We start from the raw sequence: 63322 nt of genomic DNA on the forward strand, positions 1-63322 counted from the left end.
GAGCGGGGGCTCGTGCCTCATACAGTTAGATCTGGATGGAAGGAGTAGCAGCAATGGCACTTCATTTCAATCTACAAGGTTGCTAGTTGGTAAAAGCCTCCTCTTGAATGATTTGTGGTCTTTGGGAGGGGATGCTATGACCCAATGAACTCAGGGAGAAATCCAGGGTGGCATGTTCACTGTGCTGCCTAGGGACCACCTCCATATCAATTAGTTGCTGCCACAATCTGATGTCCATCAATATATAATCTATGCAACTGGTGCTTCTAAGGCTATTAAAGGTGTCCTTTCCTTCTCTGTCTGATGGAGTTCTTCCATTATTAGTTCTCAACCCATTCTTAAGGATAACGCATTTAATTGCCGGGCTACAGCAGACCATTCTTTTACCGGTTTGAGCAATAACTCCAGGATAGCACACACCTCATCTTCTTCCCCACAAATTGTGTCAAAAGCAATACCAAGGAGTTCAATATTACAATTGAAATCGCTCAACACAAGCCTGTATACATCAGCCGGTATAGATGGCAGGTGGGCAGTATTTACATCAATAGCTGCTAAGTTGGGCGAGCTACCCTCAAGAGTACACTAGACATTGAACAAGCATAGCGAAACCCTCTTTGTAAAATTCAAGAACACACACAAAACATTGGGAGACCCCAGATTGATAACTCTGAATGAGCATACCAGGGTTGCTTTTACCCAAATTGCGAGACCTTCCACAAGTATGCCCTTTCCTATAAAATGGGCAAGCTGGCAAAACCTAACAAACCCAGATCAAAAGTAGGGTGTAACGGCCCAGGTCTCCTGGAACATACATATGTCAAAACTGTCCACAAAATCACACCAATCATGACATGCCAGCTTGCTTTTGATAATGGCCAAGTTCCTGGAAACAATCCAATTTAGTTTTATGTTACTTTGTAAGTTTTAAGTACAGTGTTTTATTTTTATTTAAGGGGGTATGTGTTGTGTTTACCTTTGAAGGTTAACTTCGCTTCATTGTAGGATTGTAGTGATGTAATGTAGAATGTGGAATGTAGTTGATCCTGAGGTTGTGTACAGAGGAATTGTGTGAATTCTACACTCCAATACTTTTGGGACTAAAACTAGAAGAAACTTTCCAGCGACTACTGTAGATGTTTCTCATCACCTTGCCTCTAGCAAGCACAATCAAAAATCTGAATGCTCCACCTCTCACTACCTTCTCTTTGATATTGGGAAAGGATATAATGGAGTCACTGGTATGCGACGTTTACAACGCAACCATTACAACGCCGTTCCATTACGACGCGGTCATAACAACAAAAGTTGTTACAACGAATTGCGCTGGGGGGCGCTCAAGGATAGTAAATCATTTAATTTACTATCCCAACACCTTCCCTACTATCCACGGGGACTTGTGTTGGAATAGTAAATTAAACATTTTTAATTTGCGCCCCCCCCAAAGCAAGTCGTTGTAACGACTTGCGTTGTTACGACCGCGTTGTAATGGGATGCGTTGTAGAAGTGTGCGTCGTAATGACGTACATCCGGAGTCACTTTTCTCTGTTAAATCTTGTTCACATTTAGATCCATGTCTTTTACCTATATTTGAAATTCTAGGCTACAAACGGTGCAGAACTGCGCCGCCCGCACACTACTTCAGATCCCCCGGCGTCAATCAGCCAAAACTGGGCTGATTAAATTACATTGGCTACCTATCCGCCAAAGAATACAATTCAAAGCCCTATGCATCGCCCACCAGGCCTCCTGGAAAACGGGCCCCCTCATCACCCTCAACCTAGTCTCGCACTACCAACCTAATAGGAATCTCAGATCGACCCAGACGTATATGGCCACAACACCAAGAATAAAGAAATCAAGAACCGGTGGTAGGACCTTCGCTCACAACGCTTCCAAGCTATGGAACACCCTACCCCTTCATCTGAGAGCCAACCCCAATCTATCCTCATTTAGGAAACAGCTTAAAACATTCCTCTTCAACTGCGCTCTACAAATCTACATACAATACAATACAATACAATGTCATAAGTTCTCCTTTATGGTCCCTACTTAATGCTTCCTTGAAGAATGGATTTCTTCCATCCTCCTTTAAAGATGCTAACATTATCTCTTTATGATAGAAACCTGGAGTGGTTCCTTCAGTTTTAAAATACATTTGCTTTATGTCATTATTGCTTTTTGTAAAAATATTCCTTAAGTTGCCAATGATTAGACTATTTGCAAGTATTCCTTCCATCACTTTTTGTGTGTTTAAAGTAATGCCCTAGGTGACCTGGGCCCAACCATATGATGGTCCCTACCTCACTGTGACACTGGACCCAAGAAGAGGCCCAACAAGGCCAAAGCAATTCTTAGGTTGCATTGTTCCAGCTCAGAGAGGGCCAGGCCTGACTTGGCAGTTCTGGCTGGACTGTTCTTATTGAAACAGGACCAAGTCTGATTTGCGTATGGCTGGGACTAAGCAGAGGTGACACAATGGGCAAAAACAATGGGTTGGAATGGTACCCCCAGCTATTGCTATTGGGGAAAGATCCGGAGCTCTTCATGAGGCACAGTCCGGGTTCCGTGCTGCCTACAGCACAGAATCGGCTCTTGTGGAAATCTCGGAGGCGGTCAGAGAGTGTTTGGATGGTGGCGGCAGAGCGGCTCTAATTTTACTGGACCTCTCTGCCGCGTTTGACACGGTTCCCCACCAACGCCTCCTGACCAGGCTTGCCGACATTGGCATTGGAGGTCTTGCATTAGATTGGCTGAGCTCATTTCTGTCGGCTAGATCCCAACAGGTTTGGCTCCCCCCTTACTCTTCATCGGCTAGACCACTCGTGACAGGAGTCCCACAGGGCTCGACTTTGAGCCCTTTGCTCTTTAATATATATTTGACACCTTTGATTGAACTAGCAGAACATCTGGGAGCCAAAGTTATAGCCTACGCGGACGACACGCAGTTGTTGTTTACCTGGCCTGGAGAGGCGCTGGACACTGAGCAGATTCAGAACTGTCTGTCCTCAGTCTTCAATTGGTTAGCGTCTGCTCAATTGAAGTGCAATGAGGACAAGACCGAAATCCTGCTCTATGGCCAGTTCCCCCCTGATTTTCGATCCCTACTGTGGCCGGTGGGCTTTCCTGCACCTTGTGCCTCTAACACCTTGGCTAAAAACCTTGGGGTCTGGTTTGGGGAAGACCTTCGCTTTGAGGGGCACATCAAGAGGCTCACTGGTGGCTGCTTTGGGACTCTGAAGTCTCTTAGAAAATTTTTCCCTTATCTGCCTGCCTCGGCCTGCGAGTCAGTCGCGAGAGCTTTAATTCTCTCGCGCCTGGACTACGCCAATGCCCTGTTCAGTGGCTCACCGGCCTATTTGATCGGGCGGCTCCAGATTATTCAAAACGCCACCGCCAGACTTTTGGGGAATATCTCCAGGCGGATCAGTGTTAGAAGTTATCTGGAGAGCCTGCATTGGCTGCCGGTACAGCATCGAATCACCTTCAAAATTCTGACTCTGGCCCATAAAGCCATCAATGGGCGTGGCCCTGCCTATCTGATGAAACGTTTCACGCGGTACTTCCGTAACAGAGATTTACGTTCAGCAGCACAACATCTGCTGCTGGTCCCGCGCTTCCGGCGTGTCCGGCTGGGAGGCCACTCTGTGACAGTAAAGGCCGCGCGCGCATGGAACGCCCTCCCTGCGGCTCTGCGTAGCATTGACGAATTCACTGCTTTTAAAAAAGCGCTGAAGACCCACCTGTTTAGAATAGCTGTCTAGTACGTTTGCTGGTCTATGCTCTGCGACTACTGTTCCCCTCTTTCCGCGCCAGGATACTCCGGAGTAATTGTGCGCGCTATAAAACAGCTTAATAATAATAATAATAATAATAATATTGCTAGTGGTTAGGCTATTCTTTGTGTATGTTTGAAGGATTTCGGAAGGCCATGTTGCAAAGCAATTGTGTACCCACTCTATTCAAAATAGCTTTGATTCTATGCAGGGCAGTTTTAGGCCTGCACTTAGTCGTGAAGTAGCCCTGTTCTTCATCCTTGATGACCTGAGCAGACATATTAACCCTGGTCATAAAAGTGCCCTGATTTTGCTGGGCATAGCTACTGCCTTCAAATGGTAACCATTATTTTCTGTTAGACCACTTTGAAGCAGTGGATATTGAAGGTAGAGCCACTTCAGTGGATTAAATATTTCCTGACTGACCAATTTCAAGAACTGAAGTTACCATCTATTATGTTGCATAAGGCCCAAGTGTACTATAAGTTTCCAGAGGCTATTAGCGAATGCTCTGTCAGAGTTAGAAGTTAGATAATGATCTATTACTGGGCTTCAGGGATGCACTTAAGCCATTGCAATATACACGCTCCTGATGTAGTCTGACATGGAGTGTGAAGTTGTAGAATTCATAAGTTTCTGATTATTTTAAATGGTTCCAGTTTTAGAGACAGTTGAAGACAGAGAAATGTTTTAAAGAGTAGCCTGAATGTTCCCTCTGCTGCACAGGAACAGGAGACTTACACTTAGCAGAAACATACATTTTCTTTCCAGAGGGGCAAGGCTCCCTCTTCTTTACCTGCTGCCAGGTATCCCAGGTCAGAACTTTTAGCAGCAGGTGAAGAGTGACAGAGTGCTGCTTAGGAGCATTATGTATCTCTGCTGCCACTCACTTCAGAGCCGGACAATTTGATTTCCTAAGCTGCGCCGGTGTAAACCTTAGACCTGACGGTCTATCTACCAGAGGGTCATCAGATCAAAGTGATGTCACGCCCAGGCCTATTTTGGGTGAGTGAAGATCACTTGTTTTCCCTACCCAGACTATCATGCGAGGTATGAAGGGAAGAGATATAGAAAATATCCAATGACCCTGTGGTGTCTTGGGTGTAGTGCATTCTCCTGGTACCATGGTGATGGATGATGCGCTGCAGCTAGACTCTAGAATGGGGGGACTGTAGTCAGTTATTGAGTACAGCTGGACAGGATAAGGTGTACCTTCTTGTCTTCCAATAAAGATACTTGGAAATACTTACATTCGGATTATTCCTTCTTTACATTTTGGCGACTGAGGTTGGGATTGAACAGCGACAAGCAGGAAGATTGAAGAACCTACGCAAGTTGAAATTGTGTCCTATCTGCCTAGTTAAATGACAACAGAATTGGCACCATAGCTGAATTTTAAAGTTGCAAAATTGTCTGCTTTTGCATCATCTACACAGTTGTCTGCAACACCTCTTGCATGTGTTAACAGATGTAAATTCCCGCTTGTCTCAGGAGTTGTGTAATGCAAAATTAAGTATTTATTCAAAAGAATTATTTTTGCTGTTTTGTTAATCTTTTTTTTGGTTGTTGATTTGAGGGGGAAGATGTGGGTTTACCATTGTGTAGTCATTATTTAAATTGTTTTGAATTGTTTTGAATAGTTAACTTATTGAGAGGGTATTACTTTAATTTTGTTATTAAAGTAAAGAGGGAAGATGTGGTGTCTTGGGTGTAGTGCATTCTCCTGGTACCATGGTGATGGAAGATGCACTGCAGCTAGACTCTAGAATGGGGGGACTGTAGTCAGTTATTGAGTACAGCTGGACAGGATAAGGTGTACCTTCTTGTCTTCCAATAAAGATACTTGGAAATACTTACATTCGGATTATTCCTTCTTTACAGACCCTCACATGCTGAGAGAAAGCCCTTATGATGAGGGCAACTGCTTTTTATGTTTTTCAGCAAAAAGCAACTGCTTTGGACAAAAGCAGTTGCTTTGTTAGCACCTTTTACTCCCACTGAGACTGCCAGAAGTATGGGAGACTCCTTCCTGAACCCACTGTAATGCTCAGCACTTCTAAGTCTCGCATGGAGGAAACAGATGTCTCTCTGAAGGGTCACTAAATGGAGTAAAAAGTAGCACGTGTCGTACGAAAACCCCAGACTTGTAGTAGAAATCTAAGTTTGAAAACAATACAAGAAACTGGCACTCACAAACTCTATATCAGAATAGATCAGGAGTGGGTCAATCAGAAGCGGAATTCCAGTAGATGTAGTTGAAAGAATTTTTGTAAGAGTTTCAGAGTACAAAGTGCTGGAAAAATAAGGAAGAAGGCCCTAAAGAAACCGGAAGAGAATAGATATGGACATTCCCAGCACTGAGGAAGGCACAACGGAGAAACGTGTCAGTGAGGGATGTGTTCAATAAATAATTTGCAGAAACACTGCAAGTGCTCCGTATTTCTTGGAAGGTTTGCAGAGCAATACACGAGGCGTGAACAGATATAGCACCGTCCTAAGCTCGGCCCCCTGGTGGGAAACCAAAATCAGTATATACATATATACATGTTTCTGCGTTGTGCCTTCCTCACTGCTGGGAATCTCCATATCTACTGCACAGTTCCTGATTAGTTCAAAAACAATATCCATCCTTTCTGATTGGCCTATGTCTGGCCAATGGGAGGGCTGTTCAAACTCCTCTGATGTCATGATTTTGTACAAGTGAAATCTGAGCCTAACTACAACGTCCATGTAACCTTTGTTTTTTTTTTCAATGATATATATAAATAATCACTGGAAAAAAAACAAAGGTTACAGGGACTTTATAGTTAGGCTCAGACTTCACTTGTACAAAACCAGTGACATTTAGCAGGTATACTTAGGTGCATTGCTAATGAGCTCACATATTTCAACACTCATGATGAGGAACAACCTTTACAACGCAGACATTACATCGCACTACACTTACAATGTAGTCATTACATCGCAACATCCCTTACAACGCATGTCACTACAACGCAGGCATTGCTATGCATACCATTACAATGCATAGTACCCCTACACTATCCAACACTTACCCTACTGTTGCACCCCCTGGAGTTAGAATAGTAATATTAACCCCTACACCAGAGCTTTCCAAACTCTGTGTTGCGACACAGTACTGTTGTCGCCTGACATGTGCGGGTGTGTCTTGCGATGATGCGGTCTATTGATTGTTAGTGACGCAGTATGGCTGCGGAGAAAGGAGAGGGAAAGGGAGAGGAGAGGAGAGAAAGACCGTTAGCCAAGCGCGTGTGCGCACAGCCTCGATCACTTTGCATGCACAGTCCGGTCTGCAGAGTAAAGTATGTTAGCGGCGGATTGTTCCATAAGGCAGAGGTAACTTCAGCCAAATTAATGCTCCTTTGCTGAGCGATAACATCAACACAATGCAATACGCATCCCCCACTAGATGGCAGCCTAACGGCGATGAGTGCATTGATCGAAGACTGCCTTCTCTGATCGCGTCCGGTTGGAAAATGGCAGCACGTTTAGGAAGAACGGTGATGAGCAGCCAGGAGGCTAGCGGTAAGAATGGAGTAGTAGTTGTTACTATCCCCTCAGATTATCGAAACGGCGAGAGTCACTTGTACACCAAGCGCACATCCGCTCCGTGTCTGATTCCTCCGGCCCTCACAGCTTCCTCCGAGAGTGCCGCACTGCTCCAGGCTCTCTCTTTCTATAGCTCGGACTATAAATTCGAGCCCCGCCTCAGTTTGTTCGTCCCCCAGGGCCCAGGTTACCTTGAATCACCTCTCAGTCCTCTGTGAGGCCCACTGCTTTCAAGCGCCAGCAGCACGCATAATTCCAGGCAGCAGCACACATGGGATCCATCCCCCAGCCCCAGATAATCATTTTGCAAAGAAAGGTAGATCTTCTTTATTGCCTCTTGTTTAGTCCAAATTTGTGTTTTATCCATACCGGCTTAGTTAAAGAGGTTACAACTGTGCATGCACATGTTACATACAAGTAAGAAATGTGGCTAGGAATTATTTTTGCGTATAACAAGAGGGAGAGAGAGGACTAGGTAGCTAGTCCGAGTCCCCTATGGTTTATATGTGATTAAACAAAAAGGACTAGATTAAGTTGACCAAAGTGTTACAGTACTCAAATTAGTTCTGTCACGGGCACCTTGTTGGTGTATTTATGAAGCCCTCACCCACCAACCTAGTTGGTGGCATGCTTCATCATCGGGCCCACCCAGTGACACCTAGTATGTCCCGGGTGTGCTACCATGCCTGATTACAGCGGAGCTGGTATATTGCTGAGAGTGCAGTGAGGTTGGGTGAGTTGTGATTTAAAACGGCTTGGTGGTGGTCCCAGTACCCGAGGGTAAATTAAATTTTAATAACTGGGCCGTCACCAGCGGTTAAAAGTAAGGCTACAGGACGCGTAAGGGTGGCGAGTTACTGCCCCCTGCGTCCTTCAGATGGTCGACATGTTTCAGCCAGTGCCTTAGAGTATTCTGGCTTTCCTCAGGACCGTTTTTTAAAAAGGTGTGGTGAAGTAAAACAGACTTAGTGTTGTGGTACAGACTATGTGGTACACACACTAAGGCGTTTTTCTATATGTGAGAGGGGGATTCCCTTCTCATGCATACCTGTACAAACAAACATTAAGAACAAGGACAAAACATTTACAGAGAGAGTCAGTAGTCAATTTAGACATATGGTCAACAATGCTTTGGTGGCCGGATCTATAGTGCAAGGTGAGAGGACTATAGTCGGCTAGGTGTGATGGTACTGGTGGTGCCATCAGAGTGAAAATACGCGACTAATTAGGAGCGTGGTGTGGCTAAAACACGGAAATCACACTGAAAGGAGTTGACTTAGTGTGGCAGGGCGCAAGAAAATTGTTCTTATGCTTTGGGTTATTAGCCAAGGCTTCCTGGAGGGAAGCGGTAAGGGGATGACCCTATGGGAGAAAAAGAGATAGGCTGTAGGGGTTAGGGACCTGTGAGGAAAGAAGCGCTTACCCAGTTTGTTGTTTGGAGCCTTGTCAGGTTTGTCATACTCACAGTCTTTCTGGTCAGTGCCTGCCTTGTACCTGTTGTCCCGCCATCGTCCTCCGGTAGAATGAGCCTGTCGGCGTGTGGGCTTTTTATACTATGGTTAACAAGGTAATGATGAGCACCTGTGGGAATAGTAAGGGTGGAAAGACTAACCCTTTGTGTTGTGGCTGCTCATGCTCGTGGTTTGCACACTAGTCTCTTGTGCATGCTCAGTATGTCAGCGCGATTGCTATGTTATTGCTCATGCTCGTGATTTGCACACTAGTTTCTCGCACATGCTCAGTATGAATGCGTGATTATAATGTTACTGCTCATGCAGGTGATTTGTACTCTAGTCTTTTGCATTTGCTCAGTATGATGGCTCGATTACAATCTGTGTCATGAAGTATTTAGGTACATGTAGCAACAAAAATATGCCGCCGTTGGTACGGGGAAAGGGGCAACACCCGTGTTAGGTGTGGCGTGGTCTTATCTGCGCAGGCGCGAAGGGATCAGCGTTGGCTATGTGTGCGCTATTATTGGGGAAACATGCCTGTGGGACGCGCCGCATCCCAGAGTGGTTCGGCCCGTTAATCACTGCTTAATGCGCATGCGCTGTTAGGCGCTGCGCGCTAAAGTTGACATGGTAATATTAAGGGGGTTAAAGCATGTGCCCATGATTATGGCAGCCTAGTGGTACACACAGGGTGGAGCATGATCTATGTCTATGTACAGAGGGACTATGGCATGGGGGACAGACCACTGTACACAGGCGAGGTAATTGTGACTAGTGTAGGTCTAGGGTGTGACTGAATTCCACGGTATGGCGTCGTTTAGGCCATTGGTTTGGGTGGATAGGCGATATATCCAACGTTGTTCCTTGCTGAGTAATTTCTACTCATTATCCACTGCCAGTTCCGGTAGTTGTTCGATGATGGTCCAGGTCAGATCATTGGGAGTGTGTCCCTGGGTGATGAAGTGACTGGTCAGTTTACTAATGTTCTTCTTGCACCTGATTGTGCTCCTGTGTTCTGTGACTCTAGTTCTTATTTCGAGGGCGGTCATTCCGATGTATCGGAGGCTGCAGCTGCAGGTAAGTAGGTAGATCACGTTACGTGAGTTACAGTTTGTGTGGCTGCGTTGAGTCCACACTTTGTCTGGTTCTAGTATCAATGTTTTCGTATGGCTGGTAAGATGGCACACTCTACAGTCATTGCATGGATAATGTCCAGAGATTTTAGGCAGGCCCCACGCATTCAGGATAGTGTTGGGTACTCTATTGGTCAGGGGTCTGGGGCGGGTGCTCACAAGTTGGTCTTTCAGGTTGTTGCACCTTTTGTAGGCAAACCTAGGGGTTTCCCATTGTCGTTGTCCAGAGTTTAGGATTTTCCAGTTTCTGCGTATGAGTTTCGCCACCTCATTGGAGGCTGTGTTGAATGTGGTGACACACGTGATGGGTTGGTCACTCTTGTCCTTGGGCACAGTTTCCAGAAGGGCCTCCCTATTTTGGTTCCTGGCTCTTTTCTTGGTTTTGTTAATGATGGCCCGGGGGTAGCCTTGTTCCTCCAGTTTCTTAGACAGGTCTGCCGACTGATTTTTGTAGTCGGTTACTTGAGGGCAGTTTCTGCGTATACGCAGAAATTGCCCAAATGGTAAGTTTTCCCTTAAAGGGCGGGGATGGAAACTTGTGTAGTGGAGGAGTGAGTTCCTTGAGGTAGGCTTGTAATAGGTGGTAGTGATCAGTTGGCCATCTTTGGCCCATATGTTCAGATCAAGGAATGCCAAGTGGCTTGCACTCCAGGTGCTTGTGAATTTCAGGTATGGGTCTCTTTCATTAAGCCAAGTGAGGAAGAGTTGTAGAGTTATTTCTGATGCCTGCCAGATCATAAGGATGTCGTCTATATATCGACATATTCTCACATGGCGTCTATATATCGACGCCATGTGAGAATATTCCCGGTATAGGGATTGGTGTTGTGGTTGATGTGGGTCTGTTCAAAGAGGTGGACATAGAGTCCTGCCACGCTGGGAGCGAAGACGCTGCCCATTGAAGTTCCGTTGGTTTGGAGGTACAGGCTTCCCTCATACTCGAAATTGTTTTCCTTTAGTGCTATTGTGGCACATTGGAGGATGAAGTCTCTGGGTGTGCGGTGCGGCCATGGGGACTCCATGAGTACCTGTCTCAGGACTTGGATGGTGGCGTCCTGGGGGATACTGGTGTAAAGGCTTTCAATATCCAGGCCCACCAGGAGTTGGGTTTCTGGGTTGAATTCAGTGTTGTTGATGACTTGTAGTAAGTGTTTGGTGTCCTTGATGTAACTGGGTGTTTGCTGGACCAGTGGATTAAGAAAGAAATCGCAATAGCGAGAGAGGGGTTACAGAAGGGAGTTGATGCCAGACACTATAGGTCTGCCCGGGGGGGGGGGGGGGGAGAATACCTTTATGTATTTTCCGTACTGTGTAAAAGTATGGTACTTTTATCTTTTGGGGGAAAAGGCGGAACACATCTCCAAACAAGAAGCAGAGTATCTCTGCCCCCAAAAGATAAAAGTACCATACTTTTACACAGTATTGAAAATACATAAAGGTATTCTCCCCCCCGGGCAGACCTATAGTGTCTGGCATCAACTCCCTTCTGGAACCCCTCTCTCGCTATTGCGAACCAAAATAGGGAGGCCCTTCTGGAAACTGTACCCAAGGACAAGAGTGACCAACCCATCACGTGTGTCACCATATTCAACACAGCCTCCAATGAGGTGGCGAAACTCATACGCAGAAACTGGAAAATCCTAAACTCTGGACAACGACAATGGGAAACCCCTAGGTTTGCCTACAAAAGGTGCAACAACCTGAAAGACCAACTCGTGAGCACCCGCCCCAGACCCCTGACCAATAGAGAACCCAACACTATCCTGAATGCGTGGGGCCTGCCTAAAATCTCTGGACATTATCCATGCAATGACTGTAGCGTGTGCCATCTTACCAGCCATACGAAAACATTGATACTAGAACCAGACAAAGTGTGGACTCAATGCAGCCACACAAACTGTAACTCACGTAGCGTGATCTACCTACTTACCTGCAGCTGAGGCCTCCGATACATCGGAATGACCGCCCGCAAAATAAGAACTAGAGTCACAGAACACAGGAGCACAATCAGGTGCAAGAAGAACATTAGTAAACTGGTCAGTCACTTCATCACCCAGGGACACACTCCCAATGATCTGACCTGGACCATCATCGAACAACTACCGGAACTGGCAGTGGATAATGAGAAGAAATTACTCAGCAAGGAACAACGTTGGATATATCGCCTATCCACCCAAACCAATGGCCTCAACGATGCCATACCGTGGAATTCAGTCACACCCTAGACCTACACTAGTCACAATTACCTCGCCTGTGTACAGTGGTCTGTCCCCTGTACCATAGTCCTGTACATAGACATAGATCATGCTCCACCCTGTGTGTACAACTAGGCTGCCATAATCATGGGCACATGCTTTAACCCCCTTAATATTACCATGTCAACTTTAGCGCGCAGCGCCTAACAGCTCATGCGCATTAAGCAGTGATTAACGGGCCGAACCACTCTCGGACGCGGCGCGTCCCACAGGCATGTTTCCCCAATAAAAGCGCACACATAGCCAATGCTGATCCCTTCGCACCTGCGCAGATAAGACCACGCCACACCTAACACGGGTGTTGCCCCTTTCCCCGTACCAACGGCGGCATATTTTTGTTGCTACATGTACCTAAATACTTTATGACACAGATTGCAATCGCGCCATCATACTGAGCAAATGCAAAAGACTAGAGTACAAATCACCTGCATGAGCAGTCACATTATAATCACGCATTCATACTGAGCATGTGCGAGAAACTAGTGTGCAAATCACGAGCATGAGCAATAACATAGCAATCGCGCTGACATACTGAGCATGCACGAGAGACTAGTGTGCAAACCACGAGCATGAGCAGCCACAACACAAACGGTTAGTCTTTCCACCCTTACTATTCCCACAGGTGCTCATTATTACCTTGTTAACCATAGTATAAAAAGCCCACACGCCGACAGGCTCATTCTACCGGAGGACGACGGCAGGACAACAGGTACAAGGCAGGCACTGACCAGAAAGACTGTGAGTATGACAAACCTGACAAGCCTCCAAACAACAAACTGGGTAAGCGCATCTTTCCTCACAGGTCCCTAACCCCTACAGCCTATCTCTTTTTCTCCCATAGGGTCATCCCCTTACCGCTTCCCTCCAGGAAGCCTTGGCTAATAACCCAAAGCGTAAGAACAATTTTCTTGCGCCCTGCCACACTAAGTCAACTCCTTTCAGTGTGATTTCCGTGTTTTAGCCACACCACGCTCCTAATTAGTCGCGTATTTTCACTCTGATGGCACCACCATTACCATCACACCTAGCCGACTATAGTCCTCTCACCTTGCACTATAGATCCTGCCACCAAAGCATTGTTGACCATATGTCTAAATTGACTACTGACTCTCTCTGTAAATGTTTTGTCCTTGTTCTTAATGTTTGTTTGTACAGGTGTGCATGAGAAGGGAATCCCCCTCTCACATATAGAAAAACGCCTTAGTGTGTGTACCACATAGTCTGTACCACAACACTAAGTCTGTTTTACTTCACCACACCTTTTTAAAAAACGGTCCTGAGGAAAGCCAGAATACTCTAAGGCACTGGCTGAAACATGTCGACCATCTGAAGGACGCAGGGGGCAGTAACTCGCCACCCTTACGCGTCCTGTAGCCTTACTTTTAACCGCTGGTGACGGCCCAGGTATTAAAATATAATTTACCCTCGGGTACTGGGACCACCACCAAGCCGTTTTAAATCACAACTCACCCAACCTCACTGCACTCTCAGCAATATACCAGCTCCGCTGTAATCAGGCGTCGTAGCACACCCGGGACATACTAGGTGTCACTGGGTGGGCCCGATGATGAAGCATGCCACCAACTAGGTTGGTGGGTGAGGGCTTCATGAATACACCAACAAGGTGCCCGTGACAGAACTAATTTGAGTACTGTAACACTTTGGTCAACTTAAGCTAGGAATTATTTTTTACATCCAAAGAACCCAAGTAAAGTCTTTCCAACTCGCAGCAAAGGAACAAGCAATTGCTGTGGAGTCATTGTCTAATTTTGGTTTGGATTTTTTTAAATGCCAGTGAACCAATAAAGGTCTCCTTGCCTCAAAAACAAACCAACGTTAGAGGGTAAGTAGCAATGATAAGATGTGCCCCATCTGGTCCACAAGTACACCAGCTGGTGACTGGACTGTCCAAGAGCCATAGGCTGCTACCGCTATTGAAAAAAGCCTGTAAGAGCCCTGCTGCCTCTGTGGTGTTGCGGGGGAGTCCTGCCCCCCACAGCTCTCTCTCTCTCTCTAAAACAGTTTGCGAGGTAATCCCCCTTCGCGATGTCATAATGTGGGTGGGGGCAGATTCCATCAATGACGTGCTCAATGGCCATGGGCGAGCTCCATTGGCCACTGTGTGCGCATGTATCCATACACTGACATACATGCCTTTGGTTTCGAAATGGACATGTTGCCTCCAAGTAACACACAATATATTGTTTGTGTTCTGGGAATGATGAGGGGCACGCGTTGAGGGCTCTGTGCTCCGTGAATGGCGTGTTGTGTGTGTAATGTACTGACTGGGCGGTACTGGATGGAAGGTGTGCCTGAGCACTTAAATCACTGCCACTGCCAAGGTCATGGGTCAGTTGACGTCAACCCATTTGGAAGGCTTGCTCATCACTTCCCATGGACATATTTATCTGGTACAATATTGATAGAACAAGATTTAGTTTTTCCTCAGTGTGGTATTACCTCCAAGTTCCGCAGGACGGAATGGGGGAATACGCTGTAACACTGTATGTTTTCCCTTTTCAATGCTTTCAATCTTAGAATATTGTGGTTTGTCGCAACACTAATTTTGCCAAGTTTTAACTTACCTGGTCGACTTAGTGCAGAAAACAAAACAGGTCAGTGCAATGCTTTCCAAACTTTCCACAGCCAGATGCAATAATATGTAAAGAAATGAGTCAAAGACAGAATGCAAAGGCCATAAAATGATTGCACATCTTTATTTAGACATGGCTTAATTTCTTTGCACATTCTACTAGTATTGGTTATGTGCAATAGTTGCTCTGCCTGCACCCCTCTGCATGCCTGTCATTACGTCTACAAGACTGCCCCTCGTCCACTCCTAGCAGAGATACCCCTCCTGTCATAATCTACCTCTCCTGTCCATCCCTCTGGCCCACCCCTGTCTATAATGAGACCTGGATCTCTGACCCCCTCCCTCCTGTCACTGCCCAGCCTCCTCCTGTTAGTCATATTCATGACCCCCTCATGTCAGTCAAACTCCTCCTGTCAGTCCCTCCTACTTTAAAAACCCCTCACCCCCTCCTGTCATTCCTTCCTGCCACATCCCTGATTGCACCCCTTCTGTCAGTGCTCCTGTCTAGCAGCCTCCTCCTGTCAGTCCCTCTTGTCTGCTGAATCCCTGACCCCCTCTCCTGTCAGTACTCGTGCCTGACAGACTGCCCCATCCTTGCCTGACGGGATCTGCTTCCTCTTCTGCCTTTCATCAAGTCATGACAGGCATACTCTTCCTTCCGTCCCCTGCTCTCTTTCTTCCGTCCTTTCCTATCTGCTTGTTGCTACAGCTTGTCTTTCACATAGTGGCTCACTCGGTTCAGTTTCGCTTGCCCAACTATGCCTCCTGGCTGACGGCCTCTGCCACCTATCATACTGCCTTTCCTATTGCCCTGCAGACTCTGCACCCTCTCCTGTCTTTCATTGAGTTGTAGTAGGCAGATTCTGCTTCCCTACTTTTCTCCTTCTTCTTCCTGGCAGAGTCTGCTGCACCCCTACCTGGACAGTTTTGCCAGTCACTGTCTTTGTTAGAACAGATTCACAATTGCTTTATTAACCTTCCTGCTATCTCAAATTTGCTTGAAAATGCACCATTTGCCCACTCTTTTTATAAACAATTCCCGGGGTGGTTCGAGCTCACTTGCTACCCTCGCTCGCTCGCTACACTGCATTACCTTGTTGCGAAATGATGCATGTCGAAAAAGTGTGTCACCAACATGAAAAGTTTGGAAAGCTGTGCCCTACACTATCCAACACTTACCCAACTGTTGCACCCCCTGGAGGTAGAATAGTAATTTTTACCCCTATACTATCTAATACTTACCTTAAGTGCAATGTAATGGTATGTGTTGTAACGGTAAGCGTTGTAAAGGTAGTATGCGATGTAATGGAATGCATTTTAAAGGTAGTTTTTTAATATGCGATGTAGTGTCATGCGATGAAATGGAATGTGTTGTAGTGGATGTTGCAAAGTAAAAACTGTATTGTAAGTGCATGGGTTGTAAATGTATGCGTTGTAACGTCATACATTCCTCATGATTTGGTCTGTGGCATCACTGATGACATCTCAAAGTACATCATTGATTACATCATCCATTGAGTGTTTTCAAAAAGTTTATGAATGTTAAACATATATACCAAGGTACCACAAAAGTGATGTAATTTCTAACATATATTATGTGAGTGGCTGAGTGACTGTGTGTATCTGTGTGTGAGTGGGTGTGTGAGCGTCTGTATGGGTGTATAAGTGGGTGTGTAGCTATGTGGGTGAGTGAGTGGTTGTGTGAGTGACTCTATTGGTGAGTGAGATGGTGTGTCAGTGGCTGTATGGGTGAGTGAGTAGTTGTGTGACTGGCTGCATGAATGGATATGAAAGTGACTGTATGAGTGAGTGATTGGGTGTCTGAATGGCTGTATGAGTGAGTGAGTGGATGTAAAGTATTAAGTTCACTCTGTGAATCCCGAAAGTAGTAAGTGCATTCTGTGAATACCAAACAGTAGTAAGTTTAGGATTTAGTCTTAAATTCATTCTGTGAATCGGGCCCAATGTTCCTGTAACATTTGGTTATTTTAGTTAATTTCTAAGTTTTTTAAAGTTGTTTTGTAACTATAACATCCATGTACCCTTTGTTTTGTAAGGGAATTTCTAAGGTTTTAAAAAAAATATTGTCTAAATGTAACCACTAACCTTTGACAGTGAGTGTGTGAGTGACTGCATTAATCTCTCAGTAGGTCAGTGTGTGGGTCTTTCAGTGGGAGTGGGAGTACCTGAGTAGGTCTGTAAGTGAAAGCGTGAGTCTCTGAGTGGGTCTGTGAGTGAGTGCATGGGTCTCTGAGTGGGTCTGTGAGTGGGTGCGTGTCTGAGTGGTTTTGTGAGTGGGTACATGAGTGTCTGAGTTGGTCTGTTAGTGGGTGCATCAGTGTCTGAGTGGGTGCATGAGTGTCTGAGTGGATCTGAGAGTGGGTGTCTGACTGAGTGGGTCTGTGAGTGGGTTTGTGTGAGCTTGAGTGGGTCTGTGAGTGGGTGTATGAGTCTCTTAGTGGGTCTTTGAGTGGGTTCATGAGTCTCTGAGTGGGTTTGTGAGTGGTTGTACGAATGTCTCATTGGGTCTGTAAGTGGGGACGTGAATCTCTGTGTGGGTATGTGAGTGTCTGAGTGCTCTCTGTTTTGCCCTCTTGTGCTCTGTTTTGCATTCTCTGCTTGTTTTTATGTCCCCAGTTCTGCCTTTCCTGCTCATTTTTCGCACTCTATTTGCCCTCTTCTGCACTGTTTTACCTTTCCTGATCGTTTTGCTAGCCTCTGGTTTGCCTTTTCTGCACATTTTTCTTCCCTTTGTTTTCTCTCTAAAATGGGGGAGAGGGAATGTCATAATTTCAATATATAATTCAACCGCTATGTCACGGGGAGGGCACCCCAGGACATAGCAGGAGCCAATCTTGGGGTATGGCAGTCCCCAGGGCCATAAATGGTTCAAGGAGGGGGCCACATGGCACTCCTTCTGTCTTGTATTTTCCCTTGGGGAGGAGGTGGTCTCCAGGACGCAGACCCCTTCTTTAATGGTCCCCATGGCTCAGGTGGTTTGTGTGCCCCCCATTCATTTTATTTTTAGCCCCAGGGCGGTGGTGGTTCTGAGGTGGATCTCATTTCAACGTGGAATGTAATCATGTAACTAAAAGAAGTTTCCAAGGTAAGAGTGGAGTTAAATGGAAGTGATCTGCTACAAAACAACATTGTACCAGAAATCAGAGAATCAGTGGGACCAATACCATTCATAACCCTGGAGAAAGAAAGACACCCGCTCCCACTTGTCTACACAGCCCATAGACCTGCTGGCAAGACCTGCAAACATGTCATCACAGTAGCAACACAACACCCAGAGGCCAACAAGGCCATGACCTGGGGGCCTGCCTGCAGCCCCACTGACCATGTGGGGTGACAATATGACAGAGGCATCAGTATCAGTAGCATAACCAGTGAGAGTATGCTGAACTACATATGAGATTTGCAAAAAGTGAGATTTGGAGGACTGGGTTTCCAATTGATATAATTATATAGGGGGGAAGCCTTGAGTGGGGCCCCCCTCCCCAAGCTGATTTCGGCCCAGAGTACCCCATCCCCCGAGTCCTGGCATTATTATGAAAGGGGGGGGTGACCACCCATTCCCGAGTTGATGATCGGTCAGGGTGATGGAGAAAGGCACCACCTCCAGAGCCAAGATGGGCTCCAGATCCCACATCTCACGACCCAGCATTTGAAAAGGGGACAGGGGCGGCCTCGCTCCCTGATTCTCTTAAGGCCCCAGGGACCCCAACCCTTGGGCCTGCTCCTTTTAGGTGTCCTGGGTAGTCTACTCTTGGAACACAGCTTTACTGTCCACAAAAGAATGGGCAAGGGGAATGAGTCTGCTCCCACCCTCAGGAGCTGCAAAATTGCTCCTGCCAGGTGGGAGCAAGCATTTTTTTCTGCCTGTGCTCTTATGTGCAGGGAAACAGAAATTGCTCCCACCAGAATATATCTGTCTCTTTTCCTGTGCCCCATTCTCAAAATGTGGCAGGACAACAGACAGGTGGGTAGATGGGACAATACCTGATTTTTGGTTATGCCCACCCCTTGCTCACCTCTAAATGATGTCCTAAAAAAAACTTGGGGACTGAGTCACAAAAGCATTTATGAGTATGATAAACAGTGCTCCTGTGGTACTCTTTTATGCACTCTTAAATGACTGCGAAATGGCCCCAAATCACATCAAATTGGAATATTCAGTGAATATTCATACAAAGGTAGTACAGATTGAAAGGACTGCGTTCTCTTTGCTCCTTTACGGTTTGGGAGTTGAACAACATTGGAGTGTTTCGTAAGTGCCTATAAGAATAAAAAAAAGAAACAATTTAACATTCGTAATCGTCCTATTTTGATAAATTGAGTGTTGAGTTTGTAGAACTTTAGACATTTGCTTATCCACTACTGCACTGGGAAACATAATCATGCTAACTTTTCAAAAAGCAACATGTTATGCAATCGCCGGTTACCCTGGAGAAATCACCGCAGGAAACTTGCCTCTGAAACGCAGGAGTAGAACAGATAAAATCAGAACCTGTTCGCTTAGCAAATCAATAAGGCAGGGCTCCGGATATGAAAGTACAGTGAGAAGTGCTCCATTATTTATTGCGTAACTCCAGTCACTGCTAAACCTTCCCAGCATTAATTTTAAAGAGCTCGCGCCCTGCTGCTGCCAGTGGAGACTGGCATGAGAGGGGCAGTGGAAGGGAAGAGCGCACCTGCAACTCTACGTTCTTGCAATATTCATGCACCTTGCACCCATGGGTCATCCCTGCGATCCTACAATCAGCGATGAGATGGAAGACTGGTTAACTATTCATTAGTTCACGAGTCAACTAGCACAATCACCTGTTTTGCTTCGGCGTCGTGTCTTCAAGCAGCCTTCTCTGTTGGGCATAGCTGCCGCGGGTGAAACTGCATGTAGAATTTGCAGATTTATGGAAAGGGGAATCTTTTTTGTACATTTTGTCTAAAGTTAATGGTAGAGCTTCAGGGTTATGTTTACTGGAAATTAGTTGGTACAGGCTGTGCCACCTGAAGGATCTTTGGGGCTCTGAGGTTTGGAACATCAATTGATGTATTTCCAATTTTCAGCTGATTCAAGCCTTTGTGATAACAAACATTACTAAATTATGTTTTAAACTTCCAGAAACAGGTTTACACAAAAAATGCCCAAAAGCTCAGTGTACCCATTGTCACCCAACTGGTACCTAAAGATAGCTTGACAGGTGATGATAAAGCCATTTCTTTTGCACTTGGATTTTTATTTTTTTCACCTTGCATTAACAATATGTTAAATAAAATTCAATGTCCAGCAAGACAGGTAAAAGTGCCTTGGTGTATGTTTAGTGTTTAGTGGACTAGTGCAAATTAAAATAAGACATATGCATTTAGCGTTTGCAGTTGTTGCTACAATTGTCAGCTTTTCACTATTACAAAACATCCTGTTCAATGCTGCCATTCTTGCTGCAACAGTGACAATCAAAGCCCTCCTCCAAGAGGTTTCAGCCTTACATCAGTAAAATTGATAATTTTCTCCTTAGCTCTCTTTAACTACCTTGAAGGACTTCATTCTATGTGTTCACGTCTAAGGATAGGCTATAAACGGGGGTGTAGATTCAGGGGTGTGGGGGTGTATGGGGTATTACATCCCACTAATAAATGTATTTTCTTGATGAATAGTTGGGCACAGTTGCTTTCAGTTGGGTATGGTGAGGTGTCTGTGGGATTTCATCTGAAATGTTTGCATGCACACACTGACAAAAACACACACACACCCTCTCATCTTTGTTTTGAAAGTCCTCACAAATGTTGCTTATTTTACAAAGTTGTGTCTTTCTCTCACTTGCTACTCCTACCAATCTGCATTAATTTCCCTGTCCATTGCCCTAAGCCCCTCTCATATGCCCTGCTTGTTGGATAAATGGGACAGCGTGAAAGACAAGGAACAAAAGAGGTAAAGAGAACGGATTTCCGATAGAGGTAAATGGACCCGAGGGAGGGATAGAGAGGAGGTAGGGAAGTAGGTGAGGTTGGGAGAGATGCTAGGTAAAGATGGAAGCCAGAAAGAATGATACAAGAGGTAAAAAGAGGAAGAAGTAGTCAGGGAAAGAGAGTTAGACATTAGGTATGGGTTTGAACTGATATCAATAAATATAAATATATATATATATATATATATTTTATATTTTATCTAGAGAGAGAGATGGGTGGGGTGCACAAAGAGGTGAGTTAGAGAGAGAGGGGGGAGATATAGAAAGAAACGTACATTAGTGAAAGATAAAAACAAAGAATGGTAGAGTAAGAGAGATGAGGTAGTGAGAGAAGTATGATGAGACAGAGAGAAAGGTAGAGTGAGTGAAGGATAGAAAGAGCTGAGGTATAGAGACAAAAGAGGGTACGTAGAGACAGGTGAGGTAAAGAACGAATGTGATACAGAGTAGAAACGGTGAGGCAGAGAAACAGAGGTGTGAGGTGTTTAGAGAGAGGGAGGGACAGAGATGTGATAATTTGAAAAAAAGGGGTTCCCCTGCTACACACTGCCACGCCCAATGCAGGGATAATATCAACAAATTTCAAAAGATTTCAGGCAACTGTTCAAAAACAGAACAAGGCTGGGAGCACAAACAATGGAAAACAAAAAGCCATGGGGCTTATTTACAAGCCCTTGCACCGCGGGTACGTCACGTTGCGTGACGCACCGGTGGCGCAACCTGCTGCCCGATATTTACTAGGACATGTAAAGCCTGTGTGGCTTTACGTGTTTTTGTAAATATTGCCCATAAATATCGCCCCTTTTCACACAAAACTTTGTGTGTAAGGTGCGTGACATGGGTGTTGCTGTGGGTGTTCGGAGTTGCTGTGGGTGTTCCCAAGCAAAATCCTTGTATTCGAGAAATCATAAACCTGGAAATGCGCCAGAATGCTATGCCAACCCATGGTTGGGGAAGCGAGACACAACGAGGAGAATTTTTTATATTTCTCTTCGTTTTTTTCCTCTTTCAATGCGTGCTACATTCTACAGCATGGATGGAAAGAGGGAATCACCTCAATTGATGTACCTTCCTGCTCAAAAACAGTCTAACCACGATGCAGGCATTTTTGCACCATCGTGCAAGGGTGCATGCACCAGCTCATGGCACCCGATTGTGCGCCAGTGCAGGGGAAAGCACAGGAATGCAACATATCGTTATAAATATGTCGCATCCCTGTGCTTTGAAAGTGACTCAGTGTGGCGCAGCCAAATGGCTTGCAGCACACACTGAGTCACTTTCATTGTAAATATGACCCCATGAATATTGATAGAAAAGGGATACATGCTTTTTTGATTTGAAGTTATTATTCATTGTATTATTCAATTTTATGTAGAAGTAAATATTTAATAAAATATACAGTCACTCTAATTTATCCATATAAAGTCACTACAATTCATCCACATGGCATGCTACTACTTACACCCCCCCCTACGTGCGTCCATTTCGAACACCCGCCATACTCTAGTTGTCGATATATGAAACATAGTTTATAGTAGTTTGCTAAAACAATAAATCCCACTATATTGAATAGAACATTTCTCTCTAATACAGCAAAAGTCAATTCACACATCTGGCCAAATAATATTTGTATTTATATGAGAAGCAGAGTGGTTTACAAAGAGAGAGAGATAGAGAGAGGTAAGGCAGAGACGGTTAGCTGAAATAGAGACGGAGGTGCAGAACGAGGTGAGAGAGATGATGTGGTGATAAATAGAGAAAATTAGGTAAAGGTAAAGAAGGCGAGGTAGCAAGGCAGGAGTAGAGTAGTGAGACAGATGGGATTGAGGGAATAGAGGTAAAGAGCGAAAGGTAGAGGGAGTTTTGGAGTGGGATCACAAACATATAGTGAAGTAAATTGACAAGTGGGGAGGGATAGGGTAGTGATGGAGATGTTTAGTAAAGTGAGAAATTAAGTGCAAAAAGAGGTTAGGGTATGGTGAGGTAGAAGGAGAGGTAAGAAAGAGAGCTAGAGGTGGATGAGGTCTCCAGAGATGGGAAGAAAGATAGAAAGAAGAGGAAAGAGAGCATTGCGATGGAGAGAGAGGGGAAATAGATCTGGAAGACATACAGGGAGGTTCAATTAAAATACTTGAGGTCCACAGAGAGCTTTGGGAGTACAGATGGAGTTGAAGTACAGAGATGAGGTAAAGCGGAATAGATGTAGCAATAGGCACAGAGAGAGTAGAGAGAGTGATGATGTTGGGAGATGATGTTGGGAGAGAATGGTTTTGTGGAGAAAGATGTATTGAGAGAAAGATAAATTAGACATAGGTGAGATAGGGAAAATCTAATTAGAGGGAGGGTAGGTACATAGTGACCTGATATACAAACTTCCTGTGATTCCCAAAATCACAAGGGGCCCGATTCACAGAACTAACTTAAGACAAAATCCTAAACTTACTACCATTTTGGTATTCATAGAAGGCACTTACTCATTTAGTTATTCATGGAAGGCACTTACTCATTTCAGTATTCACAGAAGTCATTTAGGAGTCCTAAAGTTAGGAGTCCTAACTTTACTACTCCTAAACAGAAGGTGTTTAGGAGTTCTAAGCTTTAGGACTCCTAAATGCCTTCTGTGAATACCAAAAGTCATAAAGTTAGGATTTTTCTCAGTTTAGGAGTAGTATAGTTTGGAGTCCTAACTTTAGGACTCATGAATACCTTCTGTGAATACCGAAAGTATTAAAGTTAGGATTTTTCCCATGTCGATGTATGAGAGGGATTTATGTAAAGGTGATGTGTGGGTTTTTCTCTCCTGAAGCTATGCCAGGATTGCCAACTGTCACAGAGACCCAGGGCATGCATCCTGTCTCCAAGTCTACTAGTTTGTGTTAAGCTGCTTGCCATTGGGTTGCCAAGGAGATCCAGATAAGACCTCAGGTAGTTTTACAGTCTTCACCGAGTACTATTGTGCCATGCAGCATCCTGGAGATGACTTGTGTCAGGGCAGTTAGGGGCCCTGTTTATAAATGGGAAGGAAGTTATAGCATTTCCCCTCCAAAAGGCTCTTTATCCCTATGTATTAGCCTAATGGGTCAGTGGTTGTGGCAGTCACCATGAAGGTTATGTTCTTATGAAGGAGAATCACCCCCCCCCCCCCAGGAACCCCGGGCAAATCCCCCATGAAACACCCTGTCATAGCCGTAATGTCTGAGAAAAGGGTATCATGACTTCATTATGTTGGTTTCCTGAAGCTTTAGAATGTGGGGCCAGCACATTTAGCGCACTGAAGAACTGCTGCTCTTTTAACTCGGTCCAAGAGGCCATTCACATTCCATGCAATAATGAGAAGTCTCATCTCTTGGGGACATGTGGGCGGTAGTGTTGACGATGGGTGGGTGTGGGTGGGATCACCACACAGGGCGGCTCAGGTCATGTCTGGTGTAGTCAGAAATGGTGTGGCTCCTGTTTCCAGTAAATGTCAGGAGCTTGGCTGTGGGTGCATGTGGTGCCAAATCACAGTAAACAGTAAATCAAGAACAATTCGCTCTTTCCCTCCATTCTCCCCTCCCTATACTTCCCTCATGAATGAAATGAAATGAAATGAAATTAGATTTGTAAAGCGCATGGCTGCCCGAAAGCGTCCCAGCGCTGCCTAACAGATAACAGAAAACCCAAAAGGAACCGGAATTGTAAGGAGTTTTAGGGAAGAGAAAAGATTTAAGCAACTTTCGGAACTTAAGAAATGAAGGTTCAGTCCGAATATGCCTAGGGAGAGCGTTCCAATTTTTTGCCGCATTTACAGAAAAACGGTGGCCTCCTGTGCGGGCCTTCCTCACTCTAGAAACTATGGCAAGATTATCCAGGTCCGATCGGAGGGCCCGAGGGGGTCTTTACGGACAAATCAGGCTCCTCAGGGCTGGAGGACCTTTGCCTTGGAGTGTCTTATGGGCAATGCAGGATGATTTGAAAGCGATTCACTCACGAACTGGGAGCCAGTGGAGAGCTCTCAGCAGCGGTTTGGCGGACGCTCTTCTTGGGGCGCCCATGAGCATCCTGGCAGCAGCATTCTGCACCCGCTGCAAGATGTTGATGGTGGCTTCTGGTGCTGCTAGGTGTAGAGCGTTGCTATAGTCCAGTCTGGATAAAATTAATCCCTGGATCAATAGTTTCCTGGACTGAAAGGGTAATAGAGGGAGGACTTTCCGCACTGTCCGGAGCAGGCCGAAGCACACGCCCGCAACTTTCTGGGCATGTGTCCTAAAGGTTTGTTCGGGCTCAAACCAGACCCCAAGGCTTTTGATTTTCTCTTTCCGTGGAGGCAGCTCGCCCATGCAGTGCGGCCAAAAGACTTTGGGCAGAGATGTAAATTGGTGGCCCAGAATAAGGATCTCAGTTTTTGCTCCATTCAGTTTGAGCTTTGAACTGGTCATCCAGGAAAAGATTCCAGTGAGGCAGGCCGAAAGGTTATCCGAACATCCCACTTGTTGCGTCAGAAAGACGACTAATTGGGTGTCATCTGCGTAGGTGACGGATTTAATCCCGAAAGGGGCTACTACCTCCTCCAGTGGGGCCATATAAACATTAAACAAGGTAGGGCTCAAGGATGAGCCCTGGGGAACTCCACACTGGAGGGGAGTAGATTTAGACATGACACCATTTTCCCAAATCCTGAATGTTTGTTGATTCAAAAAGGATTCCAGCCATCTTAGGGCTGATCCTGCAATCCCTAGTCTAGCAAGATGGTGGACTAGTATTTTGTGGTCCACCGTATCAAATGCAGCGCTTAGATCCAGGAGGAGCAGAACTGCCGATCCCCCTGAATCTAAGATGCACCTTGCCTCCTCAGCCACCACAAGAAGGGCTGTGTCGGTGCCCTGTCCTGGGCGAAAGCCCATTTGTGAGTCACTCAACAGGCCATTACTTTCCAAGAACCCTGAAAGCTGTTGATTAACAATTTTTTCAGCAATTTTTCCCAGACCAGGTAACAAAGAGATCGGGCGAAAATTGGCTAGATCAGCTGTATCCAGACCCGTTTTGTTTTAGGGTGTCTTAATTCTGGCTTGTTTCCAGCTGGGTGGAACCACCCTGTTGGTGAAGGAGGAGTTTAACAAATCCGTTGCGAGGGGGGCAATGGTGTCTGCAGCTTGTTTGAGGATGTACATAGGCGCCGGGTCTGATGGGGAACCACTATTCACGGAGGATAGCGTGTTACAAAAATTCTCCTTGGTAATGCGTCTAAGAACATCCAACCGGGGGCCAGTAGTTGGGGCTAGGGAGGCTTCATCACCTGTAGTGGGGACAGTCTGTGGTAAGCTATCAAGTATTCGTTGTATCTTGGTGTCAAAGAACTCTGCTAACTGGTTACACCTAGCTTCAGTGCATTCTTGATTAATCGTCGAAGTAGGTGCTTTGAGCAGTTGCTTAACGATTTTAAAAGTTTCCTTAGAGGAGTTAGCAGATAGGTTAATTTTTTCCTCAAAGAAGGAAGCCTGAGTTTTCTGTCGTGCAGCTTTGTATAGTCTCAGGGCAGACTGATAAGAAGCTTTGCTGTTGACTGCCCAATCCTTCCTCCAGATGCGTTCCAACTTTTTACAGCCTTTTCTAAGATCTCTAAGTTCGGTGGTGTACCACGGTGATTTAAAAGTACTACTTTTTTTGGTGACCATTTTGAGGGGTAGTACTGCGTTCAAGGAGTCGTTAAGCCAATTCTGGAAGCTTAAATCTGCCACCAGGGGATCTAAATCTGCCACAGGGGCCGTTTGTTCTAAGGTACGAATCCATTCTTCCACCAATAGTTTTGGCCAGGCTCTCTGTAATATCCGGGAGCGGGGAGCACTTCTCTCATGAGGCATCTGTCGCTCTAACTTTCCCTCTAATGCACAAAACAGTCAAACCGTTAGGGGGCGGGTGAAGTGGAGCTCCTCTGATGATATGGATTTTTTTTGTATGACCTGCTCATGTTCAACAGTTCCCAGCTGCCTCAGTCCGGTGCCTCCCCCTTTGAGTCATTTTCCCCTGAATTCCAGTGTGGGGACAGAGGCATGTCTTCATCCTGGGGGAGTACCCTTCCGAATGGCAGACCAGGTCCACTTGTCCACTGTATTAGAGTCTGAGGATCTCAATTGTCTCAACTTTCAGGTGTGGTTCCTCTGGGAGCAGGGATTTGGGGACATATCAGTCCCTGGCGTAAGGTCAGGATTTTCCTGCTGGGCTACACTGGGGACGCGCCTACAGTAACGCAAGGTCCCTTTGTTTTGTTGCTTACTCCCACACCATTTCAAGGGCATCAAGGATGTGTATGCGATCTTAGAAAATGACTTGAAGCCGTGTGGAAAAGATCAAGCATATAGTAAATATTTATCAATCGAAGTTTCTGCTTGGCCCTGTTGGATTACTTCATTTGCAAGTAGATTGAGCTGTAGTAATCAGGAAATCATGATGTGAAAGGATTACAACTTCAGGGCTCTTGCAGGATATTGTCACTATCCTGGTCGCTGAGCAGATGGGCGATCTATGGATGAGGGGGCACCCAGGGAAGGATGGGGGCAAGTGAACGGTGAGCTTGCTCCATGACTTCAGCCAGGTCTCAAGAAACATCACATGGTACTGGGTTTCCGCCTCCTCTGGGAACCCCGTGAAGTGAAGGTTATTCCTTTTTTATCTGTTTTTGGGCTCCTCCATCCTCCACTCAAGGGTGGCTGTTAATGAGACCATCTTGGTGATGTTACCTTTGAGGGTGGTTACATCATCTTTGACTGGGGAGATTCTGTCGCCCATCATGGTCACCTTAATACCATATTACGGAGGTCTTGTCTGCAGAGTGCTACGTAAACCCTCAACTTCTCCTACCTTAGTTTCAACCATTCTCTGGACATTCAAATGGCAGGAAGGATAGTGTTCATATCTGCAGGGACCATTGTCTGTGCCGGCACTTAGGCTGGGCCTCGTTGGCTCGGTCTGCCAGTTGGGGGGGTAAACCCATCAATCTTGGACTGAGTGTGGGAATATCTTTTCACACTACTGGGTCTCACAATGGGGGAAAGGCCAGAAAGCGCTGGTAAGGGAGTGACTGTGGTGCTGATGATGTGGCTGTCATCCTCTACACAGTATCCAAAGTGAGGTAGCCCTAGTTGCTGCACTGCCGGTGAGTCAAAGGCCACCTCATCGCAGCCCGCTTACCCCAGGGTACCCACAGCAGGCAGCTTGTGCAGCCAGTCAGTGCCCTTGGAGTGTTATGGGCTAAACCGTAACTCTGCGGCTGAAACAGTCCGGTTGGAAGGCAGAGGTCCCAGTCCGGCCAGCAGGCTTACCACCAGCAGGGGGACAGTACATGCAGCCAGGTCCAAATCACAGGATCAAGACCCTGAAGCGCATAGGAAACCAAGCGACATCACCTGCCAGGAACCCCTGGCAGCAGGGGGGGGGGGGCTCAGTCTCCCAGGAAGTGCAGCAGATTTGTTTCCCCTGTGGATACACAGTCTGCAAGTCTTGGCTGCCACGGGCCAGGTCAGGTGAGGCTCCTCATATGCCGACAAGCGGGCCCCTGCGACTGGACCGTAGGCCGTAATGGAGAAGGACTGAGGGCTGGCTGGAACCCTCCAGGATCCTGCAATGCGACGCCCCTTCCGGTCACCCCAGGTGGGGCGAAAGGTGCACCCACACTGCACAGAGTGCAGCCATCCCTGAATGCCCAGCACACAAGGGGGCTCATGGCCCATGCAATCCTCCAGTCTCCCGGGGAGCCGGGTGCAGAATCAGCTCAGCGCAACAGATCTCAAGCCAGAGAAGCACTCTAAGGTGTCTGGGCCCTCTCAGAGGAGGAATCCATTGGGCCAGAGTCAGGGATGCAGACATATGGCAGAGGATGACTCGGATCACAACTAATGCGCATCTGCCATTTTGGCCAGTTAGGCCCACAGCCATATGTTCACCATTGTTATGCTGGGACTAACTGTCTTAATCTCTTTAGCATGAGGCGCCTTGGAAGGTGGGGGCCGTGGACAATTGCACACACCTTAAAATATCTCTGGGTAGAGGGAAACAACAAGGGTTAGAACACTGAACTAGCCCTGAGGTAGCCATGACTTTAATCTGGTATTATTTATATATCTTTTTACATTTCTATATTTTCATTTTGGTGAATAAAATTGGGGCCAGATCATGCTTCTGAACACTGGGTATAACTACATTTATTGTCAATTAAACTTATGTGTTCGAAGCTTACTGCATATATGAAGTTAATACCTTAACCAAACGATAAAGCTATCTCAATTTAATTGGACAATTTACAAACAATTGGCAAATTCTGATATGTTCCTTGTTGGTATCTTCAATGCCAACAACAAATGTTATTGTGGAATTCATAATCTGTTAGTGATTTAGGAAGCTGATTGCTGGCCTCATTCACAAACTGTTTTGCACACAAACGTGAACTAAAAGTTTAATGAATCTTTCTGAATTGCAATTCATGATTCACAGAATCGGGTGTATAGTTTTATAAACAGGTGCTGCACATAGTTATGCACAAAGGAATACCTTCTTAGTGGACATTTCTGGATGCCAAAGTCTGCATTATGGGAGAGATTTGGGGATTTGAGTAGTATAATGGGCAGGAGGTTCAAACGTTGGAGATAACCCTGTACCTCCTGCGCAAAGCTGCCTAGTCTGAACTTTGTGGGCAGTCGCAGACGTTTCTATGACCTTTCACAATATTGAGGGAATTAGAAAACTACTGCAGTTGAAACTAATAGCTGTCATTTCAGGGAGGGAAAAGTAATGCAATACATCATAATAGTTGTAGTAGAGCTGAAAAAAGAGGTTTCATCATAAGGAAGATTTTTTTTAACTTGGGGAGAATAATAATAAAGTGCAGAATACAGTAAATCCATTTTGGATTATTGCTAGGAAGCTGAGATTGTTTGCCAGGAAAACTATGAATGTGGTTGTATTCTGTGAACTCTCAAAAAAAGTAAATCTATTGGAAATGTAGGCTGCCTCCTAAAATGTACTTCTTTATTTATGAACAAGCACCAGAAAGTGATAAAGATGTTGGTGTGCTTCTGATCTAGGTTAGCTGGGTGGGCTTGGCTAAATGGGTGACACCCATTAGTTGGGATTCTAGGAATGCCAGAGAGGCTTCCTATAGAGGCACGAAGAGGTCACACCATGTGCTCAAAATCCAGAATTTGGAGAAGTATGTAGTGGTAGCCCAATAGATATAGGGGCATATTACCAAGCAATAGCGATAATTATCGCTATTGCTTTTAAAGACAAAAATTTACCGCTGAGCTGCGGCGATTTTTACCGCGAATAAACCTTGGTATTACCAAGGTTTATCGCAAATGCGATAAAAATCGCCGCAATGCATGAATATCGCTGAAAAGTTCGCGAAATTCATGCATTACCGAGCTAATGCTCTTAGCCATGTTATCCACCTCCCATTGGATAACATGGCTAAGAACTGCTCAGGGCAGGTGTTAGCTTTTGGAGATATTCGTGCTTAGCATGAATATCTCCACAAGTTGGTAATAGGAGATAGCGATGTTAGCGACTGTTTTCAGTCTCTAACATCTTGGCACGCCCACTTTGCATGTCATTAGTGATAAATGTCACTGACATGCAAAGTGGGGCCCAAGATGGTCGCTATCTCCTACTAGCTGTCGCTAACTGGTGTTAGCGACAGCTAGGTAATAGGGAGATAATTTTATCTCCGCGTTCTTGGCTTTAAAGGCCAAAAAAGAGGAGATAAACCCCCTTGATAATATGCCCCATAGTGCTACAATCCTCCAAAGGAATATAGCATGCAAATACATCGTGTTCCGTAACAACGCAGTCATTACAATGACAGCGTTGTTACAACGCGATGCCATTACTACGCAAGTCATTACATCGACTTGCAGTAGATATCGCTGTAACATTAGGAATGTATATTTTACTAATCTAACTCCAGCCTACGCTACAGTAGGGAAGGTGTTGGAATAGTAAATTATACTATTCCTTATGTTAGAGCGCTATCTACTGCAAGTCGATGTAATGACTTGTGTAGAAATGGCATTGCGTTGTAACACCGCAGTTGTTGTAACAACCGCGTTCTAAAGGCATTGCGGTCTAATGACCACGATGAAAATGTTGTGTCCCCTCCAAAGTACTAGAGAAAAGGTTTTCAAGAATCTTCCTAAGTCGAGGATCAATGACCTGAATTATTTCATGAGACTACAACTATTGATGCCAGTGTAGCTAAAGACTGTAACGATTATACTTGGTTACTTATGGCTGGGGTCATTGAGTCTTAGAACCAATACAGTGACCCATTTTAAATTAGAAACAGTTCACTCCCTCTACTGCATCTACCCATGTCAGGGCAGCAAACAGAGTCATTGGCATGTTATCATTTCCCCTCAGTAGAGTTCATTCAGCAATATTGCCCACATTTTGTATTAATTAAGCACTCTTCTTTTTATTTACTGGAATGCAACCTATTTACCGCTGCTCTGCTTTCTATTTTCATTAACATCTAACCCTACATAACTCATCTCCAGGACTTGTTTCTCTCAACAATGTGCTTTTTTGTGTTAAAAAATACTTTAGCAATTTCAGTATATACTACATATTAACAATACAAAGGAACGATAATAAAAATCCACAGTGAATATCCAGTATTAAATATTAATAAGAAAGCCATAAAAGTCTTTATAATTTTATGAGATAAAGGGAGGAAAGGGAAAGGAGGGAGGAAGGTAAGGAAGGAAGGGAAGACAAGGGAAAGATCATATGATGAATCATAAAAATTTGACAACAATTTGCCTCTAAGATAACTACATATAATAAACAGTATCCCTATTAACATATCCGAAAATGAATTAAATATAAAATATAAAAGCAAGTCAAAGAGATAAAATTAATGGAGGACGAAAATTCTCAGAAGATACAGGTACAATACTTGATTCATCACTATCAATTTTGTTGAAATATGCATTAAGAGGTAGCTATAGTAATTGCACATTATGAACAGCTGCACATTGTTATGTTATGTTATGTTAATGACTTTTATCGCGCATGACTCACCCAGGGGCATCTCAGCGCTCACCAGAAAGGGAGTAACCTGTGGTTAGGAGGGTTCAGAACAGCCAAGTTTTTATTTGTTTCCTAAAGGTTAGGTAAGTTGGGGATTTTCGCAGCGTCACTGGGAGGGAGTTCCAGCATTTTGGTGCTACGAATGAGAATGCTCTACCACCTGTGCAGGTTAGCCGTATCCGGTGAGTGTACATAGTATATAACTTATGATGGGAACTCACCGAATTCCACCAAATTTTATAGGATAACTTATCTGATGTTTTCCAATTCAAACTAATCATGTGAAAGGCAATCGCTAATAGAATAACTAATTTTTTTTTTTTAGGGAAAGATGGAATAAGTACATTGGACAGTGAACCAGAAAATAGATGAACAATTCTAAAAGGACGATCAAAATTAAAAATCCTCTTAATCTGAGCCCAAATTTTGTACCAAAAACTACGGGTATTGGGGCAATTAAATAAGATATGCATTAAATCTGCATCAGTAAAATCACAGGACCAGCATATAGCGGGACTATCAGATGAGCATTTAGAACATTGCAAAGGTGTAAAGATTGTGTAATACCAGCAGACTGTGAGATCTTATATATGCGTGTCCATACCTTATTCCAAAACGAGCTAGTCCAAGAAACACCCAAAATTTCTCTCCCAAAAAAGTTCAGACTTGGATGTGGTTCTAGAGGGGTCAGGAAGGGAGAAATATTTATAAATAGCCAAAGCCCTATGGACAGTCTTCCAAAATGCTGTTATATCAAAAGAGATGGGAGTTTTCTTTGAGGAATTCTGTAAAGAGGCATATACATCAAGTATTACATTAATTAATAATAAAAAGTGAGTATAAAAGGATTGGGGACCATGAAAAATAAGGCAAAATTGAGGAAAAGAGATAGGGGAATCATTATGAAAAAATTGAGACACCCACATTAACCCTTTATCCTTCCATTGCACCAAAAAAGGGCCTATTATTGATCTTAATTAAGGAATTGCACCAAATCGGCATTTTAAAAAATAGGGCCATATTCAGATTGAGCTGAAGATAAGTCGATTTAAGCAGCGAGATTGTGTTCCGTAAAATAGGGGAAAGAAAAAATTATGTTTTAGCAGTCAGAGATAAAACTTCTTTGGAGTTGAAAGGGAAAAGAGAAGCACGTTCAATATCTAGCCATAATGGAGAAAAGGACGAGAATGAATCCTGAGTCCAAAAAGCTGCTTGATGTAAAGAAAAAGCTCTATGATAACCCAAAAAAGGATAAAAATTGACCCCTTCTCCTAGTTTCAGTTTTTGTAAGGTAAGTAGTGCTACTTGTTTAGGAATGTGTTCTGTGAACATATAAAGAAGATATAACAGTAGGGGGGAAATCAGTATTTTAATATAGCCTAAATGGCCCTACTACTAAAGAAATAAAGAGTTTCCAGAGGAGAGAATCTCATCAATTTTAAAAGTAAGTTCTGTAAAATTGATCTTAACCGTATCTGAAACAGAATTTGTGAACCATATCCCCAAATATTTGATTTTTGCTTAAGTGGACCATTTTCTTAGATAACTTAATACACTAAAAGTGTATTAAGTTATCTAAGAAAATTTCTGTTTTATCCTTATTAATTTTATGTCCAGAGACAGTAGAACATAGCAAAATTGTGTGTAAAAGAGAAGGTAGCAATTCTTCAGGAGAAAAGATAAATAGGAAAATGTCGTCTGCATAAGCAGACAGTTTTAAGTGTTGATCCCGATAAGGAAAGCCAGAAATAAAAGGATTAGGACGAATCCGACAAAGAAAGGGCTCTAGAGCTAAAACGAATAACAAAGGGGAGAGATGGCAACCTTGTCTAACCCCCACCTATTGAGAGAAAAATATGAGGAACTCATACTGTTAACCATTACAGATGCTCAAGGAGCATAGAAGAAAAGGGAGATAAGAGCTATAATCTTAGGCCCAAATCCATGACATTTTAAAGAGTGAAACAAAAAATCCCAGTTAGCTCTATCAAATGCCTTCTCTGCATCAATTTGTATAGCTGCAAGAGAAGACTTAAAGGAAGAAGCTTTACTGAGGACATTTAGAAACAATTTCGCATTATCAGAAATAAGCCTTCCCTTAATAAACCCTGAGTGCTCTTTTCCTATAAGATGGGGGAGAAAGGATTCCAAACGGAGGACTAAAAGCTTAACAAACATTTTATAATCAACATTTAATAAAGATGTAGGCCTGCAATTTTTACATTCACGAGGATCTTTAACTCCTTTATGAATAAGACAGATTTTAGCTTCTTGAAACGTGCCAGAAGTAGAGGAAGATGCAATAAAATGGTTAAATAAACTATACAAATAGGGAAGAAGAATACTAGAAAAATTGAGATAAAACTCAACAGTAAAACAATCTGGATGTGGTGTTGTTCCGACCGTAGGCGCTTTAAAGGCTGTAGCAATTTCTTCGGAAGAGGGGTCAATCTCTAAAGAGTCAAAATCTAAATTTGGCTGAGCAGGATGAGTAGTGTGGTGTAGATAGTCCACAATTGCGGAGGAGGAAACTGATTCAGGTGAATAGAGAGATTTATAAAACTTAACAAATTCTTCTAAAATTACCCTTACCTGTCGAATCCGAGATAGAATCAATAATATGCTGTTCCTTTCTTCCCTTAAGATAGTTTGATAAAAGCTTACCCGCTTTATTTCTTCCTCCATAATAATGTGCACGTTTTCGGAGAAGTACAGAGGAGGCTTCATTAGTAGAAATAGAATTAAACTGCAAGTTGGCTTTCAGTGGATCGGTATGGTAAGAGGACAATTTAGAAGAGAAGTACTTCTTTTCTAAGGATTTAATCAATGTAATAAGTCTAGTATGTTCTTTTACCATCTTCTTTTTTTGTTTAGAAAAATAATTTAAAATTAAATCATGTGCTGAGGCTCTGAAAGTATCCCAGAGTAGGAAAGTAGAGATTTCTGTATTATTATTATTATTATTATTATTATTATTATTATTAATATTATTATTATTATTATTATTATTATTATTATTATTAAAGGAAAAGAAATCAGAAGGAAAGGTAGTAAATGAACTAGAAAACTGGACATCGTGCAAGAGATAATTGTTAAATTTCCAACAATGCAAAGGAGGACTAGGGGGTACCAAATCCAAATCCATGTCAGTAATAACTGACAGTAATACAGTAATAACCATAGCATAATTAGAAAGTATAATTGGAGAAATATGTGACTGTATGATAAGATGCGCAAGTGATTTAGAGAGAAATATATGGTCCAGTCGTGAAAGTGAACCATGAGATGCAGAATATTCCCGGGCAGCTGGATTAGACAGTCTCCAAGAGTCCACAAAGGCTCCCTAATGAATAGTAGAGTAAAATTGTTTATGCATGTTATGGGCTGAAAAGTGAACTGAGGATTGCCTGTATAAAAACGGGTCCCCACCTAAAATAGTCTCCACCTAAAATAAAGTAAGAGTCATGAAATTGTGTACATTTTTGTGCAATAATTGGACAGAAATTAACATCAGGTTGCGTTGGGGCATAAACATTCATAATAGTGAGGGGGATGTTGTCTATGATAAGATTTACTATAATTCATCTACCTATGTCATCTATTTGTTGAGAAACCATATTAACCTTAAGAGATTTTTTAACCAGTATCACAACCCCTTTCTTTTTATTCATTTATGGGAAAGAAACACATAACCAACCCAAGCTTGCTTAAATTGCAAAGCTTCAGCATGCATAAGGTGAGTTTCCTGAAGAAGAACCAAATCAGGATTAGATTTACCTAGATGGGATAGCATTCTCTGTCGCTTAATCTGATTAAGAGATCCTTTAATATTCCATGTGATTACTCTGAATTATACAAAATCAAGAAACTAGTATTGGAAAACAATGAGGCATATATAAAAAGTTCAGCAAATAATACGAAGCAGAGAAAATACAGTGTAGGAATACAATCAGAGTGAAAATTAAAAAAACAACAAGGATAAGCAGAATGGAAGAGGAAAGGGAGAAAAATAAGTAAGAAGAGAGTACATTACAAGTCCATACAGGATGACTGAAAAAGAAAAAACATACCTGTAGGGGAACAAAAAAGGAACTGGGGTGGTGATGACACAAGAGGAGGGAGTCTACGCCAAATCCGGAAACACACACGGATGAAGACTGACGCACTGTGCAGACAAATAGCAAGGATCTGTGAAGAAGGGAAGCAGAGAAAACAACAAGAGATAATACCAAATATGATAGCATGACGACAAGAACCAAGAAACCAGACATCGTAATAAAATGAACTATAACAACAATAACAACAAAACAAACTACCATGAGGTAGAACAAGTAAAGGTACATCCATTGCATTTTACATCATCCAGCACACAATGGCCATCAGACACAAAGACCGAATAGTCAAAATGGTGTTAAAAAGAAAATCAACGCGAGGAAGGACCACCCGTATCCATAGTTCCGGACAACCTATGAGATTGTATAAATCTATTAAGGTCTGCTGGATCTTTGAAAGTGGAAGTCTTGTTTTTATAGGTGACTTTGAAGATACTGGGATCAAAGAGACCATAACGTGCACCCATTGCTTTTATAGCAGGCCTATGATCTAGAAACTCCTTCCCCCTCGCAGCAGTGGTTTTGGAGACATCCTGAGACAAAAATATCCTCTGACCCATCCAGGATACCTGTTGTTTAGATCTGACTGCAGCAAGAACCCGCATAAGATCCTTAAATTGCAAACAATGTATATTAACTCCTCTAGGTTTTGCAGGCGACAAGGAAAAGGTGAGCTGAGGACCCAGCCGATCAGCCCTTTGAATATTAAGCGAAGTAGACAATGGCATATCCAGCAATTTTTGAAGGAAGGATGCAAAGAAGGAAACAGGATCATTGCCCTCAAGAGCCTCTGGAAGACCATAAATGTGCAAGTTATTCCTCCTATTTCTGTTTTCCAAATCTTCTGCTTGTTTTTTGAGTTGGCCTCCTCTTTCTCCAAAAGCTGGAGTTTCGCTGTTCTTCATGCAAGTCCACCACCTATTGTTCCACCATAGAGATACGATATCCATTAGTGTCCCTTTGTCATCCAGGTGTTGGATGCGCTTATTTGTTTCCTCCACGATGGGTCTCAGTGCCTTAATCTCCTCCAACAGTAACTCCAGAGAGATTGAAGGCGGAGATTTCTCAGGTGGAGGAAGGTCTTTCTTCAGTCTTTTGGAAGAGGAAAGAGATTGAGATTTATTCAGAGTGGACTCCTGAGATGAATTACATGATGTTGAAGAAGTAGCCATCTCTTCTGATGAAGTTGGTGTCTCCAAGTGTGAATTATCCATACTGGAGGAACTTTCTGAAGAAGCAGACAGTTGTATGTTAGGTACAAATACAAATTGTGTTTTTTTAACCTGCAAAACACACAAGATGATGGACAGAATGTTGCACATTGGCAAAACATTCACCCCCAGTCACAGATCTGGGTTTAATCCATTGTTATTTTGCTCACCATGCCACCCCAGTTCAGACATGGCCATATGCAAATCAATCTTGACCCTGTCCCTCATGGGAACAGTCAAGCCGGAACTGCCAAGCCATGTCTTCCCTGGACCAGAATCAAGCATCCTAGGACCGGTTTCTGGCTATAAGCCGTCATCAGCCAGGATAGCTTGACTCCAGTGGCGTAGTGAGCACGGGACCCACGTCTGGGCATACCCTTCCCACATAGGGCGAACAGCAAAACACACAAGATGATGGACGATATGTTGCACATTGGCAAAATATTCACCCCCAGTCACAGATCTGGGTATAATCCATTGTTATTTTAATCACCACGCCACCCCAGTTCAGACATGGCCATATGCAAATCAGTCTTGACCCTGTGCCTCATGGGAACAGTCCAGCCCGAACTGCCACGCCATGTCTTCCCTGGACCGGAATCAACTATCCTAGGACCGGTTTCTGGCTATCAGCCATCATCAGCCAGGATAGCTTGACTCCAGTGGCGTAGTGAGCATGGGACCCACGTCTGGTCATACCCTTCCCACATAGGGCGAACAGCAAAACACACAAGATGATGGATGGGTTGTTGCACATTTGCAAAACATTCACCCCCAGTCACAGATCTGGGTTTAATCCATCGTTATTTTGCTCACCACGCCACCCCATTTCAGACATGGCCATATGCAAATCAGTCTTGACCCTGTGCCTCATGGGAACAGTCCAGCCCAAACTGCCTAACCATGTCTTCCCTGGACCGGCATCAAGCATTGACGAAACACGTGTCGACTGGTTGTTGTTTTTTGTCTTGAAGTCACCCTTCCAGAACAGGAAGGCCTTAATACATCCAAAAGAAACTATCCGCATGAGTCTACCTTGTCTCATTACTTATGATTTTGCTCTCCTTACTTTTTTTAAACCTTCATGATTGACTCATCATAACGTGTGCACAGGACTTGTGTTATATAATTCTTTGATTGTTTTGAATATCGTTTTCATGCAACATCCATAAAAAAGACTTTTTAGATCAGAACAGGACCGCACATATGTCGAGTTCTATCATCAGTATTGCAATATCAATTTCAGAATTAATTTCCATATTTCTTCAGAACTGCCACACTCTCTGTATTTTTTCTTTAATAAGCTCGTTTTCCTTTGTGCTTTTCATGATTCTAGGTCATCTTTTAACTTTAGATGACTCTATCTCTTGCAGGCGGTTAATGGAGAAGCGGTCGAATGACAGCCGGGACTGTGGTCATCACCGGTGGAATTTTAGCGACTGTTATTCTGCTCTGCATCATAGCAGTACTCTGCTACTGTAGGCTTCAGGTAAGATAACTTTTGTATAGCAGGGTACATGTGTGGAAGAATATAGAACATCCATTTATCAAAGACCGTGGATGGTGCAACCCTTGAATATGTAGTAAATATATCATAAAAGAATATTTATGTTCAAATTGGAGGGATGTGTGGGTTCAACCAGGAAGCTAAACCAGGAATTAGTCTACAGCATTGAAATGCTAAGAGCTGCTTTGAAGACAATGGAGTAACTCAGGGCCAATAATGGTTGGTATAGGCCTTTCTTCTGCTCCAACAGTCCACTGTTTGACTTTCTGTTTCTCCTGGCTTAGTTTAAACATTCTCCCCTGCACCTCGGGGATATAAATAGTATAGCCCACGGTAGCAGCAATTTAGTTATATTAATTAAATTGGTAATACCTTATGCCAGCATTTTATTATTAAATATATTCATTTTTGAGAGATACAAAGGCATGAATTTACCCAACTGCAGCATTTACAAATATCCCATTTTGTGGCCATCTTCTGTGTGATAAAGATTTTAGTTTAAATATGAAAATGTAAAACCTGTCTCTTCCTGACTCACTGAAGAATGACATGTCATTGCTCTGAATCAGAGAGTTTTTATCTTCTGTGTCATCTTATAGTCTCCGAAAATGTTCCCCGAATTTGGGGGCATATTATCAAGGTGGTTTATCTCCAATTTTTTGGCTTTATTAGCCAAGAAAGCGAAGATAAAATTATCTCCCTATTACCTAGCTGTCGCTAACACCAGTTAGCGACAGCTAGTAGGAGATAGCGACCATCTTGGGCCCCACTTTGCATGTCAGAGAAATTTATCACTAATGACATGCAAAGTGGGCGTGCCAAGATGTTAGCGAATGGAAACAGTCGCTAACATCGCTATCTCCTATTACCAACTTTTGGAGATATTTGCGCTATAAGCGCGAATATCTCCAAAAGCTAACACCTGCCCTGAGCAGTTCTTAGCCATGTTATCCAATGGGAGGTGGATAACGTGGCTAAGACCATTAGCTCGGTAATGCATGAATATCGCTGACTTTTCAGTGATATTCATGCATTGCGGCCGATTTTTATCGCATTTGCGATAAACCTTGGTAATACCAAGGTTTATCTGCGATAAAAATCGCCGCAGGTCGGCGATAAATTTTTGTCTCTAACCAAGCAATAGCGATAATTATCGCTATTGCTAGGTAATATGCCCCTTGATTCTGTCCTTTCTTTCTACCCGATAAGGATGCTTTCCACCAGGAGTCCACTTTGGGAGCAAGCAAGCTTCTAAATTTAATTATAATAATTATAACTGAATGTAAAAAATTGAACCAGAGGTGTACAATACATAAATAAAGACTATTTAACAACGTTGACTAACAAAAGAGTATATTTAATATTAGTTCCAAGGAATGAAACCGGTGAGTTCCTGGTGTGGTAGCCCTTGTTACAAAATATATTGTAGAAAGCGAAATAAACAAAGTGATACTGAGGATTTCCCTCCTTTACACAATAGTTTATCATCAACCACAATAAAGATAAGATTATTTTATTAGGGGGGAATCATTAATGTTTACTTGTATTTGAGGTAATTACATAGAGACCCATTATAAAACTAAGCTTTGGCAAAGCAATAGGTTCCTCTTTAGCTATAAGCATTGCCAATGGTTTTCAATGATTTTGTAGTTGTGTGCATCAGACATCTGTGTGCCTTCTTTTTCGTTTTATTTACTGATCTTGGATTAGTAGATCAGCAACAAAGTAAAGCAAAAGTGTTTTTTTTAAAAGCAGAAGGGGGCTGGTGGGAGAGAAGCAGCATGGAGGATGCAGGCAGGGGATGTAACACAGACAGAAGCAACATTGAGGGCATGGGTGGGGGAAAGCAACACGGAGGGAGTAGGTGGGAGGAAGCAACACGGTTGGAAGCACATGTAAGGCAGGGAAGTGGAGTGTGGGTGGGAGAGAAGCACAGGGTTGAGAGAGAGCAATGTTTAGCTTGGGGGAGAAGTGCATGTGCAATAAAGTAGCAATAAAGTAGCATGGGAGAGGAGAGAAGCATGAGGATGAGTGCAAAACAGTGGGGAAGAGGAGATGCACACTGGCAAGAAATAGCAATACATGTTTTATGATAACTATTGAAAATCCTTCTACCATCAATGGTTTATGATTGACCCTAGAGGATCCTGTTAAGAATGCAAGTTCCCACAGCAGAAGTGGCCACAAAAGGAGAACAGAGACAGTCTGCAAGGGGAAGAGAATCTCCAGTGCACACAGGAGTTAGGTGCCAACAGGGAACAGATAATGATTCTTAGGGTTGATTCTCAGCCAATAATGTTAAAAAAGAATAAAAGAAAATTGCAGGACATTTTTAAGGAAGGAACAGGTCAATTTAATTTTGATGGGATAGCTGCAGGAAAGAAGTAAAGAGCTGAGGTGCTCCCTAGGTGATGTTGACCAGTCGGGTACACATTTAGGGGATAGGGAGGCAGTCTGGAAGAGGGTGGAGAAAGCTGTGAGAGACTGGACAGTTAGAAGTGAAGACATAAATAAATACTCAGGAAAAAGACTGTTGTATTATTAGACGTCATGGCATTTGTTTTGAGAGCTCTACTAGATCAACTCCTTGCCTTAACAGTCCTAAGGGCTAAGAAATAATCAGTTTCTATGTCCATACCAGCACAACCTAAAAGTTGCACACTGCCAACATGAGGGCATTGAATGATGGTGGGTTATTGCTCTTCATGCAAGACAAACTCAATATGGGACTTAAGAAAGGGCTCTGACTAATGCTCAAGAGAATTCACCACTAGGAGAAGGATAGGATTGGGGGCCATTAATTCATTAACTGCAAAAAATATGTGATCAAACTCCGGTCAGGAGAGATTAGAACGTTGTTCTGACGCCTACTTTGTGTTGCAGCTGCAGAGATAGTAAAGGTGGCTCCTGAAAATTATTTTTCTTCAATAAACATTGGTACATTGCAATGAATTTAATTGAGTTTAATATAAATTCAAATTAAGTCTGGCAGATTCCCCCATTATAGACCTAGCCAAGTAACTGATTATACTGATTTATCACTCTTTCCAATATAAGCATCAATATAAGCATCAAGTGTTTTGAATGTCTTTAACCCAAATTTCAAAATAGTGATATTCTAAATAATCAGATTAGAAAATGCTTTAAAGGTCAAAGATGTGACAGTGATTAATGTATACCGACCCACAGGAAAATAAGTAAAGTCTAAGAACATTAGTCTAGATATGTAGGATGTTTAAGACATCCTAATAATGGCCTTTAGTTAAGTGAAGGCTTTTATATTAATTTGTTAAAGTCAGGTAAAGATGATGAGAAATGTGACATGATATATATACAATCTTGCAAATTCTTTAACCTTATGAACTATAACAGTGTTTTGATAAGCTAGAGGAAAGCTATGTAACTTTCTTTCTTTTGCTTGGCCTGAGAAAAATTAATGGTAGCATACAGTATCCCTAGTTTTCCCCACTCAATATTCAAATAGATATGCTTGGGAGCTGTTCTTGGCTACATCTTCTTAGGTATTTTTTGCTTGTGTTATACTGAGGTAAGAATAACAGATGTTTTTAGACATGGTGTGTGGTCATTGGTTAGTCCTTGAAAAGGTGACAGCAGTGCAGTGGTCTATTCAGTTGATATCATGGATGGAGGAGAGGTGAAAAGTGCATGTAAATATCAGTATTAGAGGATCTTGGGAAGGTACATCTGCGAGGGAGGACTACAACAAACCCTTTGGTTTATTTATTAACTGACTTAATCGTTACATTACTTTTCACTGCTCCTGCTTAAATGTGAGAAGGAGATCTGTTGTTGGTCAATGTAAATAGTATCTGTTGGACTCGGCCTTATCTGCAGGGTCACCCCTAATGTTTTGCCTTTACCATCCACTTTTTGCTTAAATTCGTTTGTGTGGTCCTTAGGACTTTGTTCACTTTACCACAGCTAAACAGTGCTAAAGTGCTTGTGCACTCTATCCTAAACATGGCAGAATTGGCTTACACCAATTGGCACATTTATTTTACTTGTGAGTCCCTAGTGAAGTGGTACTACATTTACCCAGGGCTTGTAAATTAAATGCTGCTTGTGGACCTGCAGCACTGGTTGTGCCACCCATTTAAGTAGCGTTTTAAACAAACTTTAAGCCTGCTATTGAAACCTGTTTCAAACTGCCATTTTGGCCTGACAAAATAAGCCTTTTGCTAAGCCCAAATCTTCCTTTGTAACACATATAAGTCACCCCTAGAGTAGGCCCTGAACAGCCCAGAGTGCATGGACATTTAAGTTTTACTTGTACTAGTAGTGGAAACCTTTTTAATTTGTTTTTTACGATAGCAAGACCCACCTCTCATGGAGTGACTTTGGGTTTCCATATTACATTTAATAAGTGATAACTGTCAATTGGGAGCAAGAAGACAGATTGTGTTTGGTGTCTATAGCATTGTAATCTAATTACTTATTAATTGGTAAAGTATAATTTTAAGTCACAATTCTGAAAATGCCACTTTTCAAAGGTTTGCATTTTCGTTTTCTAACTATTTGGTGCCTGCACCATGTCCCGGGAACTCTTGACTGAGTGTAGCTGGCAACTGGTCTTTGCATATTGCACCTCGACACGGAGGCCATGTGTTGGTAGGGTGGACAACCATGGCTTAACAAGAGGGAGGAGCTTTTATCTGCCACACTTGAACATCACAAAAGCTTTGCCTGAAACACACTCACAAGGGGTTTGTCACTAGTCCTTTGTATCCCTAGACAAGCTGGGGCCAAGGCAAGGAGGAGGAAGATGCCTGACACCTCGGGGTGAAACCCTCTGGAACCCTTTGCTTCAAAAGGGCACCAGGCATAAAGAACAGACCTGCAAATCCAACTCTTCAGTATTCATTTGGGCATGTGAAATACTGAGAAGGACAGCTGTGCTGCTTTGCTGCAAGAAGGACTCCTACTCCGCTGCCCTGCTATGCTGTCCGCTTGCCTGGGTGAGAAGGATTATACCTGGATCTTGAACCCAAGACCACTAGAGTGACTCTAAGGAGTAGTTGGCTGGCCTCCTGAACAGAGAGCCTCAGGGACAGAACAGGCTCTAAAAACCTTGTACTCAACACCAGAACTCTGCCAGCTGTGAATCCTGCCCTCCCAACTGAGGTAGTATGGTGTGCAAAATAACGATAGACTGGTATGAGGCCCCCAGTAATTGCCAGTGGCTGAGATTAATTCAAGCATTCCATCCATCACTTTTTCTATACTCTAGTATGTCACGGTATTTCCAGGAGAGCGTTCCGTGCACACTGTGTCACTGGAACCAAGCTGCACCTGGCTGAAGAGCCCATAACAAGGGTGAAATTGTTCCTGGATTGCTGGTGTTCCAGTTTAGGGAACAACTGGCTTTGCAGTTCGGGCTGGACTGTTCCCATTGGAGCAGGGTCAAAACTGATTTGCATTTAGCTGGGTGCTAAACGGGGCATCCTTGGCGTGGTTTCCCCGGGCTTTTTGCTTCTGCCTCCTGAATTTTTGACTGTATGCTGGACTTCGTGTTTGCTGGTTTTTGAACTCTGGACACTTTATTACTGCTGATCTGTGCTAAAGCGCAAGTGCCCCCTGTGTAAATTAGGATGGTGATTGGTTATCCATGTCTGGCATATTTGATTTACAGGTAAACCCCTTGTAAAGTGCACTTTGCGTGCACAGGGCCTGTAATTCAAATGCTACTAGGGGGCCTGCAGCACTCATTGTGCAGCCTGTATGAGTAGCCCTGCAAACCTGTCTCATGCCTGCGACTGCAGAGTCTGTGAGTGCAGTTTCAAACTGCAATGTCGACCTGGCAAGTGCACCCACTTGCCAGGCCTAAACCTTCCCTTTTATTACATGTAAAGCACCCCTAAGGTAGGCCCAAGGTAGCCCCATGAGTAGGGTGCAGTGTATGTGAAAGGTAGGACTTGTACTTGTGTGTTTTACCAGCCCTAATAGTGAAATACTGTTAATTTCGTTTTTCACTATTGCAAGGACTATCTCTTGCATAGGTTATCATTGGAGCTGGCATCAATTGGGAAGATTTGGAGTTTGGGTTCCTTGAACTCTGGATTTCAAACACATCATTCTGTGAAGGTAGTTTTTTTATCAGTGTGTTTGAAAATGTTTTTTAGGAAATTGGGCATTTGTTTGCTTTACCATCCCGTGTCTCTGCCTGCCTGTAGAATCCACATCTGGTTTAGACTGACAGGTGCTGTTTGTGCATTCACTGAAGACAGTCACACAAAGGGAGAGGAGGTCTGCCCTGCATATCCTGAAGGCTCATCACCAGGCTGATGGGCCTTCCTGGGCAAGAGTGGTGGGAGGAGTTGTCACCCACACCTGAATAGGGCTGTGTTTGTCCTCACACAAAGCTGTCTCCACCCACCTGCAGTGTGTCTGGAGCCAGGTCAGGGCTAGAAGGATCCATGCACTAAAGACTATACTTTTAAGTATGCCCACTTGAAAGGCAGAAAGGGGTATAAATATTTGACCTATAATCCCACATTTTCAGAACACATCTGGATCAAAAAGATTCTGCCCAGAAGAAGAGCTGGAGAATCTGTAAGAGGGAACCTGCCACTATGCTTGTTGCTGTGTTGTTCTTGCCTGCTGCCTGCTGCATTTGTCTTGGGCAGTCGAAGGACTGGGCTTTATTTTCTTATCCTGATTGTTGAGGCTCTCCAAGGGTTTGTGTGTGCTTGCCTCCTGTTGGAATTCTCAGGCCTATGAAAGACTTTATCTGCAGCTCCCTTGAAATCCTAGACTGGGAATTATCACCTGCGAAGTGATGCAGTTCTGAGCCGTTGGAGGTGGGTTTCCTGTTTCAAGTACTGAAACTCCATGCATCGCCCTTCAGCAACTGTTTTTCCTGCCACAGCAATGGCCTGTAGTTGAAAAACCAATGCATCTCCACAGTGCGGCCGAAGAATCGATGAAGTGCCTGTCGTGCGACCGAGAAACACACAATTGATGGATGGAATGCAGAACAAATCAAAACATTAACCCCCACTCAAGAGATATGGGTTAAATCAATAATTCTTTTGCTCACCATGTCATTACAGTTGAGACCTGGCAATATGCAAATCAGTCTTGACCCTGTGCCTCATGGGAACAGTCCAGCCCGAACTGCCAAGCCAAGCCCTCCCTGGACCGGAAACAAGCATCCTAGGACTGGTTTCGAGGTTTCACCCATCATCAGCCAGGATAGCTTGAATCTAGTGGCACAGTGAGCCCGGGGCCCACATCTGGGCTTACCTGCCGCACTTAGGGTGAGAAAGCAAAAGGTACACAATTGATGGACAGAATGCAGAACAAATCAAAACATTCACACCCATTCAAAAGATCTGGGTTAAATCCATCATTCTTTTCCTCACCAGGCCACCCCAGTTTAGACCTGGCAATATGAAAATTAGTCCTGACCCTGTGCCTGATGGGAACAGTCCAGCCCGAACGGCCAAGCCAGGTCCTCCCTGGACAGGAAACAATTATCCTAGGACCAGTTTTGAGGTTTCACACCTCATCAGCCAGGATAGCTTGAATCTGGTGGCACAGTGAGCCCAGGATCCACGTCTGGGCGTACCCGGCGCACTTGGGGCGAGAAAGAAAAAGACACAAAACTGATGGACAGAATGCACAACAAATCAAAAATTCACCCCCAGTCAAGAGATCTGGGTTAAATCCATCATTCTTTTGCGCACCATGCCACCCCAGTTTAGACCTGGCAATATGCAAATCAGTCTGTCTTGACCCTGTGCATCATGGGAACAGTCCAGCCCGAACTCTCAGCCAGGTCCTCCCTGGACCGGAAGCAAGCATCTGAGGACCATTTTTGAGGTTTCACCCCTCATTGGCCAGAATACCTTGAATCCAGTGGCACAGTGAGCCCGGGTCCCACGTCTGGGCATACCCGGCGCACTTAGGGCGAGAAAGCAAAAGACACACAATTGATGGATGGAATGCAGATTAAATCAAAACATTCACACCCAGTCAAGAGATCTGGGTTAAATCCATAATTCCTTTGCTCACCATGCCACCCCAGTTTAGACCAGGCAATATGCAAATCAGTCTTGACCCGGTGCCTCATGGGAACAGTCTAGCCGGAACTGACAAGCCAGGTCCTCTCTGGACCGGAAACAAGCATCCTAGGACCGGTTTCAAGGTTTCACCCCTCATCAGCCAAGATAGCTTGAATCCAGTGGCACGGTGAGCCGCCTGGGACCCATGTCTGGCCATACCCAGTGCACTTAGGGAGATAAAGCAAAAGGTACACAATTGATGGACTGAATGCAGAACAAATCAAAACATTCACACCTATTCAAAAGATCTCGGTTAAATCCATCATTCTTTTGCTCACCAGGCCACCCCAGTTTAGACCTGGCAATATGCAAATCAGTTCTGACCCTGTGCCTGATGGGAACAGTCCAGCCCGAACTGCCAAGCCAGGTCCTCCCTGGACAGGAAACAATTATCCTAGTACCAGTTTTGAGGTTTCACTCCTCATCAGCCAGGATAGCTTGAATCTGGTGGCACAGTGAGCCCAGGATCTACGTCTGGGCGTACCCGGCGCACTTGGGGCGAGAAAGGAAAAGACACAAAACTGATGGACAAAATGCACAACAAATAAAAACATTCACCCCCAGTCAAGAGATCTGGGTTAAATCCATCATTCTTTTGCTCACCATGCCACCCCAGTTTAGACCTGGCAATATGCAAATCAGTCTGTCTTGACCCTGTGCCTCATGGGAACAGCCCAGCCCGAACTCTCAAGCCAGGTCCTCCCTGGACCAGAAACAAGCATCCAAGGACCATTTTCGAGGTGTCACCCCTCATTGGCCAGAATACCTTGAATCCATAGGCACAGGGAGCCTGGGTCCCACGTCTGGGCATACCCGGCACACTTAGGGCGAGAAAGCAAAAGACACACAATTGATGGATGGAATGCAGAATAAATCAAAACATTCACACCCCGTCAAGAGATCTGGGTTAATTTCATAATTCCTTTGTTCACCATGCCACTCCAGTTTAGACCTGGCAATATGCAAATCAGTCTTGACACTGTGCCTCATGGGAACAGTCTAGCCCGAACTGACAAGCCAGGTCCTCCCTGAACTGGAAACAAGCATCCTAGGACCGGTTTCAAGGTTTCACCCCTCATCAGCCAAGATAGCTTGAATCCAGTGGCACAGTGAGCCTGGGACCCATGTCTGGCCATACCCAGTGCACTTAGGGCGAGAAAGCAAAAGATACACAATTGATGGACGTAATGCAGAACAAATCAAAAGAGATCGCTGCAGCCTGAGTCCTGATCACCATGTCTCCGATGTCTGAGAGCCCCACTCTGACGCAGACCCAGCTGAAGGAATCAATGCATCACCTGTTTCACCGCAGTTGCATCAACTCTATGTGCCTGGATTTTCCACGCATCATACCTGTGCACCAAGTCTCCAGCGATGTCACCCTGCAGTAAGAAGCTGATGCTGCATGTCCAAAATTCGAGGCATCACTTCCCCTTAAACCATAGAATCAACGCAATAATTTTCCTGCCGTGCAGCAGACCTGATGCCTTCATTCCCCTGGGACTCAAGAATTGACGCATCACTTGTGCTCTCTAATGCTTCTCCTCTCTGCGGCTGTTTTTCGTCTTGGATTGACCATATCAATGGTACTTTATTCTAAAATCAACATATCAATAAAGGTCTATGGACTAAGGTTGCTTAAACCTTTATTAGAGGGATATTGCTGTTCATGTATGTTAGATTTGTTGTCATTTTGGTCTTGTTTGATTTAAATAAAGATTGGTTATTTTTCTAAACTGGTGTGGGGTCAATTTGTAGTGTTTTCACAGTGTTATTGTGTGTTTTATGTGCAAATTCTTTACACATTGCCTCTGAGATAAGCCTGATTGCTCAAGCCGTTCTACCAAGGGGGTGAGCAAGAGTTATCTTGGGAGCGTAACTCCCTTACCATGACTAAAATAAGGGTCACTACTTGGACAGGGTTGTTGAGAGAAATTCAAGCATTCCAGCCATCACTTTTTGTATACTTTAGTTTGTCACCCTAAGTGGGACTGGTATGCCCAGACAGGGGCCCCTGTACACACTGTATCACTGGAACCCAGCTATACCTTGTTGATGAGCCCATAACAAGGGTGAAACCAGTCCTGGGTTGCTTGTGTTCCAGTTCAGGAAGGACCTGGCTTGGAAGTTCAGGCTGGACTGTTCCCATTGTAGCAGAGGAAAGAGTAATTTGCATATTCTGGATCCAAACTGAGATGGCATGGTGTGCAATATAAGGATGGACTGAGAGGAGGCCCAAGTAATTACATGTGGTTGATTAATTCAGACATTCTATCCATCACTTTTTGTATACTTTAGTACATTGCTCTAAGTCCTGGTAAATGACAAAGTGATATTTTTCAATAGGGCTTTACATTTACTAGATGATTTTTACCTTAACACTTTAACAATTCATAACTCTGGTTTCCTTTATCTAATTTTCATCATCCTGATTTTTTTTTAATATTGCATTTCTATTTACTAAATTGGTTTTGGAATACTATTGTTTTGTTTTCTTGGCTTTCAAAGTGTTGGAACTTAACACACATTTCTCTGGAGATTGCCTGCTGCTTGTGCCATAGCTAGCAGGAGTTGATCAGAGATGCTCCAAATACTGTGGGCCTCATTTGCAAACTTTTGCCGTAGGGCAGTGCCGCAAGCCTTCCTGCTGTGCTACCCTGTGGCAAAAGAAAAGGGGAGGAATGCACCTTAACTGTCAGATATGGAGCATTTTTTTCACTTACCCTGTGCTGGCACTCAATTGGTTGCCTAGCGCCAACACAGGCACCCAAGCACCATTGTGCAAGGGTGTCTGCATTGTAGGGATGATTGTTTTTTGCAGAAAGGGGCAACTTCCTTCATAACAAATGATCAGTGGAGGGGATTTCCTCTTTCTACGTGTGATGCATAATGCGGCACATGTAGAAAGAGGAAAAAGAGGAAAAATAATGTCATTTCTCTTCATTGTGCCTCCAAAACACCTCCCCTGGGGAGGCGTAGGCTTTTGATGCATTCCCAGGTTTACAACTTGTTGTAAATCTAGGAATGTGTCAAATGCCACGGTTGTTATTTTGGAACACCCAATGTAACGCCCATGGCACGTCTCCCAATCTTAGTGTGAGGCAAAGCCACAACTTGCACTATGTTGCCTCACTCCATATCTACAAGGCCCTGAAAAGCAATACAGGGTGGTTTGCATGGCCTTGTAGGTATGGCTGATCCCACCGCCTCACCTGAATGTCACTGAAACATTCCGGCACCGCACAGGGCTTGTAAATGAGCCCCTATGCTTGCTAAGTTGGTCAGGTCACTCCCTCCAAGATATTTATATTCTAAATCTATTTTTAATATTTGTAGACATGGCTCCCCAAACATGGTTTCCCGACGCTAATGCAGAAATCAAATCAGCCACTCTCAGCACTAATGCCAGAATTAGAACAGCCAAGTCTTCAGTTATTTATGGAATACCGTCCCCATAGAACAGAGGAAGAGATGGAGGGAATCCCATCATTTTGGCGGAACGTATCCAAAGGAAAGAACTTCTTGTCTGGCACAATGAATCCTTGGAACTTGAGCTAGTTTAGACTAGTTGAGCACAGGGTTCTTGAGGAACAGTAGGGGGGGCACCAACTCCCTACAGTTGCGAGATCCCACCTCTCCGGGTGCTCTATCGGCAAAGCAAGGTACTTTGAAATTTATGTGGCGTGCTTAACTACAGGCAACCAGTGAAGCTTCCTGAGTAGAGACCGAAGAGTATTTAGGGATGTGGCCCAAAAGAAGTGTGGCAGCATTTTGGGTCATTTGGTGCCTTTTAACTGCAGCTTTGGAAGTTTCTAGGTGCAGGATATTTCTGTAGTCCACACAAGCTATGATCAAAGACTGGACAATGGCCTTTGGAGTTCATGTAGGCATTAGCCAAGGAATTTCACTGAGACTCCTCAGTATTCTCCAAACAGCAGCTGGTCACAGTCTTAGTCTGGTGGAGAAATCTCAGTTACGAATCGAGCCACATTCTCAAATTCTTCACTATGTGTTACACCTCTGTTAAAGGTCCTAGTGCTTCTAGCCACCAGGGTCTACATTAGTCCATGGGCAAACCTCTAAACGTCTTCCTAGCTATATATCACTTAGTTCACTTTTGAGTTACCCCTTCAGGGTGATGAGTGCACTCATGCAAATACTGACTGATTGATTGACTGACAACAAATTTGTGAATACTATTTGTTAAAACAAATATAAAAGAAAGATAAAAGGTAAAACTGGCACTGGAGGCAGACGTACAGACTTGGGACAGAAAAAAATACATGGGGCCCGATTCACAGAACTAATTTAAGAGACAAAATCCTAAACTTACTACTTTTGTTATTCACAGAAGTTAGGATTTTGTCTTAAGACTGACTTAAGACAGACTTGAGACATACTTAAGACAGACTTAAGTTAGGATTTTGTCTTACGTATGTCTTAAATCTGTTTTAAGTCAAACTTAAGACAAAATCCTAACTTCTGTGAATACCAAAAGTAGTAAGTTTAGGATTTTGTCTTAAATTGGTTCTGTGAATCGGCCTCATAGAAATTAGTACTTCAACAAGCTCTGCTTAAAAATGAAAGCTCTCTACAGGCGACTATTGAAAGCAAAAAGAGGGAACATGTGTTTTATAATGTTACAGGTATAAATAACAGAGGGTCTACTTCGATGGGTGGACAGGAAAAGGCAAATCTAAAGCATATTGTATATATTTGTGAAGTTTTATAGAACCTCGAAGGCAAGTGTTGAAAAACTGTTTAATCAAAGGGAATTTTAGAACTGCTCGAATATTTTAGAATATTATTTTAATTGTGTGCCTAATGATCCAACTTCACATACCGTCAAATATAGCTATATAATCAATGCTTTGCTTCAACAGACCCTGTTGTAGACGTCGTGTAAGTTATGGTTAAACAATTTTTGAGAAGTTTTTAATTAGCTAACAGGGGATCCTTGACTAATTTGTTTATTTTTTTGAGAGGAAAGCGCCGGAACCCATCACCAGATTAATTATAATAAATGTCAACGGCTGTATGCATGCATGGTTCCTATGTGAATTTATTTGTATACCAGGCAATGTCTTTAATTGCCTTCTGCAATACTACATTGTAATGCCACAAATGACACGACAACTTAAAAAAAGAACATTAATCATCTAACGTAGCACATTTTGCTTTTTAAACCAATCGAATCTTAATATATTTCTTAAAACATATTCGAATTAAGTGTTTCTTTTATGATTCTGTATTTTACCTACATTTAGAATATAAATGCAGCCCATCCCCCTCTTCCAAAGAATGCATCGAATTTGCTGTTTGCTCTTTCTTCCCCGATCACTATGGCTATTATAGTTTCTCCCTTTGTAGTTTGCTGTTTTTCTATTACCGGATTTTACGGTTCATGCTTTCATTTTACTGCAGACATCCGCCTTTTGCAAATGCAATGACATTTTCTCTGCCAAAAACCCCCATTACTGATGCACCAACACACTATGCTAGATTACAAGGATGGGGATCTGGTGCAGGGAGAAAAGCTGGAAAAAGTTGTATGATGGTATTTTGGCAGGCTTGGGTGTAAAGTGTGTGTATGGTAGAGCTCCCACAAAGACCTAGTTAGGAAGAACGTCCAAAGGCAAACCAAAGACTCCTTATGAGTACCTTTGGTCGCTATTTAAGGTTATGGGTCAAGTTAAGACTCACTCGATGGGAGTAACTAGGGGCCGGGTTGCAAAGATGAACAAATTAATTAAGCAATACAAAAGAATAGTTGATCGGTTCAAGCCAAGTTCATAAAAAGGAAAATATTATTATCTAATCATCACAGACAAATTGAAGACACATATTGGTTAAGCCAATATGCCTGGTGTTGGCTGCTGAACTTTTGGCTTTGCTAATGCTTATTTTCTTGATATATATATATATTTTTTTTAAAGCATGGGTTTTATGTAAACTCTAAAATCTAATATATATTTATCTTTATGTAAAATCGCTCATTCTACCACTAGTATCTTGAACTGAAGGACCTTACTTATTGTGCCAATGTGTGCATTGTCAGGGCCGGACTGGCCATAGCGGGCACCCGGCAATCCCCCGGTGCGCCGCAAGGGTGGGGGCCGGTTTTGAGCCCCTGGGGGCCGATTTGGTTACAGGTCCAATCGGCCCTGCAACAAACTCAGCCGAAAACCGGCCCTAGCAAAGCGCTCGGCGGCACCTCCAACCCCCCCGCCGCCTCCCCCCCCCTTGGGGGGGGAGGCGGGGGTAAGGGGGCCGGCCGAGCACTTTGCCAGGGCCGGTTTTGGTTCCCAGTCCGGCCCTGTGCATTGTGCAAGCGCAGAGTGCCGTCACTCACAGTCAGAGTAGGCAGTCAATAACCCTGCCCCTCATGCTGTGTTCAGAAGCAAAATGTGAATGATACTACAGCAGACTAATGGATGAAGAGGGCGGACAGAAAGCTCATGTGACTATGTATAAACAGCAGTGCTTAATTTGTAAAAAAAAAAGGAAAATGAGTGCCAGGGCCCTCCTCAGGTGGCCACTTCTGCTGGCACCGCCCGGTTCCGCTGTCAGCCCTGCCAATTACAGCATCTAACCATCAACTCCTACAAGTGTGACAATTCTGACTGCTCCAGGCTCCCGAAGCTATGAGAATAGCTTTGGCAGCACATATTAGTCATTTATAATGTATATTAAATTAATAAAGAACTGTTGGTGTGCTGCTTTCTAAATTAGGCAAACATAGCTACCATGTGGCAGCCTGTCATAAGTGCTATTGTTGACAATTAAGTGGCGAGCACCCGAAACCACCGGCTCAAATTAAGTACTGGATAGTATATATATTTTTATTAAAAACAAAAGGTCGTGGTTAACATCATACCTAAAAAATGGCAAAGGGAAACTTTAGGAAAAAGGTGGAGCAGCTGTATAAACAAGAGACTTAGTTAATGTTTCTATGAAACTTTTCAATGAGACTGTGGCCCCCAGTGATATGATTGTAGAGTGCACACATACGTATTACATGAGATCAACAACGGTTAGACTTAAGCTTGGTTTACAGTATAGTGGGCAGTCAGCCAGTTGGCCAGGTTAGCGGAAGTTATGACCTCCACTCCGCTAGTGGAGAACCGGCTGTCGTATTTAAAGATTCCTGATACAAAGTCATGTCACCGATCACAACACACAGGAAATAAAAAGTTAAGAAATCTAAAAATTACAACCGTGCAGGGGTAACAGGCTTATTAGAGCATTGATGTTGTTCTCCATATGTTTAATAGCTGCCACTATCAGTAACCGAGCTTTTAGCCCATACATCATATCGTCAGCAGATTCTGGGCAACTTGTGTGAGTTTGGACTTAGTCTCCTGGGCTGCACCATAGGGTCCACAGTGGTTAGGTTTATTGGCACTGGGCTCTCAAAGGTGTATGCTTCTCAGATTGTAACAGGGAGTCACTCATCTGGCTTCCTCTCTCTGGCACATGTGAGCCACTTTTCCATGAGAGAAGCACTGCAGGCCCAGTCCTCTCTTTGCTAGTCCACAGGTTCAACAGGTGCAGTTCAGACTTTGGCGTAGCCTTTCTTTGGTGGGCCCAGGGAGCAGCAGGGTAATCCTTCTTCAGTCTTCTCTCCAGTGCAGATGTCATCTCAGGTCTGAGTGCCAGGGGGAAACTTTTATGCCTTCTATGAGCCTTGGAGTGGTGACGGTTCACTAGCCAATTGGCATACCAGGTCCCCTCCTATCTGATGACTACTTCCTGTAATGTGTGGCATCTAGCTATCCCATAGAGCAATACTCTGTCCACTCACAACATGGCAAGATGCTTCAGTCCTCTTGAAAACACTGTGAGACAACAACTTTTCATTCTCTGCCCGATATGACAGCCTCGCTGCCTAAACAAATGAGTCCCCCATTCCTAGTGTGACTGCAATTTGCCCTTCGAAGGCGGCTTCCGCTTTGAAATTTGCCTTTTGGGCCCACACCTGACAGCAGCAGGCCACTCCTCTTTCTTAAGCAAGTGATTTGCTCCTCTTCCTGAGAGTCATTCTCACCTCTACCCGGGTGAACAGACCCTGGAGGACAGCAGCTATGTTCAATCAAAATTGGCTACTTGAAAACTTGGCCATCAAAGTGGCAGCTTTCTAAACTTGCCCTTTGTAAAATAGTTATGTTAAATTCGACTTGAACAACAAGTCAGCATTAATGCATTGATTCCTTTGGCACAATGAAGAAACCTATTTAGTAGTCCCATTTAGAAGTTAGCAATACTGAATTGTCAGCATGTAACTTCATACTCACCAATGCAGCTACTAGATTTACTTAAGAAAAAACAACAATGCATGGTTTTTACGGTCAGAACATGTAAAGCTCTAACAACACAGGTCTGTCTTTTAAATATAATGCACTCTGCCTTTAGAGCTCTTTAGGGCAGCCATAGGGGTAACTTATGAATATTAAAAAGGAAGATTCAGGCTTTAGCATTGGTTTAAATCGAGAGGTCGAGGTAGCAGTTTAAAAAACCCTTTGCCAGTCTGAAATGCAACCTGGGAATCAGGCTTTGCTTTGTCACACTTGGGGAGTTCAATAAGTATTTCAGTCCATGAGGGACACTTAACTTACAGGCCCTGGTTTCCCTTGGTTCCCTACACTAGGGAATTATAAGTATGCATGTTGGGGGTGAACCAATTAAACATACACATTTTAAAGATAGATGAGGGCACTAAGGCCTAGTTAGCAGGTCCCAGTGCACTTTCAGAGTAAAAATAAACAGCAGCACCAGTCTAACGGTTTTGGGGTGTTCATGCACATTTACAAACAAAATAAGCACTGGCAAAGTCAAACCACTGGTAGTCAACATTAGATCTTTTAGTTTTACCAATGCCTTTTTTCCAGTTAGGGATATCTAATTGTTTATTTTACTCATCCTTTCATTCAAGTAAATGTTCGCACAAAAAGATCTGAGATTATCACTTCTATTTCTCTTATATTGCGGTATTATCAGCAAGAGCACAACTGAATTAGTCAGAATGACAGCTCATTAACTGATGCTTTCTTTGAACAGATGCGCTCCTTACTACATGTTTGTCCTTCCTTCCTTTCTTTAGTATTACTGCTGCAAGAAGGAGGAGTCCGAAGAGGATGAAGAAGAGCCTGACTTCGCGGTCCATTCTCGCTTCCCTCCAGTCCACAGCAACCGGAACATAGCCCTGGCCAATGGGCCGTCGCTCTACTCCTCGCCATACACCCAGAAGCACTCGCACGCGCACTGTCGGACTGTCTGTCCCACCTGTCCGCACTATGACACACCGTTCTTCCTGCAGCAGCCGGAGGAGGTGCGCAATGGCGGGGACCGTGTCAGCTACAAAACCATCAGCCAGGAGGAGATTGAAATGCCTATGAACCTGGCGAGCCTGCAGCCTCTGAACCCTAACCGGCTCTCGGCCATGCGCGAGGCCTTCTCGCGCAGCCGCAGTATCAGCACCGATGTCTGAGGGGTCGCGCGCTGGTCCCCCTGCGCCTCCCCTCGGGCCTGCAGCCTGGGCAGGCCCATCGCAGACTGAAAGACCACCTCAGACTTTTGTACAGCCTCCACTCTCCCCCACCGTGGCTTTTAGTAACAATTCGTCTCTTGTAGGGGAGCTGTTTTAAATTGATCGAAGAGTTGTTATGAATGTATTTATACATTATATTTAATATAAATAGCAAAAAAATATTAGTGCACAGTTTCAAAGTTTATCAGTATTCTAAGTGTTTGACTGAGGGGAAAGCTGCCACTGCTCAAATGTGTGGGTTTTAAAACATTATAGACGGTGCCTGTAGGAAATATTTTATGAAAATATGATACTGCTGGTTTTGATACAGAATATTCTCTTTTTTATATTTTATGTGTGACTGCAAAAACAGTTCTACCCACTTTACATCACTATCCCTGAGAGGCTTAGGATGCTGCATCTGCCACTATTTTCACAGCTGCAGACAACCTGGGCACGGCTGAGGGTGGCACGTTGGATGAAAGCATGCTGTGGGGGTTGGAGGCTCGACCTGAGAGGCAAACATTCGTCCATGTCCCACCCACACACGTTGGCTACTTTTGTCTAACAAAACAAACACTGTTCCTACCAATCCCCGTTTGGGTGCTGGAGATGCAATTCTTTGGCTTCCACATATAGCCATTGTTGGTACCCACGGCCCATGTTTCAAAGCTGATTTTCAAATGACACGAATTCCATATTGTGCTGAAATGTACCAATGCCTTTATTCAAACATGAACGTGTTGCTTTCTGCTAAATTCATACACACACTTAGAAATTATCTTTTGCTGTACTCAGAAACCACAGCGGCTTATTCCAGTGCCCTCCAACCCGGGCCCTGCACATACCCGGCCCCTGCACCGACCCAGGCAGGAAAGGCGCTTTCTGCGCTCTCAGCTCCACTGTTCTGTTTCCTTCCCTCTAGAAAAGGGTCTGAAGGGTGTTCCAGCCTTTGCTGGTTTCCGTAAAGCCATAGCCGTGGTCCAGACAGCAGCTGCTCTGTCTGTGTCGTATCCTGCACCGTGTGCAGCGCCTTGACACATGGGAGATGCCGCGGCGCTGCCTGCCATTGCTCAGAAGAGAGCTGATATTGTGTCTTCCAACACCCTTTCCCAGTCTGCGAATCTCACACCTGCACTCTCCACGGAGTGCTCTCTGCTTGCGTAAACGTCCGGATGTTTTCTGCCTTGGCTGTGTCGATGCAGGAAACATTAGTCTTCAGCCTAAGGAAGGGGAGGAGAGGGCAGGTGGCCCTTACAAGCAGCAAACGTCTGTGCGGCCAAATGGCCTGATATAAGGTCTCAGGATGCAGTGAGTGTGAAGGTGCAGGGAGAGTTGGTGCAGGCTGCCTCCATTCTATTAGATTGTGCAAACTCTGAGAAAGAGGGGGCATATTACCAAGCAATAGCGATAATTATCGCTATTGCTTGGTTAGAGACAAAAATTTACCGCTGAGCTGCGGCGATTTTTATCGCAGATAAACCTTGGTATTACCAAGGTTTATCGCAAATGCGATAAAAAACGGCCGCAATGCATGAATATCGCTGAAAAGTCAGCGATATTCATGCATTACCGAGCTAATGTTCTTAGCCATGTTATCCACCTCCCATTGGATAACATGGCTAAGAACTGCTCAGGGCAGGTGTTAGCTTTTGGAGATATTTGCGCTTAGAGCGAATATCTCCAAAAGTTGGTAATAGGAGATAGCAATCTTAGCGACTGTTTCCAGTCGCTAACATCTTGGCACGCCCACTTTGCATGTCATTAGTGATAAATATCACTGACATGCAAAGTGGGGCCCAAGATGATCGCTATCTCCTACTAGCTGTCGTTAACTGGTGTTAGCGACAGCTGGGTAATAGGGAGATAATTTTATCTCTGCTTTCTTGGCTTTTAAAGCCAAAAAAGCGGAGATAAACCCCCTTGATAATATGCCCCATGGTCTTTTTGGAACACACGCCAAGCCATTTACACATCACCCAGGCCACATCTTCTCTTCTCACCTCCATCCGGCCCCTCCTCCTCCGACCCTTTATGCAGGAGCATAATACAAAATGATGTTTAACCCCCCACCTGCAAAATGTGAAGAGGGGCCCACGAGCTTCCCATTATTCCCAGACACCCATTGGCCTTGAGCTGAATGGTCCCACCGAAAGCCTGGGGTGCACCAGAAGTGGTTCCCAAAGGGTCCCCTGTCCCAGGAGCCGGTGTTACGCTTTGCCCATCTGCGCAACCCTTCTCTCAAATTGGGGTGGGGGGTAACTCACCTAATTTGCTGTAGCCTAACTACGCTCGATTACAGGCAAATTACACAAGATTACACCGAATGATGCAAGGGGCATGACAAAGCATTTAGATCTTTTTTCTTTTTTAATTTCCGTAATTTTGTATTGCAAAAAAGATATATTTACATGGAGCATAACATATACATGGGAGGAAGAAGAGAAAAAACATAAAAGGCACCCTGGCAACCAAAACGGATCCAAGGATGCATTTTCTGAAGAAAAAAACTTTAACCTTTGTCATAATTTAACTGGCCACGAGATGGCAGTGCTGCCTGGGATTCTTCGGATTCCTCTTTTCTTGATTTTTCACTAAAGGCCAGCTGCCAGGGAATGTTACTCGTAGCCTCTTTGCATTGTCGATTAAGGCAGGCATGGTGGGTGGGCAAAAACGACTACAGGTCTTTTAGGAGGAAAAAGTGATCACATACAATATTCAGGTGAAATTATTGCTTATTAGAACAGTTGTTAAAGAGTCAAAGGCTGGCTTGAGTAGAGTTTTCTCTACAACGTTCTTTATGTTTTAGCACTTTAAAAAATTGGGTTCAATCGCTGTTGTGTCTTTTTTGCTTCAAATAATATCGAAAAACATGGCTGTGTTTTTTTGTGAAGCAGAAAATAAATACTATTTTCTTCTTTTGGTGAAATATCTGCTTAGTTTAATATTGCAGACCTCACCATCGAGCCAGACATAAAATGTCCTCTGGCAGGTATCACCTATCAGTTGCTTAGGAATCCATATTGCAGCACCAGATAAAGTCCATGATTTTGAATTCTAACACGAATTGTAGGCCTGCCAATACAGTAATTGTGATTTCAAAGTTCTGCAAAACACTTTTTCTCTACATGTTCAATAATAATAATCCACATTTGTAAAGCGCAACAATCACCTGTAAAGGTCTCTAGGCACTGGGGGATGTCGGGAAAATTAAGCAAGCTATTACCCAGAGTCACATGGTGCTGGGCTAACCTGCCACCGGAGCTGGAGATCGACCCGTGATCCCCAGATTCCAGTGTCAGTCGCCCTGGCTGCGGCGCCACATCTCTTCCTCACACTTCCGTACAATGAGGCTCCAGCACCCTTTACCCCAGCAAGACTGCCTATTGCCACTGCTTTTTCCTCTGGTTAGGTGCTATACCTGTATGAACTGACATTCCATAATTTCAAAAACGATTAAAAAAAAATCGGCCTCATTCCAGAAGTCCACTTCTCAATCATTTTTCTGCAAATATTCTGGCATGAGTATTTAGTTGAGTGTAAATTTCACTAGTAGAGTTTTGGGAGGAGAGAGCGTCTTGGTCTCCCATTCTCTATGATTTAAGGGCTTCTAAGGGTACCTGTATGATGTGTGCTTTCCCAAGTCTAGTGGTCACAAGACGTGCCTTCAGCTGCACATATGGATGCACTAATCTACAGAGGGTTGTAACTAATGCGAGGCTCTTGGTAAAAAATATTTTACATCAAAGAACATACTTTATCTGCCTCTGCTATATAAGGAATTGATAAGAACTTGGATAACCATGTAAAGAAGGAAGTTATCTTGTTTACTGGGAAAATATGGATGAGTTTCAAAACATGACTTCCAAATCTTAGGGGAGATTTTCCTGAAGTCCATGGAAGAAATGCAATTTCAACCAATCAATGAGTTGGCTTATAAAGTGCAACTACTCACCCGTAAGGGTCTCAAGGTGCTTAGGGGGGTGAGGTGGGGCGACTGCTGGCCCGTCGAAGGTGCTGTGGTTCATTCAAAGACCCATGTCTTGAGGTCCTTACTGAATTTAGGCAGTGACAGTGATTGCCTGAGGTGGAGAGGCAGAGTGTTCCAGCTCTTTATTGCGAGGTAGGAGAAGGATCTTCCTGGTCTTGTAGATATGTGGGAAGGTAGCCATGGCCTGTCGGGTGGAGCAGAGGTGTCTGATGGGTGTGTGGAATGCGAGGCAATGGTTGAGGTATGCAGGTCTCGCATCATGTAGGGCTTTATAGGCATGTATGAAGAGCTTGAAGGAGCTTCTTTTGCTGACTGGGAGCCAGTGGAGGTCTCTCAGGTGGCCCGTGATGTGGCTGTGGCAGGGGATGTTGAGGATAAGTCTGACGGAGGCGTCCTGAATGTTACGCACTTTCTTTAGGAGTTTCTGGGTGATGCTGGCATAGAGTGCGTTGCCGTAGTCGATTCTGCTGCTGATGAGTGTGTGGTTGACTGTCTTTCAGGACTCAATGGGGATCCACTTGAAGATCTTTAAGAGCAGGCGTAGCATGTGGAAGCAGGATGATGGGATGGCATTGATCCGGCACCTCATGGAGAACAAGGAGTTCAGGATGAGGCTAAGGTTCCATGCGTGGCCTGTGGGTGTGGGGGGTCACCAAGTGCTTTGAACCACCAAGAGTCGTCCTGGCATAGGGGGTGGAGCCCATGATGAGGACTTTGGTCTGCTCTGAGTTTAACTTGAGGCAGCTGTCCTTCATCCAGGTGGCAACAGCTTTCATCCTGTTGTGAAACTTGTTCTTGGCAACTGTGGGTATGTTGGTGAGGAAATCAGCTGGATATCATCGACACAGGATACTATGTTGAGTCTGTGGTACCTGATGATGGCTGCACGCGGGTGCATGTAAATGTTGAAGAGAGAGGGGCTCATGGAGGAGCCCTGAGGCACTCTGCAGCTGATATCTGTGGGTTCAGAGTAGAAATGTGGTACTCTATCTCTCTGTTTTTCGGCCGGTGAGGAAGGTGCGGATCAGACTTCTTGGAGTATGTGCATAGGGTGCGGTTAGAAATGATATTGAAGGCTGCCAAGAGGTCCAGGAGGAGGAGGGCTGTAGTTTTGCCTCGGTCGAGGAGGGTACGGACGTCATCTGTAGCAGGGAGGAGGGTGTTCTCGGTGCTGTGGTTGCTTCGTAAGCCGGATTGAGAGAGGCCCAGGATGTGGTTCAATTTAGGCAAGCTGTGTTAGCTCCATTCACATGATGTGCACACATTTTAATTGGTGTTGTCGATTGATATTTACACCTTGTATTTGTTTTAAATATTTATTTATTCTTTGCTATCACAATGTAACACAAAATCATAAGAACAACAAAAATAGTGACATGCGAATGACCACAATCAGTGTATAGAACTCTCCTTCACATTTTCCTTTTATTTCAGCAATGCCCCATCAGTAACAATTTCTTAATCCCACATTAATTGTCATGGATTGACCGGTTTCTCCTGATTCAAGCTACTTTTTATGAGATCAAGATTCTGATGGATAGATTAGTCTCCTAGGAAATAATTTCCAGTCTGATAAATCCACTAATAACTTTGCTGCAAAGTCTTTTGCCAATCTTCGAATTTCAGTGACCTCTCTGACATTTAGGGGCATATTTATTAACATATCATGCAGCTGAGATGCATGATAGGGAGAAGGCAAAAAGGCAGGAATGTGCTGTACTGAACATTGTACAGTGCATTCATGTCTTTTCCCTGCACTGGTGCATAATGTGCTGCTTAGTGCCAATACAGAGACCCTTGCACCATGGTGCAAGGGTGCCTGTGTTGTAAGCAGAATTTCTTTTGTGTAGAATTCCTGTACAGAAACACTCCTGGGGGGCATTTTCCTCTTTCTATGTTTGCTGCAGAACACATAGAAAGAGGAAGTAGTGAGGAGAAATAAAGATATTTCTCTTCGTTGCACCTCTGGTGGGGAGGCGTTTGATTCTGATGCATTCCCAGGTCTACCACTCTTGGTAAATCTGAGAATTCATCAAAATACATGGATGGATGTGTGGGAACACATATGTTCCACCTATGTTCCACCCATGTACCACCTTCACCATGCAGTGCAACGCAAGGCAGAGACAGTTCCAGATTACCAAATAGGCAAAGTAGCCACCGGCCTATGAGCCCCACTCCTTTTAGGGGGCCTGTGACAACGGATCAAAATAATATTTATTTGATCTTGAAGGAAAATTACAATCAAGCTTTCCTAATTTGTTTTCAAATGATAGAAAACAATGAATCGAGGGGGGCCCCAAAATATAGCCTGCCTAGGGGCCTCCATAGGGTTTAATCCAGCACTGGGCAGTGACTTGCACTTCCTTGCGTTACACTAGATTTACCAAGCCACACGGGCCACGCAGTGTGGCAATAATTGTCTTGATAAATCTCATGTTAGGTTTTGTGCCGGCCTTCGTCGCCTGATGTGCCTTGGGCAGACGCAAAACCTATAATAAATATGCCTCTTAATATATAACCATTGGCGCTTCACCAGTAATAATGTGAATTGGCCAAATCTTTCCTGAATGTTCCTTGTAGTATGGAAAGTCTTAACTCCTAATTATAAAGCTTTGAGCTCCCATTGTAACTGCAGCTGTACACATGTCATGTACTCCTCAGATTTCCAAAGTTCTTTCCAGTCACTCACTCACATACCACCATCTGCATTTGTCTTTAATTGCGTTCCCCATGATCATGGGTGCACTCTAATTGCCTCAGCACTATTACATTGAATGACACCTAAATTAACATTACATTACATTGACCATAACAGTTACCTTGACTTTCAATTACCTCTTTCAAGCCGCTAACTTAAGCCCCCACAACCCACACTTGTCTCTAATTGAAGTTCAAGTTCAAGTTTAGCATTTGTATAGCGCACTACTCACCCAGAGGAACTCAAGGCGCTTGAGGGAGGGGGGTACTTTACTTATCGAATATCCAAGTTTTTAGTTGTTTTCTGAAGGAGAGGTGGTTCTGTGTAAGGCGGAGGTGGGTGGGGAGAGAATTCCAGGTTTTGGCCGCTAAGTAGG

At 44.0% G+C, this 63322-nt stretch overlaps 1 protein-coding gene across 1 annotated transcript; it reads left to right on the forward strand.

Annotated features, from left to right (window-relative positions):
- The first annotated feature begins 38505 nt into the window (after positions 1 to 38505).
- On the forward strand, positions 38506 to 56215 carry FAM163B (family with sequence similarity 163 member B). The gene is made up of 2 exons (XM_086919988.1): positions 38506 to 38626; positions 55829 to 56215. Exons 1-2 carry the CDS (start codon positions 38534 to 38536, stop codon positions 56213 to 56215), a joined length of 480 nt encoding a protein of 159 aa, XP_086776114.1. The 5' UTR covers positions 38506 to 38533.
- Positions 56216 to 63322: the final 7107 nt, after the last annotated feature.

The sequence above is a fragment of the Lissotriton vulgaris genome, chromosome 5 (genome assembly GCF_964263255.1).
Source record: "Lissotriton vulgaris chromosome 5, aLisVul1.2, whole genome shotgun sequence".
Taxonomy (NCBI): Eukaryota; Metazoa; Chordata; class Amphibia; order Caudata; family Salamandridae; genus Lissotriton; species Lissotriton vulgaris.

Excerpts from the sequence above, each read along its gene's own strand:
- FAM163B (XM_086919988.1), top strand. The coding sequence starts at position 38,534 with ATGACAGCCGGGACTGTGGTCATCACCGGTGGAATTTTAGCGACTGTT. Across the intron at positions 38,627-55,828 it reads TCTGCTACTGTAGGCTTCAG|TATTACTGCTGCAAGAAGGA; the intron begins GTAAGATAACTT and ends TCCTTTCTTTAG.